Source organism: Lactuca sativa, chromosome 3 (assembly GCF_002870075.4).
Source record: "Lactuca sativa cultivar Salinas chromosome 3, Lsat_Salinas_v11, whole genome shotgun sequence".
NCBI classification, from domain to species: Eukaryota; Viridiplantae; Streptophyta; class Magnoliopsida; order Asterales; family Asteraceae; genus Lactuca; species Lactuca sativa.
The window spans coordinates 244,856,848-244,928,936 of NC_056625.2; the positions used below are offsets into that span (position 1 = coordinate 244,856,848).

The window sequence follows — 72,089 nt, forward strand, 5'->3', positions numbered from 1 at the left end:
TTGAAGAATATAAGATATTATCGTCTCATGATCACTCGTGATAAAATCCATGAAGTGATTCCAATGAGCGTGGGTTGAATCCAATACTCATAACTTATGAGCACTTATGAGTGTTGTAGCCCTTTGTCCAACACCTAAGACCTCTACAAGCCAACCCATGACAGTCTTAATTCATATCTACTTCCAACATATGACCGACTGTGGATGGTTTGAACAACTTAGTCATTCCGGAAGAATAACCCAGTTAATTCGGGAAGTCAAAACATGCAAAGTGAAACACAATAATAATTGAATCCAATATGGTATCAAAACCTATGAACATAAATAAAACACCTTTTATTTATCACCATATGATTACACATTATTCATTGTATACTGTTTTAGCTATCAACTTTATTCTTGAATTTAAAACAATAGTTGTCCCATGCTCCAAGCATGTACACTATGTTTTCTAAACACTAGTCATGCCATACACCAAGTATGCATACTATGTTTGTCTATGATCTTTACTCTGTGAACTAGATCCATTGAACATAACTTCAAGGATTCTCTTTTCACACTCCCAAATCCTTACTGCAAATACAAGAATTCCAAATTCATGTCATTTACTGAAATCTGTTAGATTCTAAACTTATATGCATTGATCCTCTTGTAATGATTATGCACAAAGTCAGAAAGACTTGACAATAATCATTACAGAGTATTCCAAAGGATATCAGCTCCTTGGAATCATCCTTCTTGCATTAAGTTTCCTTAATCTTACATAGATTGAAAATTCTAACTTTGAAACATTTCCAGATTCCATTTTTGACTATCACTTCTGAACAAGAGTTGCCTCCTTACAGATTATGTCAATATGGTCCTTCCAAAATTATCACTATACTTCCAACTGTCCTTGAGCACCCAATCTTTGGTAAACCTTAGATTGTCCTTGACAATTGTTTAATCCTTTTAGTCATATCCAGTTCTAAACCTTTTCCCTTCTTAATGCCCCAGACATTTGGAAAATTTTAGAAACGATGAATATAGCACATATAATTGATCATATATCCGAAGCATATGGGAAACGATTCATGATGTCTCACATAAAGACTAAACCAGTCTTTTGCTATACTATTACCATTTCAATTTGCCAAGTTCTCATAATTCAGATTATGAAAAGGGATGCCGTAATCATAATCGAATTTTAGAACGCAAATAATGGACCCATATACAGAATTTCCTTATGTTGAGTCATTCCAACATGAAATTCATATATATATATATATATATATATATATATATATATATATATATATATATATATATATATATATATATATATATATATATATATCCTTGACTAAATGATTAAAACCTCACGATCTAAGCTTATAGATTTGAGATGAACGATCTAAGCTTATAGATTTGAGATGAAGTATAATTTCCTCTCCCTTAATTATAGCAAAACAACTTTTCCCAATTGAAATCTTTTGTTTTCTATAATTAACATTGCTAGCTTGCAATACTTATCATAATTATCATGCTCCCACTAACATGATGATTATTAGCATAACACTTATGCTCCCACTAGCTTTGACATGTACTCAGAAATCAGCTGGACTTCTAGAAATCAATACTTCATTGACTTTCTTACCAAAGTTTAGATTTCTGATACTAGATTGTTTTGATAAGACTTTAACAAAATCATACACCTTCCCTTAGATAGCTCGCTTGTGTATCTAAACAATTATGAAGAGGGATGCCGTAATCATAATGGTTAGACCTTTTTGCCACTTCTCACAAGTACAGGTTAGTGTGCTGGTAAACCACATACGCTCCACTAACAACTTTGAGAATGCAAATATCACAATTGCTATCTAGCTAAAAGCTACTTAGTGAAAGTGTTTCCTCACCATCATTTTCATGAATCGGAGAGAAACCTTATGACACTTAGATTTAATGGTGTATGTGTTCTTATCCATGTGAATTGTCAAAACCATAGTCACAAGACAAGGATAATGACATATCCAAACTCATATGGACTGAACTCAATCTTAATTTCTTGCCACCTGGCAGCTCAAGGGCCTGCCATTGCTTCCAAGTTGTTATGCACCCAATTGAGAACTCTAAGAACTCATATGCAAAGCCAACTTTAACTGGAATGGGCACAGAATATGTCAACACGATAGGTTATAAACCTCAAGTCGTGTGCTAGTGAAGAACTTCAGGTTTTATTCTTGATTAGTTCTTGAGACTTTCAAGACCTTTAAGACTCCCACTGTCCTTTTGACATATAAGACTCCCTTATCAAACATACAAGAGATAGTGCGGATTCTAATCAAGACAAACACTTCACAAAATTGGCCTAAGTTGGTCTTTGTTTTATCCAAAACATCACAACTTACCAATTTCAAATGTACAAGAGTAGAAAACTTTTACTCTTACATTTGACAAGTGTTTTAAACCTTCTTTAAGACATGTCACTCAAGTTACAATCTTGGAGTATGACTCTAAGACTTGTATTGGAACGAAGTATGACTCATCTTCTTGATTTAACCACTTTAACAATTCAAGTTCCTCTTCTTAGTCATACGAACTCACTAAGATTTCCTTAGAGAACTAATTGTGCTATGGTTGTAAGATGATCACAAAAACTGATACTAAAGTACTCTCCCATCTTTTTAGATTTGAGAAACTTTTATCCTTCTGCCTAATTTGATTCTTCTTATTCGCTCTGCCATACATTGGACCTTTTCCAATGTCTCAAAATTACACTTAAGCTTGTAAGTATAACCATATTTACTGAGCTATAGTAAATTATGACGAATAATCTTATCGATCTTTTGTGGTGGATTTAATCAGTGCACAAGACTGTGTACTCGATCCCTTAGTCCTTCACTTGACTCACACATCCATGTGAACAAGTAATTAGTCTTAATTTTCCAATACTTGAAAGTTCTCATTCATCATGCTATACAACTTGCATGATTCCAAGTTCCGGTCCAATTGAAACTTGGGTGATGAGAATCTTTCCTTATTTGGTAAATTTAGACATTACCACAAATGAAAGAATCAATTTCATATTTCCACTATTGCTATTAATGGAATCATATAAGCAACAATTTTTCCTCAAATGCCATTGTAAGGATATTTTAAAATAAATAAAATCAAAAATTTTCTTTTATTTTAAAACTATGCGGAAAAACTTATCCTTACAATCCATATGAAAACTTGTTGTTATCTATTCCTAATCAATATCTCATAACTCCTAAGAAGTAGCTCAAGAATCCGATCTTCGAACTATGCGATAGAAATCCATCTACGCCATCAGATTCAACATATTCTTTCTTTAAGTTTCTTCACTTTTCTTTGATTCTTAAAACATCACCATGTGACCCAGTCACATCATGTATCAAGAATCTCAAAATAGAAACTTAGCAGAGTTAGATAGCGGACTTTACCTGAAGTAGTGTCAAACTTATTGACATTAACATCCTTAGGTAAATTTGGCAGATTCGCAACCAATTCCCCTTTCTTTGGCAATATAAACATATGGACCCTTTGATAATGGTACACGGGACTATCACAGACTTAGCTTTTCTCTTTACCATTTGGTCAACCGAGTTAACTATGGCTGATCCCTTTCCATTGGGAAGAGAATGCCTTTCTGGATTTCCTGTGTCACTATTGTCAATGTCCATCAAGTTTTAAGGAAGTTGATCTTAACAAATAGATAAGATCATTAAGGGTCTTGTCATAGTCTGTTTCATAGGTGTTCCAAAAGAACTCACTATGTGACTTAGAAAGTAGTTGAACCACCAACTTTCTTAAGACTTTGACACCCAACTCTCCCGGCTTGTCAATATGTGACTACATCTCCAAGATGTGACCACACCTAGACCTTGCCTTGCCAATAGGGCTTGAGTGACCTTAAACTTTTTCAAGAACTTGTGGGTTGGGGAGAATAATTGGAGGAGGTGAAAGAAGTATGATTTCCATGGGACATCATCTTCATTTAGGAAAGCTTGTTTCAAGAGATTTGGGAAGATCATCAATGTCTAAACCAGACATCTTTTGGGAGATATTCAAGATAGTTGATCTTAAGTCCTTAATATGACACCCAATATGAAATATTAAGGCTAGGACCCAACAAACTATTTTATAACTTATAAGAGGTATGCCATAATCCAAGCTATAAAATATTTGAAGGTAGGTGAATGACGATTCACCAATTTCCACCAAGATAAACGAAATGTATTATTAGGTTTTAATTGGTTTTTGAAACTCCTAGATCTTTGAGATTCATTGAACTGTTCAATGGCATGTTTCAATCTCGAGTGTGCCCTTCAGGTTTTGTGACTGGGATGCCGAGGATCACAAAACAAGGTGTGAAGTAACCATGCAAATTACTTGGTACCCTTAAGTGTTTACCCCTCAATCGATGTGCCGGTTAACCACACACGCTCCATCGATACAATGATAAACATTAAGTTACCCTTTGCCTGCCTTGTTAAATACGAGTTAGTGTGCCGGTTAACCACACACGCTCCACTAACCGACTTAAACAAAGTGCAAAGTGTAATTTCATGGATTAGCACCTTATTCACATTTTCCTAAGTAACTAAGATTGGGTATTATTAAGAGTTTAGTTACTTAGTATTTATCATTAATACTTTTAATGAAGGGAGAATTATAGTCCTGTCAAACCCGTTCGGCTAACGACCCTCCACCAGTCAAGCAAGCGGTGGGTGAGAGTGGACACCCATTAAGTTGCCATTTTATAGGCAACAACCTTATACCCACCTTATAGACCGGCTTCGTGAATGAGGCGTACTAGCGGTAAGACTGACTTTACTCTTATACATATATATATATATATATATATATATATATATATATATATATATATATTATTAACTTATAATATTATAAAGTATAAGGGTTGAATTTTAACTTTTAAAATTCTAAGGGCTAACTTGGAATTAAAGTATTCATAAGTGAAAACCTTTCAAATTTCAAAACTTGAGGGCAAGTTTTGAAACTATTCAAAACTAATTAATTCCATAACTTATGTGTTTAAAGTAGTTTTAATCCAAAAACTCTTCAAGTTCCATAACTTGAGGACAAGTTATGGAAGACTTTAAACTAATAAAAGAATTAACTTTTCTTCATTTTATAACTTATGGAATTAATTAAGGTTACACCTTTTTTTTAATTTATTATTTAATGAAGAGACTCTTGGTCCTCCATAACTTGAGGACAAGTTATGAAGTCATAAACCCATTTAATTAGAACTAGACTCTTCATTTTTGTAACCTTTGCCAACTATTATGAGTTTTATGAAACTTAAATGTGACTTTTCATATAACTTGAGGACAAGTTACAAAAACACATTTTAGAATCAACTCTTAGATTAATTCGGATTGAAAACAACTATTTCACTCAACTTTTCTATTAATCTAAGCAACTCATAAGAACAAGATAATTCAAATCAAACTTTTTCATGTAATTAGTCTAAACCTTAAACTAATACAAAACATGAATTTATTGACAATTATCTTTGAAATTGGATTAGCATGAACATTACCACATCAAAAACAAGTTTATAAGTTCAAAAACATCTTAGGGTAATGTTCCTAGTCCAATTCCAGCCAAAAAAGTCGAATTTATGTTGTCTGAGGTTCCAACTCGTCGAGTGCATGAACCAACTCGGCGAGTTGGATCAATTTGATCACTTTTTAGGCATGGACTCGCTGAGTCTCCTGATGGACTCGCCGAGTCTGATGATCAGACAGCAACAATTTCGATTTTTTAAGCAGTTTTGCAAGTATAACAAGAAAACAAGCCTAGGCTCTGATACCACTGTTGGGTTTTGAGCATTCTAACACTCCTATGGTGTACATGCAACCCTATAAACCTTGGATCTATGTTTTCTCTATAATACATGCAAATAAGAACTTTCCAAGGCTTTAATCCTAACTAGCATATTATGAAGTTCTTATACTACAAAGTACTAGTTAGATGACATACCTTTTGATGTAGCTTGATGTCTTCAAGCTTTAAGAGCTTAGCCCCAATAGTGTGGAAGCCTCAAATGGAATCACAAATCACCAAAACACCTTGGAAGACTTTAGAGAATATGGATACTTGGTTCTCTCTAGTGAAATTGGCTAGCCCTTCTTAGTGTACCACACTAGTGCCAATTTCACCAACCAAGGACATCTTTATATAGTGTGGAGGATTAGGGTTAAACCCTAATACCCATGACCTTTCATTTCCTAGGATCCATGGGTTAAACACCCCATGGACTATCCATGAAAGCTTAGCCCAACCTAAATGAACTTGGTCCATTCCATATATATAAGAGTCCACATTTAATTAGTTCCTTTTGATCACTTAATTAATTATAAATTAATTCTTGATCAATACTAATTAAATAATATGATTCCATATTAATATATTAGAACTTATAATATATTAATATTAATCATAAACATACTATTCTCAAAAGATTATCCATATAAATTGTGTCGGTGAAGTGCAACCCAAATGGACCATGTCGGGTCGGGTCAAGTACATACCAAATATAGTTATGGACTTAGACATTAATCCAACAAAATCTACAGTTGGTTGGGCTCATTTCAGGGGTAAGGAACCATTTCCTTAAGCTATTTCTTCATGGATTCATGTATGGTGATTGATATGAGATCTAATTCGAGATAGAAGCTTGGATCCGAGGATGCTACTTCAGATCTAAGCTTGTGATGGTCCTTTATGTCATAAAGTTCCTATATAAGAGTTGTTGGTGAAGTTCTTTTGTCCTTAGCCTTAACCCTAGAGCATTTTGGGCTCATAGCTCCTAGAGTTCACTTAAAGTTTGCCACTTTACGTGAGGAATGGCTTGTAGAAGGGTAAATCTAGGGATTTAAGCCCCTGCATGGCTTTGAAAGCCTCTGTATGGAATGACAACTGAAGAGACTCGGCGAGTTCCGTGGGTGAACTCGGCGAGTTGGATGAAGATAGGCAGGAACTCGACGAGTTGGATGAACAACTCGGCGAGTCTGTTGAAGATTGCCTTGGACTCGACGAGTTTGTTCTTGGACTCGGCGAGTCTGGTCGTGAAGTCCTACCCTTCTTGGTTGAGCTGTGAATCGGTGAGTCGAGGGACGACTTGGTGAGTTGAGCGAAAAAGGACTCAGAGTTTGTTGGACTCGGCGAGTTGAGTCAGGGATTGGGAGTTTCTGAGTATAGGGACTCGACGAGTCAGCGGGTTGACTCGGTGAGTAGAGTCAGTCAGGAAGGTTGACTTTGACTGAGGACTTTGACTTTGACCAGTTGACTCCTAGGGGTATTTTGGTAATTATTGGTATTTATTGAGTTCAGTCATTTGGTATTGATCAGTGGTGGAGTTCGTGTCGGAGGTTGGAGCAGCGTGATCTTATCCTTTCAGTCAGCAGTTGCGAGGTGAGTTATCCTCACTATATCAACATGGTCTAAGGCACCAAGGCCGACCCTTTATCGGATGGAAATCCGGGTAGTTGTTTGTTATGTTATTGCTTTGTTATGTTTGCATCCTGGTAGTTAGGATGGTATATGTTAGAGACCTGGTTAGGGTTGGTATCCTGATTTATAGGATGATGCTATGATAGTGACCGGTTAGGTCGGAATCCTGGTAGGGATGTGTTATGTATGTGATCTGCTAAGATCGGTTTGATTAGTTGTGAATGGATATATGATTATATGTTTATGTGCACATGGTTGTTGGACTGGGGTTGGGTTGAGGCGGGTCCTGCTTTGTCCTGTAGGCCAACATACCCAGGGCAGACCGGTTACCCCCAAAGGCCCAGCGAGCGGTCCGGATAGATTGTAGGCCCCAAGAGGGCAGACCAGACGTGTCGATGCTCGGAGAGTGGACCAAGCTGACTGAAGGCCCGGTGCAGGCGGACCAGTCATACTGTAGACTCTGAGAGTGGACCAGGTGGATTGAAGGTCCGGTGCGGGCGGACCAATCACACTGTAGACTCGATGTATATGGTTAGACTCGGAGGGTGGACCAGGTGGACTAAAGGCCTGTTGCGGCGGACTAGTCACACAGTAGACCTGAAGTGCTTGGCTGTTCTGTTTATGATATGTTATGTTGGTTGTATAGTATAAGTGGTTGGTATTTTGGGGGTATCTCACTAAGCTTTCGGGCATACAGTTGTGGTTTAATGTTTCAGGTACTTCAGGAGACCGTGGCAAGGCAAAGGCGTGATCGTATCGCTCCTCATGTTTATGTTTTATGATAGGGTTCTGGGAATACTCTAATAATAAATGTATTGAAAATCTTTTCGTTATGATTTAATGAAATTGAGTTGTTTTTGAAAAGTTTAAATTGGTTGAAATTTTCACGGCGTTACAGAAATTGGGGCGAAACTGAAATTCGAATTCGTGTTCGTGTCAAGTGTAAAAAACACGATGTCGTGTCGTGTCGTGTCGTGTCATGTTCGTGTTCAAAATTCGACACGATATTGAAACGATTTAGCATTTATTTGTCGTGTTTTTCGTGTTTCTCGTGTTTGTCGTGTTATATGTGATTAAATATTAATTAAATACACTAATTGTTATATTATGTTATTTTTGTCGTGTCGGGTCGTGTTTGTCGTTTTTTAATTGGTTCGTTTTCGTGTTAGTTAGAAAAAACACGACATCGTGTCGTCGACACGATGACCTGATTTGCCACCTTTAATTTTAGGTTTCTTAGGTGGTTGTTGTGCTGGAATTGGGGTTTTTTGGAATTGATTTTAGAAGTATGGTGGTGGTTAATGGTGACTAGTGGTGGTTTTTTTATGAATATTAATTTTGAAATGTATATACGTGAGACAAAATCTACTAAATGAATCTTAAAATATTTATTTTAAATACCCTACTATAACCATATCGTGATCTGATTTTATGGAGCTAATGAAACTATTTTAATAAAATTGAACTGTCTCAATTTTTGGACAATCGCACCAAAAACTCGCATTCCTTTTGGATTTCATTATGTTGCCGATGACTGATGGTTATTGGTGAGTGGTTGTGGTAGTGTTAGTGGTGAGAGTGAAATTAGGAGTGAGTCCCAAGTGTTTGTAAATCATTTAATTTATTTTCTATAATTAAAGAACAATAAATAATAATAATAATAATAATAATAATAATAATAATAATAATAATAATAATAAAGGGCAATTAAGTCTTTTTATGTTTGTAAGGGATCAAAAATGTAACAAATTTAAACAATAAGGATTGTCAGAATGCAAAAAAAGGTGGGGATCAAACTTATAATATCACCAAAGGACATGGACGATTTTAGTAATTTGTTCTTTATATTTAAATTTATAGTTTTTACTTTTTACAATTTTACCCAAATGTATATAAACAACCAATGAGCGTGAGAAAGAATCGGTAACGTTTTCATTTTTTCGAAAGCCGAATGTGATTTAAAGTCAATCCCGAATACCGAACAAAATTAACATTATCTGTACCTATATCGGGAATGTTACCGGTTTTTATTACTAGCACTGATACAAACTATTTAGTGATTTAGAGTATCGAGTACCGTCACATATTTTTAAATTCAGTTAGATTCGGTGTCGGTTCTGGTACGACTCTGGTGCGAGTTCAGGATTTGGTACTAACTACTCATCCCTAATATAAGTTAGTATTTAAGTCACCATGCACATAATGGCGGAGAACTCATTTGCAATTAATAAAAACAAAAACTATGTTTTTCATTGTTTAGAACGCTTATGAATGGTTTGTTTCATCAGGATATTGAAACCCCAATCATCCTTTATTTTTAACAATAAATACCTCCTATATTGTTTTTGTTGTATCATAAATTTATTTATATTATATATAATAAAAATCATAAACTTATATAGAAGCTATTTTTCGTATAACCAATTTATTGATGTTTATATAACTATTATATCAAAAAAATGAAAAAAAAACATCATATAATAGTACATTAGGAAGCATCTTTCATATCGTTATATGTATTTAAAGCCTCAATTTACAATTCAATATAAATAATGTAACATCCCAAAAATACCGAGTAAAAAATTTATTTTTGAACGATTCATTCATTGTTCCAAAAAGATATTAGAGTTATAGTAATTTCAGAACATTAAATAATTTGTAAACATTCAGTGTGGAATAAAACTCCAGGGGATGCAGTGCCATTAAGTCGGATCATTCCTTTTGAAAACGGAAATACCTGAAACCATAAACTAAGCTGTAAGCACAAAGCTTAATGAGTTTCCCCAAAATACCACATACCAAACATATAGCTGGGCCTAGACCTGGGGTATATTCCAATCCAATAAACAAATATGGGCATAGCACTGGGGTTTATTTCAACCCGATCGTACAATAATGGGCACTGCCCTTGAGGTTTATTTCAACTCGATCATACCATAATGAACCCCACCCTGGAGTTTATCTCAACCCGACCATATAGTAGTGGGCCCTGCCCTGTGATTTATTTCAACCCGATCATACAATAATGAGCTTGCCCTGTGGTTTATTTCAACCAGATCATACAATAATGGGCCTCATCCTAGGGTTTATTTCAACCCGATTACACAAACCTATATAAAAGTCACATGACAACTAGCATTCTACCTAACAAAATAATAGGTCAGCATTGGTGCCTTTGACCCACGGATACAGTGAGGAGACTGACCTCACAGTCTGAAAGAATAGCTGCACTGATCACTGCTCCAAAAGCTATCGCTACCAGTCACCTATACAATTAACAGGGACCCAAATCTCAAACTATATATCAAATTACCCAAAATACTCTTAGGTCAAACTTGGTCAAAATCCTGGTCAAAGGTCAAAAGTCAAAAGTCAAAAAGTCAACGAGTCAACTTAGGTTGAGTACACTCGGCGTACTCAACTAATACGTCCAACGTAGTGCATTTCTCTTTGCCAGAAAATGGGGTCCAAACCCGGTACGTGCAACGTACCTTCAAGTACGCCCAACCTACTTGACTTCCACCTTTTTCTTTCTATTAAGTGCTTAATCTATTAAGACACTTCGTCCAAAACCCATATCTGGTTCCAAAATGACGTTCTAAGTCATAAAGTTTCCAACTTTATGACTTTCTAAGGCTAGAAAAGGTCCAACAACTAAACCCTAACTTATTATACAAACGAAAACCTCATATCTCATGCATGAATAAAGGGAAAGGACCAAGATAATATTTTTATGACTCCTAATACCTCCATAATGGATAAATGTTTCTACTTTATCCATTAGGATGCTCCAAAAAACCAAGGTCTAGTCTTTAAGTCTCAAAAGGACCAAAAATGCATCTTTCTCAACTTAATCCATTAAGTCCAAGTCTCCAACCTTAAGATCTGATCAAAATGATGTTTAGATGGATAAAGTTTCTAACTTTATCCATAACAAGGTCACAAACTTTCAAGATCTAAAATTTATGCACTAAAGTGACCAAAGAGATCATAAAACCCAAAACTAGCTAGATCTAACAAATGCATCATCAAGATTCAAGATTTATACCTTCTGGAATTGAGAAAAGCGATGTAGGCTCTGGATCCACAAGCTTGAGCTTCAACAATCAACAATCTTGAACTTCTCTTCATCCAAAATGCACTTAAAACACACAGAAAGGCTCAATATTTGATCTAGTGGGGATAGGGTTGTGAGTTGGAGGCTCAAGAGGGTGGAGGTTGATGTCAAGAAGGACCCTAAGGGGTTAGAGTCCTTAAATAGGGCTTAAAACCAGGAAAATAGGGTTTTTACATTGTAGCGGTAGGCCCAACGTACCTAGAGTTATGCTAATCATAAGACCCTAAAAACGTGACTTCCTTCAATGTAGTACGTCCAACGTACTGGCTAGTGTACGTCCAACGTATCAGACTCCTTTTTCCAGCTTAAATTCAAACAGCCATAACTTCTTCGTTTCAGCTCCGTTTTCAATGATCTTTATATCCATGGAAAGGTAACGAAGAGTTCTACATTTCTATCTTGATACTTATGACTAGAAACATCTCGAACTAAAATCCTTAATTTACGCAAGAAGCCCAAACACATAACCTTTCCTATTTTACCCCTCAGCTTTCATCGAACAATCCAAGGTTTAAATCATTTGTCCAATATCATACACCTCCAATAGAGTCTAAACTTCATTCCATTGAATCCCAAGGCCTCCATTTGATCCGTTTATTGTCCACAATCCTAAAATAAGAACTTCTCGAAACAGGATGTTACAAGTAATCTATTAATTTAAAATATATTATTCAATGCAAAATATTAAATTATTATTAGAAGACTTTTGAAATGATTATTATAATAAATTTATTTGTTAATTTAAAAATTATGTAAATTCAAATCATAAATCAAAATACAAAATAAACTTCAAAAATATATTTGAATACTATTTTTCAAAAATAGTTAAAAAAGTTTAAATATTGTAAATGTAGAACAACAAGTCAAATTAAATAAAAATATATCAAAAAAAATATTTTTTTATTATAGATCATTTTTTTAAATAAGTGATTTTTAATTAATGAAAAGAAAAAATTGCATTGCGTATCTTACAAACAGTTGTTCATATATCATAACCATAATGATCCAAGAAAATATTTTTAAAAAATCAGTATATAAGTAATTTCTAAATTAATCAATAATAACATTAAATTGAAATACTAAATCAAAAACCATGCTTATCCTTATTTAAACGCAAATCAAAAATAGATGCATATTTTTTAATATAGTTCAAACAAATTACAAGTTTATATATCAACTTAGTGTAAGTGCTATTATTTTATAGTTAATGTTTTGTTAATTTCAATATCTATATAAAAAACTAACTATATAATTTATTATGCACAATATACACCGGTATTCGCCTAATAATAACTTAAAACCTAACTATATAAATATTATAACACTATATATTTATAAATTATGATATAAAACTTTATTTGATTGGTTAAAGATAACTTTTAGGGGTGGCGGTGGAGTGGTGGCAAAGACGGAGGTAGTGGTGGCAGCGAAGTTGGTGGTTTTAACGACTTGAATTTTCATTTCCGTCACTAACGATAGTTTCGTTATGTTTCAACATTAAGTTACCTCTTTGGTTGGTTAAAGACAACTTTTAGGGGCCAATGTGCAAGGAAATGATACTCGATCCTATACATGGGTTTTGGAGCCGTTTCTCACACTTCAGGCGCCAAAAATGAAAGTTGTCAAGCAATTTAAAGAGGCTTAACCCTAAAATCCAGGAAAATCATTCCATTTGCAGCCAACATCTTCTAGAGTGAGTGTGAAAGTGTGTGAAACCCTCTATGGTTTGGTTTTAATCTAAGGGAAGAATGTGATGTTTATGGAGGTTTTGAAGCATACATTGGAATGGTGATTGGGTGGCTTATTCTCTAGCAAATCTATATGGTACTACTCGATTTCCAGAAGTTCTAAACACTTCCCTTAAGTTTATTTATGTTGTCCTTTAAACCACACAAAATTAGGAACCTTGGATGATGCAAAATCCATTGTTTAAGTATGTTGGTTGGTTCCATTCATTTGGACACGTAGGTATGGTCTATAGGGGTTAAAGCCATCCTAAAAGAGGCTCTGGTCGGACCCAAAGCAGACTAGAGAATATTGGTGATTGGTTTTCCGATTTTTAACTGCCAGCACCACCACAACATGGTCACTTAGCCACCATGATGTGGTGACAGGAGTTAATCGGTTCCAAGTTGCGACTTGATGCTCGTACCACGACGTAGTACATTACTTGCCACGACATGATTTTGGTCTAAACATAATTGCTTCGTTTTGTGCTATTTTTCTGATAAGGTTTTTGTGTATTATTTTAGAGGTGTTGAATTACTTGCTAGAATGTGCTTCTCCTCTATTCATAGCTCTACACTGTAACATCCCAAAAATCAAGGCCAAAAATTTCATTTTTAATTAAGTAGTTTATAAAGTAACTTATCGAGACATTGCCAAAATTACATAAAACTGTAGTGTCATATATCAAAACCATAGCATCAAAACTAATGAAAAATCAGAGTACAATCCCGGAAACCCAAGCGGAAACCATGTCTGTGTGTGATGCGCTGCTACACCGCCGACTCCTTCCCCTTCGACGAAGAGGTACCTAAAACCAAAACAAAAAACTGTAAGCACAAAGCTTAATGAGTTCCCCCATCATACTGCATACCATATAATATTGTCGGTATCTTTCAACCGATAACTGCCATCGATATCTTTCAACCGGTAACTATCATCAGTATCTTTCAACCGTTAACCGCCATCGGTATCTTTCAACCGGTACTGCCATATCTTTCAACCGGTAACTAGGGACTATTTCACCCCTACCACTAACATACAGTAACAAAATATAAACATACAGTCAGGCATATCGGGGTACTAACCTACCCTTGGTCCTAACGACCTATGCCAGGGAAAGACTATTCCCTGTCACTACCACTGACACATATGCCCTATCACACAGGCATATCTCATGACCAAATCACATAACCAAACCAAGATAATTATCACAAAGACAATTATCTACTAAATACCCATGTTGGTGGGTCGACATTGTGGCCTTAGACCCACCCCTACTGGAAGGTAACTCACCTCGATGTCGTGTAGTGTTTGAATTGTCCTCTACACGAAGATCGACTTTCCTCGACTCCTCAATCCATATACGACAATCCTCAAGTTATCAAACAGAACATATGACCTTAGCCCGGGTCAAAACCATAACCAGTCAAAGTCAACACCTAGTTGACCTGACTCGCCGAGTTGGTCTACCAACTCGTCGAGTCCATGCTCCACTAACCCGATCCAACCCCGACTCCACTCGTCGATTCTAGCAAGAACTCGTCGATTTCTCCTTCATTCAAACCATCGGGACCATCTTCATCCGACTCGCTGAGTTCTTCCTTCAACTCGGCGAGTTCATCTCCCTCATAAAAACGTGTCAAGTCTATGACTCGCCGAGTTATATGAATAACTCGTCGAGTCCATATTCAACGGTTGGGAGATTGCCTTGGACTCGCCGAGTTTTTTCATACACTCGCCGAGTCCCATGATTCCCAGGTCCCTTTACGTGTCTAAGCATCTACGGGACTTCCTTCCAACACAACTGGTCCATCCCCAGAAAGGATTTGGTGGTTAATACACACCGACTCACCGAGTTCCAAGAACAACTTGTCGAGTCCCTGCTTGACCTTTACTATAAAGCCGATTTAAATAGGTCTTTACACATCAAAACCATACATCTGGCCTCCTAATGTCCATTTTATATGTAAAGTTCCAAACTTGGTGCACATGCATGGGGTTTTTGGCTCAAAAATCCATAAAAGGTGCTCTACAATGTGCATGGGGCTCTTATGGCCATAAAGTTAGCACCTTTATGCCATGAGACCCCTCCAATAACTCAGATCTGAAAGTAGAACCCCATGAATCACTTCACAAATCCGAAATTGTCTTGGGAAACCCTAAATGCACCCAAAATCTAAGCCCTAAAGATGAACAACGAAATGAAGACCAAAACAGGGGGCATTTACCTTGTTTGAGGTTAAGATGGAATAAGATCTCTGGATCTACAAGCCCCAACTTGAATTCCCAAGCTTCTTCCTTCCTTTCAAGCTTCACAAACCACCTAAAAGCACCAAAATGGCCTTAGATCACACAAAACGGTTAGGGTTTCGATATACAACTTCTTGGGAGAGATAGGTACGAGGGAAACTGAGTTAAGTCGTTTAAATAGGGTGCAAACCCTCAGATTTGTTATCATCAATGTTATTTAAGTGTAATAGGATTACTTTGTTGACTAAAAATGATCTTGATAAATATTAAACAAGTAAGGAAGGTGTGGAGTACACACTTGTTTAAGTTTGATCAAGTATTAAAGTATACTGTCATTTAGGGGTGAAGCTCCTGAATGAACGGGGGTCCGGGGGCAGCGCCCCTAGGAGCGAGGTCCAAGGGGCGGCAACCCCTGGCTGGGGTCGAGTTGCCAGGTCAGTGCGGGAAATTTTTATTTGGGTTATATTGCTGTATTAAAAATGCATCAGCAAATCCAAATATTGAATATTTGACCCGATTTTGACTTTGCATTAATCCTTATACAAAACCCAGATTTATAACAGTTTTTACTGTTGAGAAAAACTGTTATATGACAGTTTTGACAGTTTTTCAGATAAGGAAGGTTTATAACCAATTTTAGTCACTTTTCTGGTACTCACGAAATTACACCATCATTCTCTCTTTCTTTTCTCTCTGATTTTATCTGAGTCTTATCCAATTGAGGATTTAGGAGTACCACCCAAATACTTCGATTTAAAAGTGATTAGCACGTTTCTTAGATTTCCAAGTGCCACTAAACCATATTTCTAACAAGATTTAGGGTTTTCCTCAAAAAGCACCTAATCGCCGAGTCAGTCTCCTGGCTCGTCGAGTAGGTCACTTAAAATGCCCGCGGATCACGAACCTACTCGACGAGTTGGGCCACCAACTCGTCGAGTCCCAGAGAAAATACAGAAATGCTTAAATTAAATGCTTACTGGGAACCAGGTGTTACAAATCTCCCCCACTTATTCTGGACTTCGTCCTCGAAGTTTGCTGCTCGATCCTGAAAAAGCTCAGGGTAATGCTCCCTCATCTCGTCCTCCGGCTCCTAGGTCCATTCCGAGCTCTTGCGGTGCTGCCACTGCACCTTTACCAGTTCCACCCTCTTGTTCCTCAGATCCCTTGACTTTCGGTCAAGGACTGCCACTGGTCGCTCGATGTAGTTCAGACTGTCATCAACCTGAATATCCTATAAACGCACCACTGTTGAATCGTCCACCAAACATTTCCGTAACTGGGAGACGTGAAAGGTGCTATGAATCTGACTGAGTTTGGCTGGCAGATCTAACCTATATGCCACTTTGCCCACCCGGGCTATAACCCTGAAGGGTCGAATATACCTGGGGCCCAGCTTGCCCCGTTTCCTGAATCGAATGACGCCCTTCCAAGGCGACACCTTCAGGAGTACCATATCCCCGACCTGGAACTCCAGGTCCGACCGTCACTTGTCGGCATAACTTTTCTGCCGACTCTGAGCAGTCTGAAGCCTGCTCCGAGCCTGCTGGATCTTCTCCATAGTCTTAAGTACCACTTCGGTACTCCCTTTGACTCTTTGCCCAACCTCTCCCCAGCATATTGGGGTCCTGCACTTCCTCCCATACAACATTTCTAAAGGAGGACAGTTGATACTCGCATGATAGCTATTGTTATAGGAGAACTCAGCCAACGGAAGGTAAGTGTCCCAACTACCTCCGAAGTCTAAAACGCACACCCACAGCATAACCTCCAGACTCTGGATGGTCCGCTCACTCTGACCATCCGTCTGCGGGTGAAAGGCGGTGCTAAAATGCAGTCGGGTATCCAGCTCGTCATGAAACTTCTTCCAAAAACTTGGAAGTGAACCGCACATCCCTGTCTGAAATCACTGAAACCGGAACCCCGTGCCGCGCCACTACCTCCCGGATGTAGATGTCGGCCAACTTTTCGGCCGAAATACTCTCCTGAATCGGAATAAAATGGGCGATCTTGGTCAATCGATCAACGATGACCCAGATCGAATCCACCCCTCGCACATTCCTGGGAAGCTTCGTAATGAAGTCCATAGTATTATCCTCCCACTTCCATAGCAGGATATCCAATGGCTGGACCTTGCCGTGAGGTCTCTGGTGCTCAGCCTTGACCTTCCTACAGGTCAAGCACCTTTCCACAAACCAAGTTATGTCCCTCTTCATATAGGGCCACCAATAATCGAGACGAAGATCCCTATACATCTTCGTCGCCCCGGTATGGATGGAGAACCGAGATTTGTGCACCTCTGTCATTAGTACCTGGCACACACCCCCATGATACGGGACTGACACCCTACGGTGTAGAGCCAACAATCCTCGACTATCATAGCCGAAGGAGGAAACCTGACCCACAATTCTCTCACTCTTCCGATGTTCCTCCTTCATGGCCTCCTGCTGGGCCTCCCGAATCTGCTCCAAAAACGGAGTCACAACTGTCATCCTCAGACAGATGTCCCTGATTGGCGCTGCCTTGCGGCTAAGCGCATCGGCCACGACATTGGCCTTCCCCGGGTGGTAGAGGATCTCACAATCATAATCCTTTACCACATCAAGCCACCGACGTTGCCTGATATTAAGATTTAGCTGGTCCATGAGATACCTCAATCTCTTGTGGTCCATGTAAATGATACAACGAACCCCATAGAGCTAATGACACCAAATCTTGAGGGCGAAAACAATAGCCCCCAACTCCAAATCATGCATTGGGTAATTTTCCTCGTGAGGCTTCAGCTGCCTCGAAGTGTAAGCTATAACATGCCCACTCTGCATCAATACCACGCCCAAACCTGAGATAGATGCACGCAGTATACCATAAAGTCCTCCATGCCCTCTGCCAGGGCTAAGATGGGTGCCTCGCACAATTTATGCCTCAACGTCTCAAATGCAGCCTGTTGCTCAGGCCCCCAGCGAAAGACCACGACTTTCCTCGTCAACCGGGTCAGGGGAACAACTATCTTGAGGAAGTCCTAAATGAACCTGCGATAGTAGCCTGCCAGCCCCAGGAAGCTCCGAATCTCAGATGGAGACCTCGGAACCTCCCACCTCATCACGACCTCCACCTTGCCCGGATCAACCGAAATCCCGCCCTGGTTGACAAGGTGCCTAAAAAACTGCACCCCGCGCAACCAGAACTCGCACTTTGAGAACCTAGCATACAAGTTCTCCTTCCTCAAAGTATCCAAAACCTCCCGTAAGTGCTCCTCATGCAGCTCTCGAGTCTTGGAATAAACCAAGATGTCATCGATGAAAACTATCACAGACCGATCCAACATCGGTCTGCACACGCGGTTCATGAGACCCATAAACGCGGCAGGAGCATTAGTGAGACCGAAAGGCATCACCATGAACTCATAGTGGCCATAGAGCGTCTGGAACGTAGTCTTCTGCACATCCTCCTCTCTGACCCTCATCTGATGATACCCTGAATGCAGATCAATCTTGGAGAACCAAGATGCTCCCTGTAGCTGGTCAAAGAGGTCATCAATCCTCAGGAGTGGGTAACGGGTCTTCACCGTTACCTTATTCAACTTTCGATAGTCCACACACATCCGATGCGACCCGTCCTTCTTCTTCACAAACAGAATCGGGGCTCCCCAGGGTGAACTGCTCGGTCTGATGAATCCCTTATCTAACAGCTCCTGCAGCTGCGTAGACAACTCCTGCATCTCAGGAGGAGCCAATCGATACGGTGCCTTGGCTATCGGAGCCGTACCAGGGACTAGGTCGATCCTGAACTCCACCTACTTCTCCGGAGGTATCCCAGGCAACTCCTCAGGGAATACATCCGCAAACTCTCGTACTATGGGCACATCGCCCACCGTCGCCTTACCTGCTTCCCGGGTATCCATAACATAGGTGACAAATCCTGCGCAACCCTGTTGAAGGTAGCGCCTTGCTCTCGCTGCTGAACATAGAGCTGGTCCTCACTGTGGCCTCTCGCCCTGAACCACCAGCTCTCCTCCACTTGGGGTCCTGATCCGCACCAACTGCTGCGCGCAGTCAATGACGGCCCCGTTGGGGCTTTGCTAATCCATACCTATAATAACCTTGTTCCCCCGCAATGGTATAGGAACCAAGTCTACCAGGTAACACTCCTCGAACAATCTCAAAACACAATCCCTGAAAACCTTTGATACTCGTATTGACCGTTCGTCCGCAATCTCGACCTCTAGAGGGAAGTCCAACATGCCTGAGGACTCAGGAAACTTCTTGATAAGCGTAAGAGAGACAAACGATCGGGTAGCACCCGAATCAAACAACACCTGAACTGGGATGTCGTTCACATGGAACGATCCTAAACAAAGCATACATATATCATATCAAAATCGCAGCGACATAACATAAAAGAGCAAAGAGAAGAAATCATACCCGTCACTACATCGGGTGCGACGCGTGCCTCCTTGGCTATCAGCTGACATGCTTGGCTCTGCACCACTAGAGCCTCTGCCTTGACCTTCCGTCCATCCATCACTCGTGTTGTCGCTGGAATCAGCGCCGCCACTGGCGCTGCTACTGATGCTGCTGACAATCTATGGCGGTTGGCCTTCTTATGGCCCCTTTGATTGCAATGGAAGAAAATCAGATCTAACGTCTGAACCGTGGGAGCGGGGACAGTACAATCCCTGCCAAAGTGCCTCATCTTGCCGCACTTGCAGTAGACCGAAGATCCTACTCTACAAGCTCCCTTATGCGACCTGCCGCATTTCTTGCAGCGGCTCTGGCCCGGCTGGCCCTTCGACCTAACATCAGATCCCTTGGGTTTCTTCCCTGAAACCCCTGTAACCGGCTCAGTCTCTGCCTTCCTCTACCTGAGGTGCTCCAAATCAATCTCCCTCTCCCGCACCCTGGAAATCATGGACTCCAGGGTTGGGCAAGCTGAATAATTGATATGCTCCTGGATATCAGCCCTCAACATATCGTGGTAGCGGGACTTCCGCATCTCCTCATCCCCCGCATACTGAGGTACCAACAAGGCCCTCTCCCTGAACTTAGCGGCAATCTCCGCCATTGACTCAGTCGTCTGTCTCATATCACGAAATTCTCTGGCCAGCTGCTGAAGCTCCACATCTGGCGCAAACTCTGACCTGAACCGGGTCACAAAATTTGACAAAGTCATAGCCTCGATGGCTGGTGCTTCCAACGAGTCACCAACTGACTCCCATTAATCTCTAGATCTGTGCCTCAAACATCTCGCAGCAAAGCGGACCTTCGACCCCTCCGGGCAGAAGCTCGTCAACCGCCCAGACTCAATGTCTATAATCCATCTCCTGGCAACAATGGGGTCCTTCACCTCATGAAAGTTAGGTGCACCACTCCCCCTAAAGTCCGTGAAGGACAGTGTGCGCGTACCCGTCTAGCCAGACGCCAAATCACTCCTGAATGTCCGGAGGCGATCCTCCATCAGCTCAATAATCCCTTCCTTGATCGACCCAAAAATCACCGGGGTCGCCTCAAGGATACCTCTAGTGATCTCAGACGCGATGAACTCGCGTAGCCCGTCATCGACCTGCTCGGACCCTGCACCCGAGCCAGATCCTGATCCTGAACCTCCTGCTCCATGTCGTGTGACCACCATACTAAAAATAAAACACGTAAACATCAGGATCATACATACTTTCGAGAGGTCTCACACACTCCCCAAGTTTCCTGGTTCCATCTTGGCCCTCCTTGACTCGAGTATGGATCCTCTGCTTTCAGTAGTACGGGCCCATACTACCTTCCACATCTATCCGTACTTTCCTCAAGGATTGCCTCAACTTCACCAAGTCCCTTAACCATTATCCCTTTCCAACTGATCTCATCCTAGGCTTTCCTAGGGCACCCTCCGACCTACTCTCCGCCATCAGCTACACTAGGGGTCTCTACCACCTTTCCCTAACTAGCTTGCGAATACTGTTACATATTTGCTTACTAGTTAGTTAAAGTTAGCCAGAACCCCTATAGCACAAAGCAAGCAGCATTCGTGCATTGAGTAACCAAATCAAGCATAACCTAATCAGGCTATCTCACTGCTAACTAACAACTCTAACATACAGCTTAATGAGCTCATATAGCAGGCATACAAGGCATCCTTCCTAGATCCTTAGCCCTATTTTAGCATGCAGTTCTCATAAACACATAATAGGCATACAAGGCATCCTCCTAGATCCTTAGCCCTAATCTAGCATGCAGTTCTCATAATCATATCATATATCATAACAAGTATGGGTATCTTGGGGAAAACTTACTTGAGCTCGGCCGGTCGCACACATCACACACCTCGTTCTTTCTTAAAACTCTTTAATTTAGATTTTTGAAAAACTATTTCCTTGTAAAAATCTTTCAAGCCCTCGGTTTGAGTTTAGACACCCCGAGGGTGTGTTCGAATCCCTCAAACCAAGGCTCTGATACCAACTTGTAACACCCTAAATTTTCGAGACCAAAAATTTCATTTTAAATAAATACTTCACAACATAGTTTACCAAAACATTACCAAGGTCATGCCATTTTATAAAAAAAACTATAACAACGTGTTCGAAAACCATCTCAACACAAGTAATATGAATCAAAGTACAATCCCAGAAACTCAATGCGGAAACCATATGTGTGTGTGTGTGATGCGCTGCTACACCGCCGACTCCTTCCCCTTAGATGAAGAGGTACTTGAAACCAAAACTGAAACTGTAAGCATAAATCTTAGTGAGTTCCCCCATCATACCACATACCAAAACCACATACATATTGCCAGGAAATTCTGGGGGTGCTCGACCTACCCATGTCAAGCCATTCTGGGGTGTTGACCATCCCATGTTAAGCCACTATGGGGTGCTGACCAACCCATGTCAAGCCATTCTGGGGAGCTGACCCACCCATGTCAGGCTATTCTAGGGTGCCGACCCACCCTCCAGTCTATCTCAACCGAACATGGGGACTATTTCACCACCTACTGCTAGCATATAATATCATATCATAATTATGTTGTTAGACATATATGGGGTGTCCGATTTACCCATTGGTCCTAGCGACCGAATCGGGGACTAGTCCCCTCTTAGTAATACTATCTCACATAACATAGCATACTAGCATACACACATGTCAAGCAATAGCAAACCAGATAATTATTACAAAGACAATCATCTCAACTAAACATCTACTAGTGGGCCGATCTTAGTGCCTTAGACCCACTTCTACAAGAAAGTAACTCACCTCGATGTCGTGTAGTGTCTGAATTATCCTCAGCGTGCAAATCGACTCCTTAATCCCTACACGACAACCCTTCTAAGTTATCAATTTGAATATGCAACCCTAACCAGGGTCAATTCAATTCAGTCAAAGTCAACATTGGTCAAAGTCAACATCCAGTTGACCTGACTCACCGAGTTGGTCTACCAACTCGTCGAGTCCATACTCCTCTAACCTAGACCAATCCCCGAATCTACTCGTCGAGTCTAGCAAGAACTCAACGGGTTCTCCTTTAATCATACCATCGAGACCATCTTCATCCAACTCGCCGAGTTCATCCTTGAACTCGTCGAGTTCATCTCCCTCATAAGAATGCGTCCAGTCTATGACTCGCCGAATTGTAAGAACAACTCGTCAAGTCCATCTTCAAAGATTGGGAGATTGCCTTGGACTCACCGAGTTTGCTCAAACACTCGTCGAGTCCCATGATTCCTAGGTCCCTTAAGAGCCTAAAAAACTGAGGGACCTTCCACACTATCATCTGGTCCATCGACAAAAAGGATTTGGTGGTCATTACACCCTGACTCGCCGAGTCCTAATAACGGCTCGCCGAGTCCATCCTTCACCATTACTATACAGTCAATTTAAATGGGTCTTAACACATCAAAACCACAAATATGGCCTCATAATGTCCATTTTACACGTAAAGCCTCAAGCTTGGTGCACATGCATGTGATCTTTGGCTCGATGGTCTACAAGATGCATGGTGTGTTTATGGCAACAAAGTGGGCAACTTAATGCCATAAAGACCCCCCAATAGTCCTAGATCTGAAGCACAAACTCACTTCTTATACTCAATCCCGAATACATCCTCACTAGGGCTTAGAAAGATGAAGAAAAAGGTCCAAAATCAAGATCTAGACAATGAATAGACAAGGTTTCAGCTTTATACCTCTAATAAGCTAGAAATATGCTCAAAACTCTGGATCTTCTTGTTTCCCCTTGATCTCATAAGCCTCCTTCTTTTCTTCAAGCTTCAATCACACAAAGTAACACCACAAGGCTCAAGAACATAGTAAAAACGGCTAGAGTTTCGAGTTAGGGTTTGCTCTGGACGATGGGGGCTGATTTGAGGGGTTATAATGTGTTTAAATAGGGTGCAAACCCTCAATTTAGGGTTTCACTCAAACGACGTCTACTCGCCGAGTCGGTCTCCCAACTCGTCGAGTAGACTACTTAAACTTCCCGCGGATCACGACTTTACTCGACGAGTTGGGCCTCCAACTCGTCGAGTCCCAGAGAAAAACATAAGAAATAATTGAATTAAAGGCATACCAGGAATCGGGTGTTACATAAATGGTATCAATGTTTTTACCATATTAAAAACGAAATTTTTACCCTTGATTTTTGGATCGTTACAACATATGTTTCAATTCTGTTAGATTCAGTTTCAATTCCGATACGACTCTGGTACGAAATCGAGATTTGGTACTAACTACTCATCCCTAACATAAGTTAGTATTTAAGTCACCATGCACATAATGGCGGAGAACTCATTTGCAATTAATAGAAACAAAAACTATAAACAATGTTTTTCATTGTTTAGGACGTTGATCAGTGGTTTGTTTCATCGGGATATTGAAACCCAAATCATCCTTTATTTTTAACAATAAATACCTCATATATTGTTTTTGTTGTATCATAAACTTCTTTATATAATATATAATAAAAATCATAACCTTATATAGAAGCTATTTTTCATATAACCAATTTATTGATGTTTATATAACTATTATTTCAAAAACTGAAAAAAAACATAATATCATATCATCATATCATCGTATATTAGGAAACATCTTTCATATCGCTATATGTATATAAAACCTCAATTTAAAATTTAATATAATTAATGTAACGTCCCAAAAATACCGAGTAAAATTTTTATTTTTAAACGATTCATTCATTGTTCCAAAAGGTGATCAGAGTCATAGTAATTTCAAAACATCAAAGTAATTTGTAAACATTCAGTGCGGAATAAAACTCCAGGGGTGCAGTGCGATTAAGCTGAACCATTCCTTTTGAACACATAGATACCAAACATACAATATTGGGCCCTGCCCCTGAGGTTTATTTCAACTCGATCATACCATAATGAACCCCCCTGGAGTTTATCTCAACCGATCAACATCTGGAACCATAAAGACACAGGCTTGGTGACTTTTCATGTCTCAAAAGGACCCAACTTCAAGAAACAACATTCTACTTTCACTAGATGGACAATGACTCATGCATGGATGATTCTCAACCCGAAAGGTGGCAACTTTATGAACTTATAACCTCAGAAGTGCTAAGAGTAGCAACTCAAAGCTCCTGGAGTGGTGTCCAACCACTAGATCTCATCCATGAGATCAAAATGGGACCAAAACTCACATAATCTTAGATCTCAAATTCTAATGAGCAAGGTTAGAACTTTTTACCTTTAATGAGGTGGAAATGGAGCAAAGAGTCAATATCCACAAGCCTTCCCTTGATCTACCACCTTGCATAAAGCTTTCACCCTTGAATATTCACCAAAACCCACCAAAGATGCACACAAAGAGCTCACAACACTCTTGGATGAGACTAGGGTTCAAGATTAGGGTTTTAGGACTATAGAGGCTGATAGAGAGGCTAACACCTAGGACTTAAGGTGTTTATATAGTGAGCCAACCCTAAATTTTAGGTTTTAGGATCCAACTCATTATGTTGGGCTTTCCATCTGTACGCTGGGCGTACATCCACCAACACCCACCTCCACTTTTCCTAATTATGCGGGGCGTACGTCTAAATTACGCTAGGCGTAATTGACAATCCATGCTTTCAAGCATTCCAAGGACTAACTTGCAACACTTACATCTTCAAAGCTTAATTGCAATGCTTTATAACTTCAATGGTCTTAAATAAACACTTAGAAATTCCATAATGTTACGGTCGATGAGATTTCTTTTACACTTGTTTTTGGTACCTTTTTTTTTATCGGTTTTGCAAACTTTAGTTTTGATGGGTTGATTTCAAAAGATAATTTTTTTTTTTTACCAAAAAATAAACACCGCCTTAGTTATTATAGTTTTTTGTTTATGGTTTACCATTGAACTTGTTTAAAAAATATCATTATGACTGATTATTGTAGGTTCAACCGACCAAATGTAATTTTTGTTGAAAAACATGAACTTTTTCGGTGAGGACACACACATATGATGTGTTTCGATGAAGAACTCAAGAACCTTATTCAATACCTCTTTTTAGCAATAAAAACATTCATAAATTTTCCAAGACGATCACATACACACCACAAATCATTCAGAATAATAGAATCTGGAAAATTCGTAACATAAACGTAAGAAATATTAGGACTTACATGGTAATTCTTCCGAGTAGTATCATACCATTGCTCTTTTCTGGTTCCTAGCCCATTCATCGACATGTCTCCATCTCGACTCCATATTAATTTCAAGAATACAACCCCCCCCCCCCCCCCCCCCCCCCCCCCCCCCCCCCCCGCGCGACGGTGATCAGATAATTAGCGGGCATCGACCAAACTAGGGTTTGGGAGCGTTTTTTTTAATGGAAAGATCGGTTACTAACAAATATTATTGATAATGGCAAAATGTTACAATTAACATATAAAAAAGGTTTAACTAAAAAAAGCATCATTAATATAAAAAATAATAGTGGAAGGTGAGATTTTGGACACAATATTTACTTATATTAGAATACAGGACATTATCTTTATTAGTTAAATTTTTGTATACTATTTTTGGGTTAAAATTTAAAAAATACATACAAAGAGGTCTGAAAAGGGAATCAAACCCATGTCCTTTCATCAAACCATTTCTCTTCATAGTGAGAAAATCATAAAGAAAAAAGTGTGATAACCAACTAGTCTAAAGGTAGTTAGTACACGATTGCAACACAATTTATATATAAAACATATATCCGAATTAATTTTGGGGCCTGAAAACCGTCATGTGGCCCAAGGTCATCCAGCTTGCCCCTGTTAGATTGGGCATGTCACATACTGAACTAGGATGTCCTTAGTTGCTAATATTTAATTTGTATGTAAAAAAGGTTTGCATTTTATACGGTGGATTTTATTTATTTTAATAGATAGTATTTAGTAAAATCATAGACGTTCATATATTCTTTTTTGTTTTTAGAATCATAATTTATGTCCAAAAGCTCTTGTAGTTTAAAGTTATATGTTATGGCTTCAAAGTTTATTGCATTTTATTATCGGATTATTAATACTTAATCTAATTATGAATATAAACCAGATAGTTTGGCCGAGTGGTCTAAGGCGCCAGATTTAGGCTCTGGTCCGAAAGGGCGTGGGTTCAAATCCCACAGCTGTCAGCTTTTTTTAATACTAGTTTTCATATTCTAAAAAACTCTCGCTATGAAAATTGCCCATATGAGACATCATAACTATTAACTTGTGTTTAGTTGTACATCTTTTACTTCAATATTTTTTTTGTACTTGTTCAAAAGATAGTAATTAATATTTGCTCACAATTAGTTGTCGTATATCAGTATATGTTGATTTGGAACATCAAACAAAATACATAAAATAGATTTATATGTTTTGTATTTGAGGTAGAATTAGTAATTACATCAAGCTAGCAGTATAATACATAGAAACAGATGTTCTAAAATCAGAGAGTAACAAATAACAATTGTAAACCGCAAATCATCAGTGCCAAATTTGGAGTGGAGGAGATGCAGTGTACATAACAATCTACTGATAGTATACATAAAGAATATCATTTTAAGTAAGATTGTCAGTTTGTCACTATAACATGTTTGATAATGATACATGATGTTATATCGTCATGATAAATACTATGTTTTGGAGTATTATTTTAGTTAAAAGATTATAACGAATGGATGTCACATGCAAATTGGCTTTGTTCAAGACTTTGGGTATGCTAGATTTTAGTTAAAAGTTTAGAGGTGAGCCTTGAATTCAAAGACAAAGCTGAACAAAAGCTTGTTATTTTATGAATTTATCAAACTTGTGTTAATAAATCTAGTCTTTTATACACCTTAAATAGAATATATATACTTACTTTATGTTTTACGTTGTTGCATTGCTATTAATAAAATTTAGTCTTTTATACACCTTAAAAAGGATTGTCATTTTAGGTTAAAAAGGTTTGTCATTTTAGGTGTCAATGAAATACTATTTGTAAATAGGGAAGTTCCTTTGTCCAAAGAAAGTGTACAAGAATCTAGAGTGGAGAAAGGCAGAAAAATTCAAAGCTAGTTGTAATAAAAAAGCAGAATTCAAAGTGCATTTTGTCTTCTGGAAAATAATATTTTCAGAAAGCAAGATGCATTGATAAAGTTATACATCATCCAATGAAAGTCAACGTTACATAGACTGTTTTCAACTCCTTGTAACAACAGATTGATTTTGTTTTTGCTAAGTTTTCAATCTAACTCTAAAACATTAGCTTCATAGGATGTCGCTTGATAAAAACAAGAAGTTCACTTTCTCTTTGGGTTTAATCAAGTCTATAGAATAAGAAATTATCAGAAATTAACCATATAATAATTTCTATTGAGTTTGATGCTGGTGATTTTAGTGTCACCATGCCATTTTATGTAATTGGAATTAATATATGAGCTAAGAGACTTAATAATTTGTACTCTAATATATGTACGGTTATGTGCAGAGTGCATGCATGTATAAAATTGAATTACAAGCCGGTTTGACGACAAGTTGGGGGTCTGGGGCAGCGCCCTAGTGGGGTCCAAGGGGCAGAGCCCCTGGCTGCTTATAGTAAAATCGAATTCTTGAAGGTGATTATGGTAAAATTAACGAATTCGTCAGTTTTGGAAACCCTTGATTTCCTCATTAAATTTTAGATTCTTAAATTGCTTCCAAAGCAACCCATGACGATTAACCCTAAGAGGCAAACCCTAAATCTCGTTTATTATATAATAAACGACTCTTCTCTTTGAGACGAGATATACAACTATTAGCTCTCTTTTCTTTAGAAAAACATAGAATCGTTCTAGCAATTTGGATTATGATTTCTGTGCCTAGACTCGTAAATGTCCTTTTGGATTATCCTAGGCTGTATTTCTTGCAACCCAGACATATGGTAGAAATATCAGTTCGGAAAGTGTTCACATGATCCAAAGGGATATCTAGATCTCTAACATAAACCCTAATTTCTCTAACAACTGAACTGAAATTTATTGTTTCTGGAGATGGGAGAATCAACCCGCGAGATGACCATAAAGTTTGCAAAGCTGGAGAAGTTTGAAGGCGTCGATTTCAGGCGCTGGAAGAAGAAGATGCACTTCATGCTGACTACTCTAAAAGTATCTTATTGATGGGTTTTAGCCATATGAACATTCCTATGTGCACATGCAACCCTAATGCTTGGATCTAGGTTTCTCTAATTGAACATACATTGAATCCAAGACTTCTAATGGCTAATATACAATAGTAACAATATGAAATCAAAGATTAGAAGTTTACCTTGAATCACTTGCTTGATCTTCTTGTCCTTGAGGCTTTAGAGTCACAATTGTCACTCCTCTAATGGCTTACAAACACCAACTAGCAAGGAGATGATTTAGGAGAGAGGAGAGGGAATCAAATCGGCCAGGGTTTCTACTCAAAGCATAAGTCATGAATTCCCTTAGCCCTAGGGATCTATTTATACTTGTAAGGCTCCTAGGGTTTCACCCTTAAACCCTAATTGGATAACTTAAGCCCTAAGCAATCCAAATCCTTTCCATGATAAGCCTTGGACGATTTTATGCTATCCTTAGCCCTAGAAATCATCCACCCCTTATCCATAAAGGATATATAGCCCAAAGTGCAACTATCAAACAATTGACAGTTTATACCCCTTTATTTAATTAATCTCTTTAAGTCACCAAATTAATTCCTAATTAATTTATGACTTATATTAATCAAATAATAATATTATTATTCCTTATATTATTCTTATAATATATTAATAATATTCCTTCTCTCATTATAAATCATCCTGTCAAGTTGCTATGGTGAAGGCAACCCAAAAGGACCATGCTCAACCGGGTCAAATACTTGCCTAATATAGTTGTACCCTTAGACACTATTCCAAGAGTCTCCCACTTGGATAAGTCTAGTAACTATATATACAAGTATATTCCGATTAGCAATCGTAGCTCTCAAAGACGCTGTCAAACTCTGATCTAATCAATCTTGTCCTTTAGATAAAGGATCGTACAGTCCTCTATTTAGACATCATGCTGACAATTCTATGGAACAATTTGTCTAGCATTTGGTTTCTCGATCTCCAATTCATTTGACATAGAACTTAATCGAACACATCAATTCAGTTCTGACCGGGCCCAGCACATAAGTCAAATCAAATCATCGAGCGGCCGAGATATCGCTTTTACCGTCTTGAGATAAAAGTAACAGATAAACTTCGACTTATATGCATTTACTTATTCATTAATCAATCATACACAACAATGTGTTTTATAACATCAAGTTACTGATGCGGTTTCGCATTATCAATGTACAACCAATTAACAAATAACAAACCATATATCTTGGTTTTAAGACCATATGATATTATCGTCTTGCGATCACCCTTTCTATCACATTCCATAAGGTGATTCCAGCAAGCGCGGGTTTGTTCCAATGCTCAAAACTAGTTCATAAGCACTCATGAACGTTGCAACAAACTTTTGCTATGTCTAATACCATTTAGACAATCTACACACCAATTCATGACAATCTTCATTCATATCTACTTCCAACATATGAACGATTGTGGACAATTTGAACAATTTGATTATTCTTAATAAACTCAATTATTCTGGAAGTCAAAACATGCAAAATGAAACAATAGTTAAACAATTAACATAAGACAGTAACAATACTCATAAATAATACTCTTTTATTTAATCATCAAATGTTAATTACATTTATCTATTGCACGTTTCTACTACTATCTAATCTATACTAATATCATCCTTCAGCCCAATACTCCTAGCATGCTGCAAGTGCTTCACCCTACTCAGTCCCTTCGTAAGCGGATCTGCTGGGTTATCTTCTGATGATATCCTCTTCACTACGAGTTTTCCTTCTTCTACACGATGTCTAATAAAGTGATATTTTCTGTCGATATGTCTAGATCTACCATGATCCCTCGGTTCCTTGGTCAAGGCAACCGCTCCTTCATTATCACAGAAAATCTCCATGGGCTCCTTTATGGCAGGTACAACTCCAAGATCACCAATGAAGTTCTTTAACCATATTGCCTCCTTTGACGCTTCGCTTGCTGCAATGTACTCTGATTCACACGTTGAATCAGCTACGGTTTCCTGCTTGGAACTTTTCCAAGTTACTGCTCCTCCATTCAGGGTAAAGACCCAGCCCGACTGCGAACGGTAGTTGTCCCTGTCGGTCTGAAAGCTGGCGTCACTATACCCTCGCACCTTCAAGTCATCACTCCCTCCGAGGACTAAGAACCATTCCTTCATCCTCCGAAGGTACTTAAGGATATTCTTGACCGCAATCCAATGGGCTCTGCTAGGATTCCCTTGATATCTGCTAATCATGCTCAAAGCAAAGGCTACATCAGGGCGAGTACAAGTCATAGCATACATGATTGAGCCAACTGCGGAAGCGTATGGTACTCGACTCATTTCTGCTATTTCAGCTTCGGTACTCGGACTTTGAGTCTTACTCAACTTGGCATTACTTTGTATCGGTAATTCTCCCTTCTTCGAGTTTTCCATACTAAAACGTTTTAGTACCTTATCTAAGTAAGTGTTCTGACTAAGTCCTATTAGTCTCTTACTTCTTTCTCTCACTATCCTTATTCCCAAAATATAGGAAGCCTCTCTGAGGTCCTTCATAGCGAAGCACTTCCCGAGCCAGGACTTAACCTCCTGCAGAGTCGGGACGTCGTTTCCTATGAGTAGTATGTCGTCGACATACAGAACGAGGAAGCTTACTATACTCCCACTGGCTTTGACATATACACATGATTCATCTTTGCTTCGTACAAATCCAAACTCTTTGACTTTCTCATTGAAGCAAAGATTCCATATGCGAGATGCTTGCTTAAGTCCATAAATGGACTTCTCAAGCTTACACACTCTATTCGGATGCTTCAGATCGACAAAACCTTCTGGTCGAGCCATGTAAACATCCTCAGCCAACTTCCCATTAAGGAAAGAGGTTTTTGACATCCATTTGCCAAATCTCATAATCATGAAATGCGGAAATAGATAGCATCACTCTAATAGACTTAATCTTCGCAACTGGTGAGAAGGTCTCATCATAGTCAACTCCGGGAGTTTGAGTAAAACCCTTCGCAACCAATCGCGCCTTATATGTGTGTACGTTTCCATCCACGCCGGTCTTCTTCTTGAAGATCCATTTGCAACCGACGGTCTTACGTCCGGGCATATTATCAACCAAATTCCAAACTTGGTTGTCATACATGGACTGGATCTCGCTGTCCATTGCCTCTTTCCATTTCGTAGACTTCGGGCCTGCCATAGCTTCCTTATAGCTATTAGGTTCATCAAGATTTATTAGTGTACCATCACTAATATATGTGTCCCCTTCAGTAGTAATATGAAAACCATAAAACTGGGGTTGAACTCTAACTCTTTCAGAACGTCTAAGAGGTAAGGACTCGTCAATCGGTTCAACCGGAGTTTCCTCCTCGGGTTGAGTGCCAGCGGTAGAGGTTCCTTCTTCTATCGACTCTTGAATCTCTTCAAGCTCGATTTGCCTCCCATTGTCTCCTTGGCTTATGAGTTCTCGCTCTCGGAAAACTCCTCTCCTCGCAACAAAGACAACATTGTCCTTCGGTCTATAGAAGAGATATCCAAAGGATTTATGTGGGTAGCCGATGAAAATACATCCCTCACTACGAGGTTCGGGCTTGTCATGAGTATCTCGTCTTACGAAAGCCTCGCAACCCCAAACCTTGATATGTGCCAACGAGGGAGCTTTCCTTGTCCACATCTCGTGAGGTGTTTTGGCAACCTTCTTAGTAGGGACTCGGTTAAGGGTATGGGCGGCAGTCTCTAAGGCATACCCCCAAAAAGAGATAGGTAGTGAAGCACGACTCATCATAGAGCGAACCATGTCTAACAAGGTTCAATTTCGCCTTTCTGCCACACCATTCAACTGCGGTGTCCTAGGTGGCGTCAATTGTGAAACTATTCCACACTCCTTGAGATAATCGTGGAATTCAAGACTTAGGTACTCTCCTCCTCGATCGGATCGAAGCATCTTGATTTTCCTGCCCAATTGATTCTCCACTTCATTTTTGAACTCTTTGAACTTTTCAAAAGTTTCCCACTTTTGCTTGATTAAGTAAATATACCCATATCTACTATAGTCATCAGTAAAAGTCACATAGAAGCGGTTTCCATCCTTCGTGGTTGATCTAAACGGTCCACATACATCGGTATGTATTAGGTCCAATAGACCCTCACCCCTTTCACATGTACTTGTGAAGGGTGACTTAGTCATCTTTCCAAGTAAACAAGACTCGCATGTGTCATCTTCCCTAAGGTCGAATGACTCCAACACTCCATCTTTTTGGAGTTGGTCTATGCGCTTCTTGTTGACATGTCCAAGACGACAATGCCACAAGGATGCTCTATCCACACCATTGGAAGAATCCATGCATAAAACATCATTTCCTAAGTTATCTACAATCATAACAGTTTCATAAATTCCATTACATGGTATAGCTTCAAAATATAAGACACCATTTAGATAAGCAAGAATAGAACCATTCTCATTATTAAAAGAAAATCTAAAACCTTGTCTAAACAAACCATGAAATGAAATGATGTTTCTAGCCATTTCTGGCGAATAGCAAAAATTGTTCAAATCTGAAGATAAACCATTCCTAAGCACTAAAGAATACACTCCAATCTTGGTCACAGGCGACGATCTTCTGTTCCCCATGATTAGATTTATTCTTCCATGCTCCACATCCTTATTTCTTCTTAGTCCCTGCAAATCGGAACAAATATGGTAACCACAACCAGTATCAAGGACCCAAGAATTATCATGAGATGAATCATTAGATTTAATTGTATAAATACCTGCGAAAGATGGCTTGATCTTTCCTTCCCTTATGGCTTGCAGGTAGTCTGGGCAGCTTCTCTTCCAATGCCCTATTTTATGTCAATGATGGCACTCTGCCTCCTTAGGGTTAGCACAGGGTTTAGCAGGATCAACTTTGGTCCCACTAGAAGAGGAACCATCTCGGGACTTTCCCTTGCGGTGGCTCTTAGACGGAGCCTTCCTCTTCTTGCCTCTTCCTTGCCCAATGGCCAAAACAGAAGAAGCGGGTGGATTGGGAGTGGGTGCAATAGACTTGTGCTTTAGGTTGCTTTCAGCAACCCTAAGGAGACCTTGGAGCTTGCTTAGGGTGACCTCTTCCTTGTTCATGTGGTAGGTCATCCTATATTGATTGTAACACGGAGGCAAAGAGTGAAGCACCATGTCGATCGCCAAGTCTTCCCCACAGTCAACATTCAACTTGCGAACACGATCGACATACCTTTGCATCTTTTGCAGGTCCACGGTAAGAGATTCTACATGACCCATTTTAGCGGAAATCATGTTAGTGAAAATCTTGTAACGCTCTTGCCTCGCGTTCTGGTGGTATCTCTCCAACAAGTCTTGGTGCATTTCATACGGATACATGTCCTCATAGGACTTTTGGAATTCGGCATTCATGGTGGCTATCATGATGCAATGTACTTTCGTTGCATCACGCTCGTGAGTTTCAAAAGCGGTCATTTCAGCCGGAGTAGCGATTTCTGGGTTGATTTTCTCGAGCTTCTCATCTAGGATATACTCCTTGTCCTCATAGCGAGCAATTGTGCGAATGTATCTTATCCATTCGCTAAAGTTCGTCCCATCGAAAGTAACCTTTTGACAAAGGCTCATTAATGTGAATGAACTAGCAGCAGCGTTGTTAGCGTTCAACATCTACAAATAGAAAGGACAAAGATAGATTAGAATATGAATCCCTAATTATCACCCAATAAGAAAAATTAGGGCTAGGATCCAACAACAATATTTACATATTAGAAAAGGGATACCGTAATCTAACATGCAAACAATTTGAAGGTAAGTGAATGACGATTCACTAATTCTCCATCACGAAAACATAACCTTAAGTTCTAAATGTATTGAGAATTCCTAGGTTTGGATGAGATTCATTGAAACTTTTCAATGGCATGTTTAAATCTCGATATGCCCCTCTCGTTTGTGACTGGGATACCGAGGATCACAAAGTGGGTGTGAATTACCATGCAAATTTACATGGTGCATTCATTGTAACGATCACCTATTCGATGTGCCGGTAAACCACACATGCTCCATCGAACTATGATAAACAATGAATCACCCTTTGCCACCTTTGCTTAGAACCAATTAGTGTGTCGGTAAACCACACACGCTCCACTAACTTCTTAGCAAGGGTGCAAAGTGTAATTTCATGGGATTGCATCAATTCACTTTTCCTAAAGTAACTAAGATTGGGAAATTTTAAAAACATGTAGTTACTTTGTATTTCATATAATACTTTTAATGAAGAGATGAGGTTGCCTTATCCTACCCGTTTGGCTAACGACCCTCCACCGATCAAGCAAGCGGTGGGTGTGAGTGTACACCCATTAAGCACCATTTTATAGGCAGCAACCTTATACCCACCTTATAGATCGGCTTCGTGAATGAGGCCTACTAACTGTAAGACTAGCATTTTTAATCATACATATATATATATATATATATATATATATATATATATATATATATATATATATATATATATATATATATATATATTAATCTTGTAATATTATATTAGTATAGGGTTGGATTTTAAACTTGTAAAATTCTAGGGTTTGAAATTTAAATTGTCTAAATTAAACTTTTAATCACAAAACATAAATTTCAAAACTTGAGGGTAAGTTTTAAACTTTCAAAAACATAGAGGATCAAATAACAAATAATCTTAATTAACAATTAATTCCATAATTATCCATATTTGATTTATTTAATGATTTCTTGCAAAACAATTTACCAATTTAATAAAATAATTAATCAATTATCACATAAGGAAACAAATATTTTATTAATTGATAAATATCTTCAATTAGGTCAAGAATATACTCATATATATCATAAAATCAGATTTATATTGATCTAATATGATTAAGGCAAGTATCTCAAAGATAAACAGCAAGAAATCCTGAAGTTTCCTTTTTCTGACGCTCGAACTTGCCGAGTACCCAGATGGACTCGCCAAGTTGAGCCTACTTGCCGAGTACCACCATGGGACTCGCCGAGTTCATCAGCCAGAGGACAAAAAAAAATGATTTTTTCAGCAACAAACAAGCAATCAAAGTATGAATTCAATAGAAACCAATCTAGGCTCTGATACCACTAATGGGTTTTAGCCATATGAACATTCCTTGTGGACACGCAACCCTAATGCTTGGATCTAGGTTTCTCTAATTGAACATACATTGAATCCAAGACTTCTAATGGCTAATATACAATAGTAACAATATGAAATCAAAGATTAGAAGTTTACCTTGAATCACTTGCTTGATCTTCTTGTCCTTGAGGCTTTAGAGTCACAATTGTCACTCCTCTAATGGCTTACAAACACCAACTAGCAAGGAGATGATTTAGGAGAGAGGAGAGGGAATCAAATCAGCCAGGGTTTCTACTCAAAGAATAAGTCATGAATTCCCTTAGCCCTAGGGGTCTATTTATACTTGTAAGGCTCCTAGGGTTTCACCCTTAAACCCTAATTGGATAACTTAAGCCCTAAGCAATCCAAATCCTTTCCATGATAAGCCTTGGACGATTTTATGCTATCCTTAGCCCTAGAAATCGTCCACCCCTTATCCATAAAGGATATATAGCCCAAAGTGCAACTATCAAACAATTGACAGTTTATACCCCTTTATTTAATTAATCTCTTTAAGTCACCAAATTAATTCCTAATTAATTTATGACTTATATTAATCAAATAATAATATTATTATTCCTTATATTATTCTTATAATATATTAATAATATTCCTTCTCTCATTATAAATCATCCTGTCAAGTTGCAATGGTGAAGGCAACCCAAAAGGACCATGCTCAACCGGGTCAAATACTTGCCTAATATAGTTGTAGCCTTAGATCCACTCACAAAGGGTCTGAGTAAGGTTGAACATATGCAACATGCTAGGAGCATTGGTCTAAGAGATGATATTAGTTCTAGTAGTTAGATAGTTAGTTTGAAGCTTGTAACAAAGTAAATGTAATTGACTTTTGGTGATTAAATAATAGAGAATTTTTTATGAGTTTTTTTTCTACCTTTTTTTCAATTGTTTATTATTGTGTTTCAGTTTTCATGTTTTACTTCCCGAATAATTAGATTATTCAAATTCCATAGTCGTTCGTACTTATGGAAGTAAGTAGTGAATTAAGACTATCATGAACTGAATTGTAGATTGTCTAAAGAGTTTTAGGAATAGCAATGGATTGCTACAATGTTCATGAGTACTTAGAAATGGAAATTTAAGTATTGGATTAACCCACGCTTAGAGAATTACTTCATGGAATTTATCAAGAGTAATTCTGAGACGATAATATCTTATAATCTTTAACCGGAGATATATGAGTTGCGGTGTACAAGTCAGTTGTGCGTTGATGATACGTAAACGCATCAATAACTTGATGTTATAAAACATGTTGTTGTGCATGATTTGATGAGTAAATGGTGAAAGAATATAAGTAAAATTTTATTCATTCCTTTTGCCTTAATAGGAAAAAGAAATATCCGTGGGCCCCTCGGTGATTTGGTGTTGACTTATAGTGTCAGGCCCGACCAAGACTAAATTGATGTGTTCGATTAGAAGTTCTTTGTCATTACAAATTAGAAATTGTGAAACAAAGTATTGGACAATGTGATTGATTATGTTCCATGTCTCATGTTCGAATGATATCTTGTAGAACGGAGGATTATATGATCACTTATCTTAGGACATGTAACTGATTGGGTCAGAGTTTGACAATGGCTTTTGGAAGCTACAATTTGTTGATCGATTTAGAAGTTATACTAGCAATTATAGTTATATACTTATCAAAGTGGGAGACTGTTGGATTAGGTGTGTAAGTTCATAACTAAAATTGGTATATACTTGAATTGGTAGTAGCATAGTCCTTTTTGGGTTGCCCTCAAACGTAGCAATTGGACATGATAAATTTTAGAGAGATTAATTTATTATGTGAACAATAAATTAAATAAATGGTTTATTAATGTATTATGAAAATAATATATTAATTAGAAATCATATTATTTAACTAGTAATTAACCAAAAATTAATTGGAATTAATTTTGGGATTCATTGGGTTAATTAAAAGTACAGAGACTGTTTGTTTATTTATTGAAAGTTGAGGAAGGATGGCTCTAGAACCTCATTAGATGAGGTAGACAAAAACTTCTAGGGAAATTTTCGTCTAAGGCCCTTTAGATAAGGGATTGGGCTGCTTGGTCACCAAGCAAGGGAATCTAGGGCTTATCACTTAAACCCTAGCTTTGGCCCCAAGATTCCTCAGCTATATAAAGGCCTCCCTAGCCCTTGATTTAGTCCATCCCTTCCTCTACAAGCCTTGGACGGAAGCTTGGCCCTCTTATACTCTCTCTATAGTTTTCCTCTTGCTATCTTGGGTATGATTCCATTAGAGGCATGATGCTTGTGGTGCTTGCTTCTAAAAGATCATCAAGGTGATTTCTAGTTGTTTACTATAACAACTAACAAGTATGTAACCCTAAACCTTTTCTTTAGTAATTTCGAAAATTACCTAGGGTTCTTATTTTGATGTTCATAGTTATAGGTTCAATAGTGAAAACATAGATATTGTTTTAGGTTGCATGCACACTTAAGAGTTTTAAGTTTGTTTTTTGTTATGCCTGAAACCCATCATCTTTATTTTCCACTGCAACCACAACCCATGTAACAGGATATATGTGGTTTTTTGCATCCCTCCTAATGGCTGCAAGCAACTAACCTTTGCATGTTCCCTTTAAGAAATAACCATCTACTCCAATTACCCTCCTACAACCCTCCATCAATCCTTCAAACCCTTTAAACACACATAAAACTTTGAGAAGTATGTTTCTCCATCAGGCATCACATCTACCTACATATTAACTTGATATAAGATTTGTCCTTTTCAGCTCTTCTCCATAGCTCCATGTTTTGGCATAATGCTCTATTAAAGTACCTTCTATCTGCTGAAATGCGTATTTCCTAGCATTTATGCATTGTCCAACACTTTCTATCAGGTTAAACTCTTTACTGACCTTAGCTTTCAATTTCCTTATACTCATCTTTGGTTTCTGCAATATCTCATTCATTAAATTACTTCCAATCCATTTGTAGGTTACAATGGACCTAAATTTGAATACTCTTGAGCAATTATGCCTATCAATTAAGGACTCAATATGAAAATACCTCTCATTTTCATCTAGGTTGCCCACAACCTAAAGGGACAAGTCTTATTCTTCTTACGTTTACAACACTTGCCAACAGCCTTTGATGATCATTTTTTTTCATCCCATAACTCATACCCATTCTTGACTACATAGTTGGTTAGACATAGCTTCAATTCCATTGGGTTGGAAAATTCATAACAAAAACTATGACCATTTTATACCATGCTTGATTCTCATCAAAGACAGGGAACACACCCTCATCATCTTCATCACCGGCTTCATCATCATCATTTACTTCTTCTTCATTACTATTAGGAATGGGTTTACTTGACAATTTGTTCCACTACTAGAAAAAAGGCCTTTTACGACGCTCATTGCGCGTCGTAAAACGCTCAGACGACGCGCAAATGCGTGTCAAGGAAGGCCCTGTCATAAAGAGAGACGACGCGCTTTTGCGCGTCGTCTATAGACGACGCGCATTTACGACGCGCATTTATGACGCGCATTTACGACGCGCGGTTACGACACGCAATGCGTATCAAGGAAGGCCCTGTCATAAAGGAAGACGATACGCATTCGCGTGTCGTAACCTTACGACGCGCGTGTTAATGACACGCAATGCGTATCAAGAAAGCCTCTGTCAAGAAAGGCCATGTCATAAATGAAGATGACACGCATGTTTGCGTATCATAATTTTAAATGTTAAAAAAAAAAATGTTTTTTATAGATTTACTAATTTTCAAATTAAATTTGCATTTAATGCCTCACAATATAAAATAAAATATCATATACAAAAAAATATAATCCATTTCATAAAATTTAATGTCTTACAATTCTATTTGTTACAATATATAAATTTACATGATGTGTAGTGGAACAAACAATGAGATACGCATACAATGGAGATGGATAACAAGACATCAAAAAGGAAAAAGAAGGGCAAAAAACTAAAATACGAGGCCACGCATGAGAAGCTCAGCTACTTTAGCAGCAACTGTGTTACGTGCAGCATCCTTGCTAGCCTGAGAATGAGATGCATATCAAAATATCAAATTTGTTAAGTAACTAGTTCCTTTTGTTTACTTTCCCAAATATTTTTTAAACATCATTTATCCGTACAGCACTCAAAGTAAGAAGACATACCTCACCCCTTATCAACAATGGGTTTCTTCCCTCATCAATTAGGACATAATCAAGTTCATCAACTATTGCAAAATGCAATGGTTTTGGCCTGATAAACATTGTGCTATTATTAATCCAAGAGACACTTCAAATGAAATCTGCCTTAGTAATTAGTATTAGTATGAAAAATGTGGTAATACCATCTCATAACAAGTTGCAATTACAGACGATAAAATCCCAACAAGCATCAACAGTGAAAACATATTAATCCAAGGGCAAATATGTAATTTTATATTCATGTCTAAAAAAAAGCATACCATGGAATAAGCAGCATACGGGAAGTCTGAAACTCCATAATGCAAACCATCAACAGTAAAAGCAAAAGCATTCAAAGGCTGACTAGCACTCACAAACTTTTTTCACAAAATCAAAACGCATCAGAAATATATATATATATATATATATATATATATATATATATATATATATATATATGTATGTATGTATATATATATATATATATATATATATATATATATATATACTAACAACAAGGGTATTATAGGGAGTTTACCAAAACCCCGGTTCTAGCAATCGCCAATACTCCAATGTCCTTAGTGAACAGTGTGACTATGGAACCAAATGAAACTCCCAATATTGCAGCCAAAGTAACACCCATCACAAAACCAATCTAAAGAAAATAATAAAACATTAATTAACTTTTATAAAATAAAAACATCTTTATATATTATATAAACAAAATAATTATTAATTAACATTACAGTCAACACGAAGTATGTGATATCCTTCACAGATCTATAATTCCCTTTTGAAACCGAACTAGCAATCAACGCCTAAAACAAAACAAAACAAAAAAATGGTTAAGAAGTCAACTAACTGACAAATAGTCAAACATTTTCCTTAAACTATATGTCAATTCAAGTCAAAGTCAACATTTGGTGAATTTATACCTGACCAGATGCAGCCAACGCATCTGTAATAAGGGAAACTGCCAACCAAACTTGCAGACATATATGATGAAGCAGTAGAGTAGAGTACCTTGAGCATTTCATTTTGTGCTGTCAGCAACTGGTCCCGCCCTTGCAACTGTACCATACTCATCTTACCAGCAAGTATGTCTGCTTCTTTCCCGCCCAGGAAATTTGTTTTCTTTATTCATTTAAGAACCAAAACCCTAAAAAACATTATATAGAATTATAAAAACTTCAAGAAAAGTCAAAGGGAATAATACCTCAAGAATATGTAGACGTCAATTCACAGGCAATTCAGCATTTAACACAGCAGATTTTATACCAAACTGTCAAAAAATATATAAAAAGTTTTATTAAAATCTATAATAGGTAAAAAAAGATTAATTTAATGGGAAAAATAATACTTGCTCAAAGTTTTAGTCTAAAACTTGTGTCAATTGTATTTGTAAATATAAAGACTTTCTTTTGAACAAGATCCAACTTCAAAATTGCAAGAATGTAAAGAAGCTTATCTCGATAACTACATTGTATCTAAATATAAAAGTAAAAGAAATAAATAAAGATTCAAGAAACTATAAAATGTATTAAAGAAATGCCCTAAAATAAGTTTGTTAAATAAGTATACAAGATTTTAGCTCTTAAGCTCTTACCCAAAATTGCTGAACATTTTTGGGGACAATTTCGTCCTTTCCATCACCAACTTCTGCTAAAGTAAGAATATAGGGATTGTGTAGATAAAGCTTCTTCAAGCTTTCAACATCATCATTGCAAAAATTTCATCAGAATTAATTGAATGAAGAAATTGCAGGGGTAGAAATGGAAATACCATCTTATAAGAAGTGATAATGACACAAACAAACCTTGAGGTAGCAGCCATGAGAAGGCATTGACATCTTTTAGGAATGTGAGTTTTGAGATCTTTGAGATTCTTTTCATATCCATATGTAAAAATAAGATCTGCCTGATTTACTAACATGAATCAGTACTTTAATAAAGAGTATTATAAATGTTACAGAAAGAAAAGAATCCATACCTTATCAAGAATAATAATTGAAAGATAATCATGAACGGATTTTGCTTGAAGAACACCTGATGAAAGACATCTTTGGACACAAGCTGGAGTAGAAACAAAGATATAAGGAGGCCCTGACAATGCTGTCGCCTGAAAATTGGAAAACAAAAGCAAAAATTACCAATTTACCGTTGATCTTTATAATATTGAAGAACAGAATTGGATTTTGTATAAAAAATTTACAAAAACTAACCATTTCAGAGAAACTTGGTTCACCCGTTAACTGAAACTTTATTTGGCAACATCATTTTTGCAAGAGGAAGTAATGCCCCTTGAGAAATCAGAATTTGTCTCGGTTCTTCACCTTCTCCTGCAACATTTCCTAATGCTTAAGCACACTGCTCTGCAACAGGCACTGAACTCTTTTTTAAATAACAATTACAAAATTAGAATTAAGCCATTGAAGTGATATGAAAAAATCAAGAAATATTAAAAACTAAGTACTTAACACTAACCTCCAATTTGAGCAATGAGTAAAGGTAATGCAGGCAATTAAGCTCTTGTTTCTTTAGGTTTTCCAGCAGCTATGTTTGTAAGACACCAAGCTGCTTCAAGCAACTGTATTATGGATCCAGAATAAAAATTAAAACATATTAAAAAGGGTATGCTAAAAAGAAAGAAGGTCATTACTAATATTATTATTGTTTATTACCTGCTCATCATGGGAACTGCTCTGTAGATAAGAGGGGTATCAGATCTTCAACAAAATGGATATAAATGTGTAAAGCTTCCAGTCTTGACCAGCCTGCCCTTGTCCTGTGCACCATCCATAATAAAAAGAATCATAATTTGTTTTACGCATTTGCCCCTGTTCATAATCATATACCATTCAACTATTCTTGCCTTCACTTCATGAATAATATATTTATCTGTACGCATCTTTTGGAGACCTGTTCAAGTAATAGTTATTGGCAACCAATTTTTCCTGCATAACCCAATTATTAAAAATTAAAAAATAATAATAAATTTAAAAAGTACAATAATGCCCTTATTGATACGCACCAGATGAGACTGCACATTTGCCATCTTCTTTTCATCAAACTCATACTCTTTAACAGGTACTTTTGTAGCCTTTTAACATACAACAACAATACTAGTATCAAAAATGGATTACACAAGATGAGACAGGGGCCTTGATTTGATAATCAAATATTTCAATACTCAGTGAAGCAAATAATCAAACACTTAGTGGGCAGTAAAAACTTAATTGTGTTGATTGAAAAGAAGTTTAGGGACGTAAAGGAGAAGAGGAGAACCTGAATCAACGAATCTGGCATATGGTTAGATGTTTTTACCAGAGACGGTAACAATGGTACTCATAGAGAACAAGATTAAGAAGCAGACACTACATTGATTTTCTAGAAAGAAAATGGCAAACAGTTAGTAATTGATCCAAAATCAATAATCGGCACATCACCTGCACTCGAATTGATGACATCGTTAGCTTCCCGAAACTCCAGCGACACTATTACTTGGCCTGGACTCCGGCGACTCATCTGACCTACACCACGACGACGTCAGTTGTACCAGCGACTCATCTAATCCCAAATCTGATCTTCAACCTTCGGTTTCTAATCTTCAACCTCGAACTTGAGCCCTATAGCTCCTCACAACCCCTTGACAACCTTTGAACGCCACCTCACACCCTCACCTGCAAATAAAAAAAGAAATAATAAGAAGGGAGAAGAAGGGTTGTGATCGAGCTAGAGGAAGAAAAGAGGAAGAATACGCACATCATTTCTTTCTTCTTTCTTCTTTTCGCTCTCCAACTCTGGCTATAAATACGAAAGCGCAAGAGATATTGAGAGGAGTGAGCGGGGTACTTCAAAATTTTGGGGGATTTTCCATGTTTCTAGTGGTGGCGGCTGCTAGGTTTTACAGAGAGTAGTAGGGGAGAAAATGAAAGAAGATATTACTATTTCAAATGTGTTATGTTTGATTAGGGTTTGCACATAGAAGGAAGTGAAAGTCGATCGGAGAAGAAGGGGTTTGCAGAGAGAAAGAAGGGAGAGAATGAAGTTGATTTGGCGGGTGTAGAGAGTAGAGAGGAAGAGGAAGCGGGTGTTCAAAATTTTGGGGGATTTAGTTTCCCCCCTGAGTCCCAGAAACGCGTGTTTATTAAAATTATAAAGCGACATTTGTAGAGGACGCCCTTTTTATTATAGGTGCCCTCCGTGTTTTTAATATTTTTACATCAGACACTAATTTAAGGACACTCAGTAATGCGCGACCTAAATCCTTAAATTTTTTGAAGAGATGACACTTTTTTAATGTCGCTCTCTAATGCGTAACATAAATCAAAGAGCGTCGTGTTTTGCGCGTCGTAAAAGGTCTTTTTTCTAGTAGTGTTCAAAACTTCATCATCAATTGTATTGTCAAATGTATGCACCTCTTCATCAGGTTCATGCTCACATTCCATTATATTTGAAATGTGTGAGTCCGTATCATCATCTTCTACCAAATCAGACACCTCCTCACCTGTTAACACCTCCTTATCGCCCCAGTCAAGAATAGGTTCATTTTGGTGGTCAATGTAGACATTCATTTTTAGCTCGTTCTTAGGCATGTAACCATCTTCAACAAACTCAAAATAATCAGCATCATTGTCGATTCTTCTAATACCTCATGCCAATGTTTCATTTCTATTACAATAGCACAAATTTCCACACCTTCTCTAGTCAGCTTTGTAACCCACAACACAAATTCTCTATAGTTCATGGTACCAAAATCCACATCACGAACCGACATTCTTATAGCGTCTAAGTACACTAACGGGTTTGGTGCAAACATTCCATTATAGTGAAAATCTATTGTAAGATTTACAGTCCACGGTTTCAAGTCCCAACTTCAATTCCAAACAATGAGCTCCTATTGCTTCGATCGATTGATTTCTGAGAAACCTTAATTAATCGGGAAAGATTTGGTTGTAATTGTGAGGAACCTAATTAAATGAAGTCGATTTCGGACAAAAGGGTGTAATGAACATGTAAGATGCCACATAATTTCTTTTAAGTGAGTTAATTTGAGCCAACCAGTTAAAACATGTATTAGCCGGTAATATTGATGTAAATTGAATACATAAAACAAGTTAGTTGGTTTTACGTGTACAAAAATAAAAGATGTTGCCAACATGTGAACCGACATAAGAAGTAGTTACCCTCCTAAGTCATTTTCTCTAAATTATTTCACATAAAGTAATAAAGCTTTGAAATTTAAACATAATAAATTAGTGAAATAAAATCTTAAGTAAACAAAGTTGTTAAACATACCAAAAAACAAATAAAATATATTTTATAAACATTAAATCAATATTTTGTAAGGATAACAAATTATGCTATCTATAAACATTTAGATGGTGTTTGTTTCTGAAGAGGTGGCGGGGTGGTGATGGTGTGGTGGCAGAGTTAAGGGTATGGACAAAGTGGTGGCAGAGACGGAGGTAGTGGTGACGGCAAAGGTGGTGGTAATAGTAAAGACGATAGTGGCAGTACGACAATAGTGGTGGTAACGACAACGACAATGGTGGTGATGGAGACGACGGTAGTCGTAGCAGTGGTGGCGGTATTAGTGGTAGTAGTAAAAAAAAATATCACATTAGTGTTATAACTTAGAAAACGTCTTTCAAAATAAGAAGTTATTTTTGATCTTCTGGAAAAAGATATCAAAAAACTTTTTTATGTCTTTTGTCTTCTAACAATAATAATAATTTTTTTAAATATTTTTCTGCCCACACACATAAGAGGTCAAAAAGACATTTTTGTCAAAAAAACAAACACCACCTTAGTCGCTATAGTTTTTTTTGGTATACGTCTTACCATTGAACTTGTTTAAAAAAAATATCATTATGGCCGGTTATTGTATGTTCAACCGGCTAAATGTAATTTTTACGGTAAAACATGAACTTTTTCGATGAACACACACATGATGTGTTTCGATGAAGAACTCAAGAACTTAAGCCCAAAAGTTGTTTGATGCTTAAGAACTCAATGACATCTCTGTTTGATCTTCACAACTTTAGAAGAAACCATGTGTTGCTTTGAAAAAGAAGTATCCAATTTCAAAAATCTTGGAATAGAAGCAAAGAGCTTGTGATAGCAAAACCAAACATCACACAATTGTTTAACCATATGATCAACATTGTGAACACCCGTAAATCTAATAAATCCAAATCTTTACCCAATTCAAGACCTCTTTTTATCAATAAAAACATCCACAGCTTTTCCAAGACAATCACATGTACGCCACAAATCATTCGGAATAATAGAATTGTGAAAATTCGTAACATAAAAGGAAGAAACATCAGGACTTACATGGTAATTCTTCCGAGTAATATCATGTGGTTGCTCCCTTGGTTCGAAGATTGTTCCCTGTTTTGTCCTTCCAAACCCAATTCCTAGCCCATTCATCATCAGGTCTCCATCTCGCTTCTATATTAAATTCAAGAACAAACAGCCACTCCCTAGCAACGGTGATCGGAAAATAAGCCGACAGCGACCAAGGGTTTGGGAGCGTTATTATTATTATTATTATTTGTGGAAAGATTGGTTTCTAACAAATATTATTAGTAGAATAATGTTACAGTTAAAGTATAAAAAAGGTTTAACAAAACAAAACATCATTAATATAAAAAATAATAGTCGAAAGTGATATTTTGTACATAAATGATATCTATGAGTGATGAAAAATATAAAAAAGTTCATAGTATATAGGAATAAAACTTTTTGTTGTGCATACAAAGACTACTGAGAAAGGAATCAAACTCAGGTCCCTTCATTATGAGAAAAGCATAAAGAGAAAAATGTGATAACCAGCTAGTCTAAAGGTAGTTAGTACGTGATTGAAACACAAAATATATATATATATACTAGGGACGTCTAAGGCCGTGCTAAGCACGACCCACGGAGGGTTCTTTGTAAAATTCTGCAAATATTTCAACACGGTAATTATTGGTGTATAGCATTTAAGTGTCAGGCAATACAGTTATAGTTGTTGAATGGAAAAATACCATACTTTTCCTGATGAAATTTCCATTTCATAAGCATTAAGACTTAAGAGGCTGGAATCTGATTAAAATCTCTCTATTCTACATAATTGTTGAATGGAAAAATACCATACTTTTCCTGTTGCAATTTTCACAGAACAAAGTTGAAAATCCAAAAGCATTATAGATAATACATAAAATCTGAATAAGTTAAATATCAAAAATGATTTTAAAACATAACAAAGTAAAAGAATCTTATACGACCAAAACCAACATATTAATAGTTGCAATGATGATAACGTAAATTGGCGAATTTAGTTTTTAGATATTAGGAAATCATAGAAGAAACATGCCACCAAGGTTTCAACATAAGATGCCCATATTTCATCAGCAACCCAATGACCTAGTATTAGAATAAAAAAACATCTCAAATAAATATTTAATCAAATAAAAACATTTACAACTTTATTACAATTGTACGGAAAAAAAATTACCTTCGTCCATGCCTTATATATGCTTCCACATCGGCAAATTAAAGTCAATAATTCTATAATTCTAATTAATATAAAAAAAACTTAAAGTCATGCTTTATAGACAACTCGTTAGCCGAGGGATCAATAGCTAATTAACGTTGCAACAAAAAAAAACTCATCAACATTTCCATGTCAATTCTGAAATAAAAAACAGAACTAAAAGCAAAATCATAAAACATTTTTGTTATAAAGCACATAGCCTATGTCGGTAGGATTAAAGTACGTTCCTATTCTTGCAATTTTCCCAAAACATTATATGAATCTATGTGATATGTTTGATATACCAGAAGAAACATAGGAAAGCCGCTATACAAAACAAGTTGGTTTTAGAACATAATCATGAAACCATATTTGCATGACTCAAACTTAAAAATAAACAATTGAAAAGCGACGCACGCAACCAACCTTGAACTTTCCATCCAGTTAGAAGGGAGAATTATATTATAGACTGATAATCATTTTACTTTACAAAACATGTTTAAATAACTTATATGTTCAATAGAAAGGATGCATCCAACAAGAACCTAAACGGCGAAGACTAAATGGTGCAAAATATGTCAAACTTAAAAATGATACAAGCATTCTAGCGCCATTTAACACTACAAAAAACTTTTTTTAAATCACATAATTTCAACAAAAAAAGTCAACACCATAATCCACTGAAGAACGGAACTACAATTATGGAACAACAAATCCTAGAACTTATAGCTGACAATGTTATTTCTCGCATCTATATTTCATATATGCAATCAAATTGGGCTTTTGTGTGGAATAGAGAAGTGGAAAAACTCACTGCGTTCTCTAGATAGAGACAAAAAAGGAAGAGAAATATAACTAAAAATGACAGATTAGTGACGAAAGAACATACCAGGCCCTGCATTTCGAAGCTTGCGTCAAATTCCTTCACCACCACCGAGAATGAAAATGCAAAAATATCAAATATATTAGAGCAAAATCAGTTAAAATTTAAAACGAAACAACCTATGAATAGAAACGGATGTAGACAGACAATCGACAATTCAAGTAAATCCTAATTGACTTGCCAGTTAAAATTGTTAATGCATAAGAGATGAAGATAAAAAATCGATGGGCATATAGACGTTGGAAGGGCTAGGGATGTTATAATACACAATCGATCAGCTTTCGGCATTGATGACAGAGGAGTGGTGGTAAGGAGTTAATAGAAGAAGATTCTTTCATGCGCCAATTTACTTCACCAAAGCACAATATGATAAGGGGGAAGCAGAAAAAAATGGATGGCAGATCGGTGTGTTCTTTGAAGTAGAGGAAAGAAAACGGGTAAGCAGTGAGAAATGAGAGAATGAAACGATCGAGAGAAAAGAAAGTCATGTATGGCGGTATATTTGGAAAGGAAAAAAGAGAAGTGGACAGTTGTATTCTCTCTGGTATCGATGCACGTGGCCAGCTAGAATGAGACAGTGGCAAGGCTACATGCATGACTCACCAGTCTAAATGGAAGATGGAAACTGGAGGGAGAAAACCATTGGCAAACCTGGGGTGAAGAAACAAATGGAGGCGGTGAGAGTGGAGGAAGAGTGCCTTACACGCCAAAAAAAAAAAACCCTAAGTGAGATACACACAACCTCTTTGAGCGGTAAAATTCCAGAAAAATCATCCTTAATTCCACAAAAATCCATCAAAAATCCACAAAAATCACCCCTTTATTCCACAGGCATCCATCTCATCCCACTTTCCTTAATTTTTAATGCACCAGCCTTATTTATATATATAAGAAACACAAAATATATATATATATATATATATATATATATATATATATATATATATATATATATATATATATATCCAAATTAAATTTGGGGCCTCAAAACCGTCATGAGGCCAGGGCCGTCATTTCCCCGTATTAGGTCGGGTTGTGAATTAGGACTTCCATAGTTGCTAATATTTAACTTGTATGTAAAAAAAGTTCTTTGTAGGGTGGATTTTATTTATTTTAATCGATAGTATTTAGTAAAATCATAGACGTTCATATTAGGGGTGAGCAAACCCAAACCAAAAAACCGAAAAACCGACTAAAACCGACGAAATCGAAACTGAAAAAACCGAAACCGAAACTGAAAAAACCGAAACCGAAGCAAAACCGACGGTTAGGGTTTGAATTTTCTAGAAACCGAAAAGACGGGTTCGGTTTCGGTTTTTACCTAGAAACCGACCCATCCAACCCAAGAAACCGACCCATACTTAAAAACGACAAACCGCCCCAAGAAACCGATCCATCCAACCCAAGAAATCGACCCATACTTGATTGTGTTTTTGTTGTAATAGACTATTTGGGGCTTTGTTTGTAACTTAGAATAGACTATTTGGTTATAAGACTCATGTTTCTTAAAATATTTAACTTCAATTTGGTGTTTTTTGAAGTATTTAACTTCTTGCTATATTTTTGGAAAATGGGTTTGAACCCAAAACCCACGGGTTTAAACCCAGAACTCCTCAGTGTATGGGTTGAACCAAAGAAACCGAAAAACCGTCCAAACCGACCTCAGAACCCAAAAAACCGAACCGATCAGAAACCGATCCTATTGGGTTCTGAAAACCAGAAACCGACCATTTATGGGTTGGGTTGGGTTTGGGTCCAAAACCGACCCATGCACAACCCTAGTTCATATGATATTTTGTATTTAGAGTCATAATTTGTGTCAAACAGCTCTTTTAGTTCAAGTTGCATTCTGTGGTTTCAAAGTTTATTTTATTTTGTTATAGGATCATTAAAGCTTAAACTATAGGTAATTAACAGTTGGACAGTTTGGCCGAGTGGTCTAAGGCGCCAGATTTAGGCTCTGGTCCGAAAGGGCGTGGGTTCAAATCCCACAGCTGTCACAGTTTTTTATAAGTTTTGAAGTGGCCATGAAAGTTGCCTTTGTGAGGCATGTAAACTTGTGTTTAGTGATATTTAAGTAAGATTATCACTCTAACATGTTTGAAACATGATGTTATATCATCATGATAAATACTATGTTTTGGAGTATTATATAAGTTAAAAGATTATAAAGAATATTGGATGTCACATGCAAATACGCTTTGTTCAAGACTTTTGGTATGCTATAGATTTTAGTTAAAAGTTTATAGGTGAGCCTCAAGGCACGATGATTGCTTGTAATTTAGCATCTAAAGCTAAACATATATTCATGTAGCTCTTTTTTTTATTTTATTATTGTTTTTATGCATTGTGCCTTGTTATAGGTTCGATGGCTCTCTAATTTTAATTAGTATTCAAAGCTGAACAAAAGTTTGTTGTTATTTTATGAATTTATCAAACTTCAAAACATAATGATATGACTAATTATTTAAGCACAAGAGTTAATATAGGGCTAAAGTGACATTTTCCCGAGTTTAACTTCAGAAATTAGGTAATCAATTTGACAATGAGATAAATTTATAACAAGATTACAGCATCAAGGTTTTGAAGAGATTGAGCGTAGTTTGAATGATTGAAAAGATGCTGGCATATAAAAAGCATTAAAGCTTCACAGCTATGATCATCAGCAGGAGTTTTGCACTTAATTTCCATGGACGATTGTTGGAAAGTAAGTAATTCGCCTATATATCAAGATTCCATTTTATACAAATTTAGAACAAGAAAAAATTAAGTACATTTTGGAAATCATGACTGTCCATAAGGGCTTGCTTCAGATCACATAAGAGTTTATCAGTCAGATAGAAGCAAATTAACCTTGTAAATTAGAAGCAGCACCATATAAATGTCCTCCTTTGATCTTTTCTTTTCTCTGATGATTTTATTTCAAACTTCATTACATCCACTGACCTTTGATCTTTTATTGCTTGGCTGTATGTATATAGGAGTGAGAAAAATACATTAGAATTCAATTAATAAGCCATGAATTTAAATAAAATACCATCGAAATGTAATTTGACAAATGTGCACCTTAGGATAAAGTTCATCACAGTTTCAAAAATATATGGAATCATATTTCAAGAATTAAAGGTGTGAAAATGGACCTATTTAATCACAGTTTCAAAAATATATGGAATCATATTTCAAGAATTAAAGGTGTGAAAATGGACCTATTTAATAAAAAATGTGTTAACATTTAATCATGGGTCAAATGCATCACTTTTTAAGCGACATATAGATTGGCATTTTAACATGGGTACAACCCTGGTAGCTCTTAGATGACACATCATCCAATATATTCATGATTCGAACATATTTGTATATTTGTACCAGTTTGTCTATACTCTATCAACATATTACTACTATTATTATAATGATTTCATAATTAAGTTGTACTACAACTTTAACAAATAATAATAATTCTAGAACCAATCTTAGTTCAAATCTAATACTTTTTTCGATTTCAAGACAATTGATTTGTTAATTAACCATTTTAATTCATTGTGCACACCCTTCTATGTTGACAATGTTAGTTTTATTAACTTATTCTATATATGCGGAAGCTTTCAAGACCAGATCTTAAACTCGAATCTGGATAAAAGAAAATAGTGAAGGAGATTGTGTACCTGCTTCCATTGAAGCTTTTGGATCTGAAGAACAAGCTTGGTTTTCCAGTTGATCTCAAGACAACTCTAAGAACCCTTTGCACTCAAGAAAAAACGAATTTGTGAATTAATTTCGTCCCCTTTGATTTGCTCCTCATCACATATATTTATAGATGGAGATAAACCCTAATGTGAGAGATGGAAGGGATCTTGAGAATCTTGAGTCAAACCGGGAACTCAAGCCACAAATGGTAAGTGAATATCGGTCCATCAACAATCTTATACACTTGCCATAATATTTGGATTTAAATGATAACAATATATATGTTCATTTATAGAATGGTCCCATGATTTTCTAACAATCTCCCACTGGACCATGAATATATAAATGTACATATAACCATATTAGCGCTTTAATGTATGTTATCATGATACTGGTACCCTTAAACAGTCTTGTCCATTAATCATAATTGTATAGGATCAATGCGGTCTTTGTTACAATTTACGTAACTAAAGCATCAATGGTCACATATATAAGTATAACTAACGACATAGATTAAACATGATGCGTGGTCACAAAATCAAAATTGATTTCCGACGAGTTCCTTTTTAACTTAAAGTGAGATCAAACTTCAAATAAGTGCAACTAATAATGAAATTTTACCGAATTCTTAAGTCTGTACAGAAAAACATAATTGTTCTTAAACCAAAATAAAGCACCCAAAAAATAAATTGTAAAAACTCTCACTAAAACAAACTATCATCAATATTTATCACACCCATGTGTGTAGTATGCTCATGAAAGACCTTGGGAGGTAATCCTTTCGTGAGCGGATCCGCTATCATGGAGTTTGTCCCGATGTGCTCTATTGCGATTTTTCCATTTTGCACTCTTTCTTTAACAATAAGAAACTTAATGTCAATATGCCTTGACTTTGTGGAACTTCTGTTGTTGTTGGAATACAACACTGCTGACTTATTGTCACAATACAACTTTAGTGGTCTTTCAACACCAATAATACGTAGCCCCGTGACTAAGTTCCGCAGCCATATTGCATGATCTGATGCCTCGAAACATGCTACAAATTCAGCCGCCATGGTGGAAGAAGTTACTAAAGTTTGTTTAGCACTCTTCCATGAAATAGCTCCTCCTGCTAATAAGTAAATGTAGCCTGATGTGGATCGATAACTGTCTTGGCATCCAGCAAAATCAGAATCAGAATACCCAATGATCTCCAAAACATCTGATTTCCTATATGTGAGCATGTAGTCTTTTGTTCTCTGTAGATATCTCAAAACCAGTTTGGCTGCTTTCCAATGGTCCATACCTGGGTTGCTTAGATATCTTCCCAACATCCCTACAATGAAAGATATGTCGGGACGTGTACACACTTGAGCATACATAAGACTCCTAACAACCGATGCATAAGGAATCTTCTGCATCTCTTTAACTTCAAGGTCATTTTTAGGGCATTGATCGAGACTGAATTTGTCTCCTTTTGAAATAGGGGTGTCTCCTGGTTTGCAGTTTTGCATGCCAAATCTTTCAAGGATCTTTTCAATATAGCTCTTTTGTGATAGTCCTAGAATTCCACGAGATCTGTCTCGTTGAATTTGGATTCCTAATACAAATGAGGCTTCCCCAAGATCTTTCATCTCAAAATGCTTCGAAAGAAATTTCTTGGTCTCATATAAGACCCCTAAATCATTGGTGGCAAGTAATATATCATCAACATACAAGACCAGAAAAATATATTTACTCCCACTGAACTTGTGATATACACAATCATCTACTATATTTGCCTCAAAACCAAATGAGACAATGATCTGATGAAACTTGTGGTACCACTGGCGGGAGGCTTGCTTGAGTCCATAGATAGATTTATTTAGTTTGCAAACCATTTCCTTTGATTCTTTCGATACAAAGTTTTCTGGTTGCACCATGTATATAGTTTCATCAATGTCACCATTGAGAAATGTTGTCTTAACATCCATCTGATGTAACTCAAGATTGTAATGTGCAACTAGTGCCATGATCAACCTAAAAGAGTCTTTTGTTGAAACTGGAGAAAATGTCTCTTTAAAATCAATTCCTTCCTTTTGAGTATAGCCCTTAGCTACAAGATGTGCCTTATGTCTTTCCACATTGCCTTTTGAATCCCTTTTGGTCTTAAAAATCCATTTGCAACCAATAGGCTTCGTACCTTCAGGTAATGGAACAAGATCCCAAACTTTATTGTCTTGCATGGACTTGTACTCCTCGTTCATGACATCAATCCACTTTTGAGAATTTGAACTTTGCATGGCCTGAGAGAAGTTGATTGGATCATTTTCAATCATTCCATCTGGTTCTTCATTTTCTTGGAGATATACATGGAAATCCGAAGGGATTGCACTTCTCCTTTCTCTAGTGGATCTCCTAAGTTGAGGTGTTGAGGTTGTTCATTATGAACAGGAGAGTGAATAACATTGTCTTGTTGAGGTTCCTGAATTACTTCTTCTCCGACAGGCACATTAATTTGTGTATTGTCAAAAGTAACAGTAGGAATCGAGATTGATTCCTCCTCAAAGACAATGTCTCTAACCTTATTTCTCCCCCCAAACTCAACATCCTCAAAAAACATTGCAGTTCCTGTTTCAAAAGTTGATTTTGTTGCAGGATCATAAAACTTATAACCCCTGGATCGTTCAGAATAGCCAATGAAGTAGCTGCTAACGGTTTTGGAGTCCAATTTCTTTTCATTCGGCCTATAAGGCCTTGCCTCAGCTGGACATCCCCAGATACGAAGATGAGTTAAACAAGGCTTTTTCCCTGTCCAAAGCTCATAAGGTGTTTTCACAGCTACTTTAGTTGGTACTCTATTAAGAATGTAAGCTGCAGTCTTAAGTGCTTCACCCCAGAGTGGCTCTGGTAAAGTAGAATGACTTATCATACTCCTTACCATATCCTTAAGAGTTCTGTTGCGTCTTTCAGATACCCCATTCATGCTAGGCGAACCTGGCATTATGTACTGAGGGACGATTCCACATTCCTCTAGGAATTTAGCAAAAGGTCCTGGACGTTGTTCACTTGATCCGTCATATCTGCCATAGTACTCACCACCACGGTCAGATCTTACACATTTAATCTTCTTATTAAGTTGGTTCTCAACTTCAAGTTTAAAAGATTTAAACACTTCAAGTGACTGAGATTTTTCATGAATAAGATATAGATACCCATAACGTGAGTAATCGTCTATGAATGATATAAAATATTGTTGACCATTCCATGAAGCCGAAGGGAATGGTCCACAAATATCTGTATGTATCAATTCTAAGACATCTGAAGACCTAGTGGCATCTAATCTTTTGGTTTTTGTCTGTTTTCCCTTGATGCATTCAACACAAATTTTTAAATCTGTGAAGTTGAGGTTACTTAGCACTCCATCTGACACAAGCCTATCAATTCTCATTTTTGAGATGTGGCCTAAGCGTTTGTGCCATAATGTTGCTGAATTTTCATTATTTAATTTTCGCTTAGTACCACGTGAATCCACGTGCAAGGTTTCATTATATGAAGTAACAATATCAAGCATATATAACTTATCACAATACGTTAGAGAACCAGTACCGATAACATTTGAATTTAAAGACAAACTAAATTCACCATTTCCAAAAGAACAATAATAACCAGATTTATCCAATTTAGAAACAGAAACCAAATTGCGTCTAAAAGACGGTACAATGCAAGTGTCTTGAAAATCCAAATAAAAGCCAGTATCTAGTAATAAACGAAATGTGCCAATTGCTTTGACTTCAACCTGCTTTCCATCACCCACATAGATATATCTTTCAACATCATTTGGTTTTCGGTAGTTCAGGCAACCCTGCATAGAGACACTTATGTGAGTAGTAGCACCAGAATCTATCCACCAAGTATTTCTAGGTACAGAAACTAAATTAACCTCAGAACAGACCAAAGCACGGATTATACCTTTCTTAACTCGCCAAGCGTGGTATTTTGGACAATCCGGCTTCAAGTGACTAGGTTCTTGACAAAAGAAGCATTTAGGAGGTCCCGATTCCTTTTTCTTTTGATCATTGCCTAAATGTTGTTTCTTTTGCATTGGTCCCTTAGTAGCAGCTTCTTTTCTCTTTCTTTTTCCCTTACCTTTAGAGGTACTAGCAAAATGAGCACTTTCAGTTGTTTCCTGCTTCATCCTTTCTTCTTCTTGCACACAAAATGTAACAACGCAAATTTTCAAACAAATTTTTCTTTTTATAAATAGAGTAATTTCATTCAAAACAAGGCATAAATAGTTTAAGTATTCTGTCAAATACAAATAGTCAAAATCCCAAGATCATAAAAGCATTCTTCAGTGTGTATCGATCACGCCGACGCCTTCCCACGGTCCTCGCTGGTACCTGAAACACATACATAACCACTGTAAGCATAAATGCTTAGTGAGTCCCCCAATATACACTTACGCACATACGCCTTTCCAGGCCCTGACCTTCCGGTCCTCAACACAACGCCTTCCGGCCCATAACATAATCGCCTTCCGGCCCATAACATATTGCCTTCCGGCCCACATAACATACATAGCACATACAACAAATAACTTACCACATATAGCATACATATCACACATCCCATCTGACCTTCCGGTCACACAGTCAAAACCCTTCCGGGTATAGTATAGTGAGAAGACTCACCTCGTAAATGCTGAAAGCTAGCAAATCCTGAAATCACTCGTGCACAATCCGACGAGCTACAACCTCCCTATAACATCACATATCTCTCATTAACACTTATATCTTCTAAGTGTGACTATCCCTAAGAAGTCAGACTTAGGTCAACTCTGGTCAACGGTCAACGGTCAACGGTCAACTCGACCGGACTCGGCGAGTGCCATGGCGACTCGGCGAGTCTAGACGTTCTCCAACTCTCTGAGAGTCCCTATCTACTCGTCGAGTATCCTCCTTGACCCGACGAGTTACCCCTAGAAGAATCGCGGGGCCACCCCGACTCCACTCGCCGAGTCTGAAGAACAGCTCGACGAGTTCCAGTCAATCTCCAAGCTACTCGCCGAGTCTGTTCATCGGACTCGGCGAGTCCACGCCATGCAGTCGATCAAACTGCTTCCTGAGATAAGTTTCGTCCCGAAATACACAAGCATGGGACCTTCTGGACCTCTAAAGGTCCTAATACAGGATTATAGTCGTTGGGTAACAAGGTACTAATTCATCTAATCACCAAATGGGTTCCATAAACCCTAAATCCATGCACACATCAACATAACAGAAAGGAATCCGAAATATTACCTGAAATATGCACTCTCTGTGTCCCCAAATCGCAGAACTCGAATTCCTTGCTGTTCCTTTAGCCAAAACTCTTCTCCTCCTTGCACAACAATTCCTTCAAAGCCCTAATATCCTTCAATCTTGCTCTAGATGCCCACAACCGTTTAGGGTTCTTCTCAGTCGACTAAAGACGGACAATGACGGCCTATAAGTGCCTTATATACGACCCAAACCTGAACGGTTAGGGTTTTCGCTAAACAGCGTAGACTCGCCGAGTCCATATCGGACTCGTCGAGTCCAGTCGCGAACCCGCGACCAAGTCTGCGATCCTACTCGGCGAGTCTAGGCTCCAACTCGCCGAGTCCCCTCTGAACTCACCCCGAAAACATAATTTAACAATACCTGAGATTCCGGGCTGTTACAACTCTCCCCCACTTGGATTAGACTTCGCCCTCGAAGTCTCACTCTGAAAATAGTTCCGGATGCTGCTCCCGCATCTCACGTTCCGGCTCCCAAGTCATTTCCGACCCCTTACGGTGTTGGCACTGGACCAACACCAGAGGTACTTCCTTGTTCCTCAGAACCTTGATCTTCCGATCCCTGATGGCCACTGGTCTCTCGGCATAATTCAGGCTCGCATCCACCTGAATATCCTCCAATGGAACCACTGCCGACTCATCGGCTATGCACTTCCTCAATTGCGACACGTGAAAAGTGTCGTGGATCTGTCCCAACTCCGCTGGCAACTCCAACCGATATGCTACCCGGCCTATCCTTGCAATCACATGAAATGGCCCAATATATCGGGGCCCCAACTTGCCCCTCTTCTTGAATCGAATCACTCCTTTCCAAGGAGAAACCTTCAGGAGAACGAAGTCGCCGACTTGAAACTCAAGCTCGGATCGGCGCCTGTCTGCATAACTCTTCTGTCGGCTCTGGGCGGTCAATAACCTCTGTCTAACTTGCTGAATCTGCTCCGTCGTCTGAAGTACGATCTCCGTGCTGCCCATCACTCTCTGTCCCACCTCTCCCCAGCAAATGGGGGTTCGACATCTCCTACCATACAACAGCTCAAAAGGTGGCATACCAATGCTCGAATGATGGTTGTTGTTGTAGGAAAACTCTGCCAATGGTAAATACGCATCCCAACTACCCCCGAAGTCTAACACACACGCCCGGAGCATGTCCTCCAGCGTCTGAATCGTCCGCTCGCTCTGACCGTCTGTCTGGGGATGGTATGCGGTACTAAAATGCAATTTAGTACCCAACTCCTCATGAAATTTCTTCCAGAACCTGGAAGTGAAACACACGTCACGGTCTGAGACAATCGAGATCAGTACCCCATGCCGAGATACCACCTCTCTCACATATATCTTCGCCAACTTCTCCGCTGAAGAACTCTCACTGATGGCAAGGAAGTGTGCACTCTTCGTCAACCTATCCACAATCACCCAAATTGCATCAACTCCCCTGGCAGTCCTTGGCAATTTGGTGATGAAATCCATAGTGATTTGTTCCCACTTCCACTCGGGGATCTCCAATGGCTGTAACTTGCCATGCGGTCTCTAGTGCTCGGACTTGACCCTACGGCAGGTCAAGCACCTCTCAACGAACCATGCGACGTCCCTCTTCATACAGGGCCACCAATACTCTTTCCTCAAGTCCAAATACATCTTCGTAGCACCGAGATGGATTGAGAATTTCGATCTATGAGCCTCTTCCATCAAAGTAATACGCGTACCGCCCACAAACGGTACCCAAATCCGACCCTGAAACGTCATAAGCCCTCGCCCATCCTTAACGAACTCCGAAATTAACCCCACAACCCGCTCTTTCTTCTGCATTTCTGGTCGCACAGCTTCGGCCTGTGCCCCACGAATAGCATCCAATACAGGAGTCATCACAGTCAGTCTCAGGCATACATCTCGCAATGGAGTGCTCTCCGCCCTGCGGCTCAATGCATCGGCTACCACATTAGCCTTGCCCGGGTGGTACAGGATCTCACAATCATAATCCTTGACCACATCCAACCACCTCCTCTGACGCATATTTAGGTTGGGCTGATCCATCAAATACTTCAAACTCTTATGGTCCGTATATATTGTACATCGAACCCCATACAGGTAGTGACGCCAAATCTTGAGAGCGAACACTACTGCTCCTAACTCTAAATCATGCGTGGGGTATCTTGCCTCATGAGGCTTCAGCTGCCTCGACGCGTAAGCTATCACATGACCTCTCTGCATCAACACTGCACCCAATCCCGAAATCGATGCGTCGCAATATACCACAAAATCCTCCATCCCTTCTGGGAGAGCTAATACCGGGGCTTCGCACAACCTCTGGCGAAGTGTCTCAAAGGAGGTCTGCTGCTCGGGCCCCCATGAGAATGCAACACCCTTCCGGGTCAATCTGGTGAGTGACACTGCAATCTTGGAGAAATCCTTAATGAATCTCCGATAATACCCTGCCAACCCAAGGAAGCTCCTGATCTCAGAAGGTGACTTCGGCACCTCCCAACTCATCACCGCCTCAACCTTGGCCGGATCGACCAATATCCCTTTCTGATTAACAACATGTCCTAGAAACTGGACCTCCCGCAGCCAGAAGTCACATTTGGAGAACTTTGCATAAAGCTTCTCCGACCTCAATACCTCAAGGACTTCCCTCAAATGCTCCTCATGCTGCTCTCTAGATCTCGAATACACCAGAATGTCGTCGATAAATACAATCACTGATCGATCCAACATCGGTCTGCATACCCTGTTCATGAGATCCATGAACACAGCCGGGGCATTGGTGAGCCCGAAAGGCATCACTACAAACTCATAATGCCCATATCGCGTCCTAAACGCTGTCTTCTGGACATCCTCATCCCGCACTCTCACCTGATGGTACCCTGACCTCAGATCGATCTTGGAAAACCAAGACGCTCCCTGCAACTGATCGAATAAATCATCGATCCTCGGTAACGGGTAACGGTTCTTGACCGTCAACTTGTTCAACTCCCGGTAATCAATGCACATCCGGTGTGAACCATCCTTCTTCTTGACGAACAAAATAGGTGCTCCCCACGGCGAGCTGCTCGGCCGAATGAATCCCTTCCCCAGCAACTCCTGGAGCTGCGAGGACAACTCTTGCATCTCTGGAGGTGCAAGACGATAAGGCACTTTAGCAATAGGCGCGTCCCCCGGAACCAGATCGATACCAAACTCTACTTGCCTCACAGGAGGTACTCCCGGCAGCTCCTCGGGGAAAACATCTGGAAACTCACGCACCACAGGAACCTCCTCAACTGACTCGGTCTCTCGGAAACCACCCGCGTATCCATCACATACACCACAAAACCCTTACAGCCCTGCTGTAGACACTGCCTCGCCCTAGCGGCCGAACAAAAAGCTGATCCCGAACGGGTACCCTCGCCGTACACCGAAAGAACTCCCCCATTATGGTCTCGTATGGTCACCAACTGACGCTCACAGTCGATGACAGCGCCGAACCGGCTCAACCAGTCCATGCCTACGATGACACAGACATCACCCATCGCAATAGGAATCAGGTCAATCGGGAATTCGACCCCGAAAATCTCTAGCACGCATCCCCGAAGAACCTCCGTGGCACAAATCACTTTCTCGTCAGCTATAGAAACTCTCAAAGGTCGACTCAACGACTCACGACTAGCGCTGATATGCTGACTAAAGGCTAAGGACACAAAGGACCTACTCGCACCCGAGTCAAATAACACTAAGGCAGGCACAGAGTTCACAAGGAAAGTACCTACGCATACAACAACATAAGCATAACATCTCGACATTAAAATAAATACATGAATTACAACATACCTGCCACGACATTGGGCGCAGCGCGGACCTCCTCCGCAGTCAGCTGAAAGGCTCTCCCACGAGCCCTCGGGGCCTCGACCTTCACCGGTCGAGCCTCAGTAGTCCTGGCAATAGGTGCAGATCCCTGACGAAGCTGCGGACACTCGGCCTTCCGATGGCCGGTCTGGTTGCAATGAAAGCAAAGCATAAACCCCTTGGGGCACTCCCTAGCAATGTGCCCCTCCTTGCCGCACTTGTAGCAGGCACCGGCTCGACACGCCCCATCGTGACCCTTGCCGCACTTTCCGCAAGTGCGGCTCTTCGAACCTCCCGTCCTCGAATCGGCGGACTTAATCCGCTTGGCTGTCGGCTGAGACTGAGCCGGCCACCGGTCTGCCTGCTGAGACTCGGCCTCCTCCCTGGCCTGAGTCTCCAACTCGATCTCACGCTTCCTGGCATTCGCCTGAAGCTCCGTAAAAGTATGATAGGTGGAGTTCGACACAAACTCCCGGATATCCCTCTTCAAGACACCCAAGTACCGGCTCATCCGAGCCTGCTCTGTGGACACCAGCTCGGGGCAAAACATCGCCCTCTCATGAAACTTCCGCGTGATCGCCGCCACCGAATCTGTACCCTGCTTGAGGGTTAAGAACTCCTGAACCAATCGTTCCCGCTCCACCGGGGGAACGTACTCATCCCTGAACATGGTAGTAAACCCCTCCCATGTCACCGCTGTAGTCTCTGCCAAAGTGAAGTTCGCCGTCACGAACTTCCACCAGTCCTTCGCTCCCAAACGGAGCTGGTTCAAAGAGAACCGTACCCTCAGGTGCTCCGGGCATGAACAAGCGTAGAAGCACCCCTCTATGTCCGCGATCCACCTCATCGCAGCAATCGGATCCTGCGTCCCATCGAACTCCGGTGGCTTCGTGTTGCTGAACTCTCGGAACAGCAACGAGTCACCCCCCTGTGGCCTAGCAGCGGCCACAGCTGCGGTAGCTGCAGTGGTTGCAGCCTCAGTCAATGCGGCGTACCGCTCATCGAATGTCTCCATCAGGGTGGTCTTAATAGACCCAAACATCTCCGGGATCTCAGCCCGGATCACCGCCGCCACCTCCTCGTGAATCATCTGACGAATCTCCTCGTCACTCACACCGCTCGTACTCGCTCCATGGCGTGGTCTAACCATGATGTCTCTGAAATACAACATAAAACTATCAGAGACTCCATCGAGTGTAATTGCACTCGATAACGCAACCCTACTCAGTCTCCGATATCCAGGGATTCGTACTTGGGTCTCCCACTGACCCGGTGTCTTCGGTAGTACGGGCCCAATACTACCGACTACACCGCATCAGCATTCATCCCAAGTCTTCCTCCCCAAACCCCGGATAGTGAGTACTCTACTTCTGATATGCACTATCTACCCGCATACTAGCAAAGCATCTCATATCGGCAAACTTCCCTAGACTAAGGCATCACAAATCAGGCCACTCTAGTCCTATCATGAATACCTAGTCTTCTAGCATGCATAACAATTTACATTATATAACATTGTAAGGTATTTTGGGGATCTTTACCGTTCGGGCGCTGACTGATCGTACACACTGCTTCTTTCTTGCTTACCACAAAACCATTTACAAAAGTTTATGCCTTTATTTAAAAAGTTTTCCTCAAATCCTCGATTTGAGTTCAGTTACTCCCGAAGGTGCACCCTAATCCCTCAAACCAAGGCTCTGATACCAATTGTAACAACGCAAATTTTCAAACAAATTTTTCTTTTTATAAATAGAGTAATTTCATTCAAAACAAGGCATAAATAGTTTAAGTATTCTGTCAAATACAAATAGTCAAAATCCCAAGATCATAAAAGCATTCTTCAGTGTGTATCGATCACGCCGGCGCCTTCCCACGGTCCTCGCTAGTACCTGAAACACATACATAACCACTGTAAGCATAAATGCTTAGTGAGTCCCCCAATATACACTTACGCACATACGCCTTTCCAGGCCCTGACCTTCCGGTCCTCAACACAACGCCTTCCGGCCCATAACATAATCGCCTTCCGGCCCATAACATATTGCCTTACGGCCCACATAACATACATAGCACATACAACAAATAACTTACCACATATAGCATACATATCACACATCCCATCTGACCTTCCGGTCACACAGTCAAAACCCTTCCGGGTATAGTATAGTGAGAAGACTCACCTCGTAAATGCTGAAAGCTAGCAAATCCTGAAATCACTCGTGCACAATCCGACGAGCTACAACCTCCCTATAACATCACATATCTCTCATTAACACTTATATCTTCTAAGTGTGACTATCCCTAAGAAGTCAGACTTAGGTCAACTCTGGTCAACGGTCAACGGTCAACGGTCAACTCGACCGGACTCGGCGAGTGCCATGGCGACTCGGCGAGTCTAGACGTTCTCCAACTCTCTGAGAGTCCCTATCTACTCGTCGAGTATCCTCCTTGACTCAACGAGTTACCCCTGGAAGAATCGCGGGGCCACCCCGACTCCACTCGCCGAGTCTGAAGAACAGCTCGACGAGTTCCAGTCAATCTCCAAGCTACTCGCCGAGTCTGTTCATCGAACTCGGCGAGTCCACGCCATGCAGTCGATCAAACTGCTTCCTGAGATAAGTTTCGTCCCGAAATACACAAGCATGGGACCTTCTGGACCTCTAAAGGTCCTAATACAGGATTATAGTCGTTGGGTAACAAGGTACTAATTCATCTAATCACCAAATGGGTTCCATAAACCCTAAATCCATGCACACATCAACATAACAGAAAGGAATCCGAAATATTACCTGAAATATGCACTCTCTGTGTCCCCAAATCGCAGAACTCGAATCCCTTGCTGTTCCTTTAGCCAAAACTCTTCTCCTCCTTGCACAACAATTCCTTCAAAGCCCTAATATCCTTCAATCTTGCTCTAGATGCCCACAACCGTTTAGGGTTCTTCTCAGTCGACTAAAGACGGACAATGACGGCCTATAAGTGCCTTATATACGACCCAAACCTGAACGGTTAGGGTTTTCGCTAAACAGCGTAGACTCGCCGAGTCCATATCGGACTCGTCGAGTCCAGTCGCGAACCCGCGACCAAGTCTGCGATCCTACTCGGCGAGTCTAGGCTCCAACTCGCCGAGTCCCCTCTGAACTCACCCCAAAAACATAATTTAACAATACCTGAGATTCCGGGCTGTTACACAAAAGGAAATGAGCTCATTAAGAGTCCATTTATCCCTTTGGCAGTTGTAACTGACCTTGAACTGATTAAATTGTGCAAGAAGAGAAAGCAATACCAAATGAACTAGAAAATCATCAGAAATTTCTAGTTTCAATGCCTTAAGTTTTGAAGCAAGATGAGACATCTCCATGATGTGCTCCCTTATGTTTCCTTTGCCTTTATACTTCATTGAAATCATCTTTTGCAAAAAAGTACTTGTTTCAGCCTTATCATTTTTTGCAAAACGTTGTTCAATTTCAGCAAGAAAATCTTTAGCATTAATAGACTGCTCGTTTGCACCTCTAAAGGCTTCTGGAACGCCGCGCTTAATGATCATTAGACTCATGCGATTTGAGCGATCCCATTTTTCAGCATCCTTTTTATTTTCCACTGAACTTGTAGCAGTAAGGATGGGTTGCTCAATCCGAAGTGCAAGGTCAAGATCCATGCAGCCGAGAACTAACATAATGTTCTCTTTCCATTCCTTGAAGTTAGTCCCATTGAGAACTGGAATGTGATTCAAATTGGAAGATATTATGCCACAATTAGCATTTGCTGTATTTCAGAACAAAATATTAATTAGTTTTTATGCTCATTAAACCATAACTATAATCAATAAAATTCAAATTATGACATCACAAGGTATCAACACAACATTAATATCAAGTCCTTGAACAACAATATTAACTTTTTAAGAGATATCTTGTTATAGTAGTAAAAATATTGACAATAAAACATGTTAATTAATAAGCCCCTCTTTGGATTGACTAATTAATCACATGAAACCCAAAAATTATCATATATTTACCACTATATATATGTATGTTTATCCGACCAAATATTAACCTACCTTTGGGTCGATTAATATCCGCATTGACAAACACATAAACCATAAAAATTTAATAATAATATTTGACAATAATTCATCCCGTTTAACAAGCCCCTCTTTGGATTGACTTGTTAACGACATGTAACCAAAAATAATTGTCACATATTCATTATCATATTCGTGTTTATTCGGCAAAATATCAACCTACATTTGGGTCGATTGGTATCCGCAATAATAAACACATAAACCGTAATATTTAGTTTCTTAGAAAATTAATTTTCACAAAAAAAAAACATCACTTTGTGTCAATAAATTTGCCAAGAAAATAAATAATGTCATAACTGAATTTATTGACAACCAAAATAATTTCATAAAAACTGATAATAAATTCAAATATCATTTACAGTGCTTATCGAATAAAAATGTAGCTCTTTAATTAAATTGCATGCACACTAACGTAATTAAATTGTAGACATGCTGACAACAGTAAACATTATCACATAAAAAAAAAAAAAAAACCTGCTTTCTTAAATCATATACACGGCAAAGTCAAATAATAATAAAAGCTTAGAGAATATATGTGCATTATATGTACAGATCAAAACGAGAGATAATATAAACACAAAAGCTAAAGACATTTATTTATTTTAACAAAGTGCATGTATATGTGGTCTCCAAAACAACTTACGACTTCAAGACAAATTACAATCCACAAATATCTGCATGTTAATTTAAAGTTGTATTGACACAAATAATACTTATTAATTTTATCTAATATGTACATAAGCAAAAATATCAATAGCCATTCACAAAAGACAAATATATATATATATATATATATATATATATATATATATATATATATATATATATATATATATATATATATATATATATATATATATATATAATACATAGAGTTGGCATGACAGAATAGTCACTTTCAAACTTATTAGTCAAACGTTTGTTTGGACAACTGTAAAGCAATGTCAGTAACAAAGGGTAAAAAGCAAATATATATTACATCCTTCGTTATTCGTGACAGTCAAAGAAATATCAAGCATCTGTTAAAATAAATAGTTCTCGACTTAACGAAGAACATGTATGTTTCAAATATAATGATAGAGATCTTAAAACAACATAAAATTTCTATTATCAAATTCGAGAAAAGCTCTGATACCAATTGTTAGTTTTATTAACTTATTCTATATATGCGGAAACTTTCAAGACCAGATCTTAAACTCGAATCTGGATAAAAGAAAATAGTGAAGGAGATTGTGTACCTGCTTCCATTGAAGCTTTTGGATCTGAAGAACAAGCTTGGTTTTCCAGTTGATCTCAAGACAACTCTAAGAACCCTTTGCACTCAAGAAAAAACGAATTTGTGAATTAATTTCGTCCCCTTTGATTTGCTCCTCATCACATATATTTATAGATGGAGATAAACCCTAATGTGAGAGATGGAAGGGATCTTGAGGATCTTGAGTCAAACCGGGAACTCAAGCCACAAATGGTAAGTGAATATCGGTCCATCAACAATCTTATACACTTGCCATAATATTTGGATTTAAATGATAACAATATATATGTTCATTTATAGAATGGTCCCATGATTTTCTAACAGACAACCCTAGTCATATACTCATATTCATCAGCAAAAATAAAACAGAAGTGAAGGGCGTCTTCTGCACTCCTGGGAAAGAGACATGTTGTAATTGAATCACAATTCCTAATATCCAATTGCAAGAGAGTTTGTAGACTTTTCAACTCACCAATTCCTAAGGGCGTCTTCTTCAAATCAGGAGTACCCCTCATGTCAAAATGCTGCAAATTTCTAAGATTTGAGAAGCTCTCGGGCAACTTAATCAATTCATGACAGCCAAAAACAATCAGTGTCTGTAAATTATAAAGGTTGCAAACGTTTTCCAGTAAATTGGTGATTCTAGTTCGAGATAGATTAAGATACCTCAAGTGCTTCAAGCTACCAATACATACTGGTACCTCGCTTATACTAAACTGACTCAAACTTAGCGCCCTTAACAATGGTAACTCCTGAAGTAAGTCATTCGGGACCTTATTTGATAAGTAAAATATATTGAACCAATGTTCTACCATCCCAACAGACAATGCTAAAAATTTTCTGATCAAACTTTTTGCTTCTTTGAGTGGCTTGAACCTTCCGTAAACCATGAAACGCTCACAAACAAATGACATATGGCGGTGGTTTTGCAAAGCTTCCTTCCTACTGTACTGCTTCATCCCAACATCTAGCCTTAAAAAAATCTCCAGCAACATGCATGGTCATGTCATTCATGAGGTCATGCATCACAAACAATGATTTGTCATTAGACGAACGTTGAAAAAAATGACCTCGACAACAGTTCTTCAAAATATTCGAGACCCAAGCGCTTGCATGGACTTGCTTGTAGTAGAGTGGTGCAAAAACCCTCCTACCATCCACAACATAATCAACTCCTCCTTGTCGAACAAATAGTCCTTGGGAAACAAGGAGCAATATGCAAACAACTGCTTCAAAGATGCAGAAAGATCATTGTAGCTTAGTCTAATAGCCGGAACAATCTCATCTCCATTTCCTAACCTCCAAATCTCACTATCTATAACAGAACCTTCCATTCTTCCTCGTCTGTTTTTGTCCTTAGTAACCTCCTAAGTGATCTTAAAGCTAAGGGCATGCCATCACATTTTTTCACAAACCCTTCACCATGTGGTTTAAGTGTAGGATGTAAATCAAAGTTATCTACACCCAATGCATGTTGAGAAAATACACACATAGCATCATCATGTGAAAGAATCGGCAGTGGGTCTATATGTGTGTAACCCAATTTTCTAAGCAATTGTTCCTTCCGAGTTGTCATGATAATTCTACTTCCAGGATCCCTCACAAGAAATGGGCACACTAACTTATCCCAGACATCATAACTTTCAGACCATACATCATCTAATACTATTAGAAATAGTTTGTTCTTAAGTTTCTCTTTAAGAGCTTCTTGAAGCAAATTTAAATCTGTGAATTCCTTGGTTTCCCTGGTCACAGATTGATAAATCACTTTGCTTATATTAGAAATATCAAATTCATCAGAAACACAAACCCAAGCTCTGACTTAGAAGTGATCCTTCACTTCTTTTTCATCATAAAAAGTCGAGCTAAAGTTGTTTTACCAACCCTACCCATACCAACTATGGGCAGGGTGCTAATGTTTTGATTAGACGATTCATCTTTATCCCCAACAATTTTTGAGCCAGTGCCTTCTTATCACCAAACTCGCCTCGTATCTTTTAACTTTTGGCATTTCATTTGTTAACATACTTAAACCAAGATTATTTTTTGCCTCTACTAATTCTTGTTACTTAATTTTCCATGCATCCTAGAACTTAATGAAAAATTTGTGCAACAAGTTGGGATTAGCTTTCTTACCTTGCTGATGGTGGATCCAGATTTCTCAGTCAACTCACGTTCTATATCTTCGGTTGCTAGATCATCAAGAACATCGTCTATGTCGTAAGCCAAATATTGGAGAGCATTCAGCCATCTTCTAACAGATTCATTAGTTTCTTCCTTCTGAGAAGCAACATTAAGCAGAGCTTGGATCTGGTCTAATAACTATCACATTCTATAAAAATACAATGTCATTTTTTGCATTTTTGCCACATTCTATAAGAATACAAGCTTTATAGTAAGTCATTCTTGAAAACAATCTTCATTCTATAAGAATACAATTCATCAAAGAATCTTCATTCTCATTCTTGTTTCATGCTGTTATATTTTGATATTTTGGTGTGGTGAATCTCAATTGTCATGAAATTGTCTCTTAATTTCCATCCACCATTGTTGTTCCAAATAACTTTGCTACATTCCGAGTGGTCCTGAAAAAAAAACACATACAAAAAATGAAGTTCAAGAATATAAATACATACAACGTGTTGCCTCAATATACATCACTCTTGATACAAACTTTTTCTTGACCGGTTGAAATTCAAAATGTCATTCTTGAAGAAAAAGAACATTCTTCAACTATCATTTGAAGAAGATTTGAAGTGCATTTTATAGAATAACATGTAAAACAAATTATGAAATGATCAATTAAGCATACTGCTAACCAAAATACTCACAGGTAAAACGAATCTAGAATTGCAGGAAGAAAACTTTGATCAATTGAATTGAGAAAAAAAAATTAAAAAAGGCAAATTTAGATTGAGGGATCGAACAACATACCGATTTTGTGGATTCGAGAACTTACCTGGGAAAAATTGATGATGGCTAAGAGAATAGGGTCGGCTGAATCGATGAAGCACACAGTGGTCAGGAGGGCAGCAGCCTCCTTCGCATCTCCCGAGATCGTGTGTTGTTGTTGCTTGCCTTGACCCTCTCGGATCAGCCTTCTCCCTTTTCTTCACATTTGATTGCCGGAGCAGACCTTGTGCTGCTTTTCCCCTTCGGCCTCGCCGACCCCGGAGACGACGACCTCCCCTCTTCCCTCTGTCTCTTCAACCTCTTCGAACCCCGGAGACGATCTCGACTACTCACGACAACCGGAATGGCAGACAGCGCACCTGAGAGCTTCCCTCTGACAATCTTGACATCTTCAATGGAAGAGGAGGCGATTTTGTGTCGACGATCTTGACATCTTCGATGGAAGCGGGAGGTGATTTTGTGGGTGTGGATGAAATAGGCAGTAGGATTTTAAATAAAGTAATTTTCTTAAACTAAAGGGTGGAAGATTTAATTATTTATTTATTAAAATTAAATAATACTTGGCCCATATTAATCCCTACATCCACACAATATTTGTTAATCCATATTTGAACCTACCTATATATATATATATATATATATATATATATATATATATATATATATATATATATATATATATATATATATAAATGAAGAGTCTAATGACAGTCTTCCAATAGATTGAAGTTGAGCGAAGTTTTCTAAATATGATCTCCTCGTTGTTGACTCAATTGGATTCGCCCATACTTTCTTATATGATCCCCAAATACCCTTAGACTTTAAAGTTGGTTTTCAGTGTTTCTTTATATATTCAAATATGTGTCATCTATAGAGTAACCGGTTGGATGCAGGGAATACAATTGCTCATGCATTCAGTAAGGCTAACTCTCTGTCTGTGACGATCACATATGGCCCATCATATCCACCCAACATGGTCCTAAGACAAATTAATGCCCAAGTATAATCTGCCTCTTTCTCTTCATCCATAAGAACAAAAGCTATGGAAAATGTGTTGTTTGTTGAAGTAACACCAACAATTTCAAGAAGAGGCATGTTATACTTGTTTGTCTTATATGTGGCATCCATCATTAAAACTTGTGGAACTGCACGTTATATATTTAATGATGTCTGATGAACAAAAAACAAGTTTTTCAACTCATTGATCGCGTCATCTGTTTGAAACTCATATATATATATATATATATATATATATATATATATATATATATATATATATATATATATATATATATATATATATATATATATATAAACTCTTGATTGCAAAATTTCGAATACAACTTGCATTTCTGTAACATCCGTAACTTGAGGTAATGCTAAATTATTTAATTTTGTAATTTATTTGTTGGACTATGAGATTAATGTTGGATTATTGAGTTGGGCCTTTATTGAGTTAGGTCGTTATTGAATTGGGTTGACTGAAGATGTATGCTGGGCGTAGTGAGGACTTTGGATACGAGGGGGGTGATGTGTGTACGCGTAACGTACCAAGGGGTACGTGCAGCGTACGCGAGCTGACTCAAAACCCTAATTTTTAGGGTTTAGGTCATATATATACAAAGGGCCGGTCTAGATGGTGGGCAACCTGGGCGACCGCCCAGGGCCCACGACTCCAGGGGTCCCAAATTATCTGGGCGATATATATATATATATATATATATATATATATATATATATATATATATATATATATATATATATATATATATAAGTTATTACCAAAATGATTTTTAGGGCCTAAAGTTGGTTCAAACTCAAAATAACTCAAAAATAAACAATTTGGCTTATTTGTTATTGTTAATTGAATGCGTTTATAGTGAAGAATAAATGATATTTTTTTGAATCTTTATTATATTCGTCTTTAAGGGGCCATTTTTTTTTCTTTTCGCCCCGGGCCCCATATACGTTTGGACCGGCCCTGTATATACATTATTATGTCCAAAATCCCAGCCTCCTTAACCTAGAAACCCTAGAAACCTAACCTTCTTCATCTTTGTGTGATCTTGATCTTGTGGAGTCCATTTTAGTGGCTTGGAGCTTGGAAGGAGAAAAAGGAAGTTGGTGAAGAAGAACTTGTGTAGCTTGAGCTCAAGGATC

General features: G+C 38.4%; 1 long non-coding RNA gene and 2 other non-coding genes across 35 annotated transcripts; 2 read left to right on the forward strand and 1 right to left on the reverse strand.

Annotated features, from left to right (window-relative positions):
* Positions 1 to 27,103: 27,103 nt before the first annotated feature.
* Positions 27,104 to 27,183, forward strand: TRNAL-UAG (transfer RNA leucine (anticodon UAG)). The gene has a single exon. It is a non-coding gene; the product is annotated as a tRNA-Leu (tRNA).
* A 12,942-nt stretch (positions 27,184 to 40,125) lies between these two features.
* Positions 40,126 to 49,614, reverse strand: LOC111911817 (uncharacterized). 33 transcript variants are annotated; one of them, XR_008231076.1, is made up of 20 exons: positions 49,548 to 49,590; positions 48,903 to 48,935; positions 47,996 to 48,056; positions 44,254 to 47,904; positions 43,777 to 44,171; positions 43,523 to 43,591; positions 43,347 to 43,445; positions 43,173 to 43,276; positions 42,976 to 43,078; positions 42,714 to 42,882; positions 42,482 to 42,610; positions 42,309 to 42,409; positions 42,099 to 42,198; positions 41,709 to 41,774; positions 41,428 to 41,651; positions 41,239 to 41,310; positions 41,031 to 41,147; positions 40,774 to 40,869; positions 40,478 to 40,565; positions 40,126 to 40,356 (listed from the first exon to the last, which is right to left on the reverse strand). It is a non-coding gene; the product is annotated as an uncharacterized LOC111911817 (long non-coding RNA). The 33 variants fall into 33 exon arrangements; XR_008231075.1 differs by lacking the exon at positions 49,548 to 49,590 and adding an exon at positions 49,500 to 49,514; XR_008231074.1 differs by lacking the exon at positions 47,996 to 48,056 and having other exon boundaries at positions 49,163 to 49,614.
* A 1,202-nt stretch (positions 49,615 to 50,816) lies between these two features.
* On the forward strand, positions 50,817 to 50,896 carry TRNAL-UAG (transfer RNA leucine (anticodon UAG)). Its single transcript has one exon. It is a non-coding gene; the product is annotated as a tRNA-Leu (tRNA).
* Positions 50,897 to 72,089: the final 21,193 nt, after the last annotated feature.